This window comes from Tachysurus vachellii, chromosome 7 (assembly GCF_030014155.1).
Source record: "Tachysurus vachellii isolate PV-2020 chromosome 7, HZAU_Pvac_v1, whole genome shotgun sequence".
NCBI classification, from domain to species: domain Eukaryota; kingdom Metazoa; phylum Chordata; class Actinopteri; order Siluriformes; family Bagridae; genus Tachysurus; species Tachysurus vachellii.
Window position 1 is genome coordinate 13,907,978 of NC_083466.1, and position 68,936 is coordinate 13,976,913.

The 68,936-nt window shown below is 40.0% G+C and overlaps 4 protein-coding genes across 7 annotated transcripts; 1 reads left to right on the forward strand and 3 right to left on the reverse strand.

Annotated features, from left to right (window-relative positions):
- Positions 1-456: 456 nt before the first annotated feature.
- nat16 (N-acetyltransferase 16) lies at positions 457-13,620 on the reverse strand. Of its 2 annotated transcripts, none has more exons than XM_060874474.1 (4): positions 13,387-13,620; positions 10,012-10,230; positions 9,620-9,844; positions 457-9,064 (listed from the first exon to the last, which is right to left on the reverse strand). In XM_060874474.1, exons 2-4 carry the CDS (start codon positions 10,219-10,221, stop codon positions 8,498-8,500), a joined length of 1,002 nt encoding a protein of 333 aa, XP_060730457.1. In that variant the 5' UTR covers positions 10,222-10,230; positions 13,387-13,620; the 3' UTR covers positions 457-8,497. The 2 variants fall into 2 exon arrangements, with proteins under 2 accessions (XP_060730457.1, XP_060730458.1); XM_060874475.1 differs by having other exon boundaries at positions 10,012-10,281.
- A 1,944-nt stretch (positions 13,621-15,564) lies between these two features.
- Positions 15,565-20,059, forward strand: snapc2 (small nuclear RNA activating complex, polypeptide 2). Of its 3 annotated transcripts, none has more exons than XM_060874479.1 (5): positions 15,565-15,652; positions 16,276-16,484; positions 16,573-16,746; positions 17,359-17,926; positions 18,411-20,059. In XM_060874479.1, the coding sequence occupies exons 2-5, from the start codon at positions 16,281-16,283 to the stop codon at positions 18,851-18,853; spliced, it is 1,389 nt and encodes a 462-aa protein (XP_060730462.1). In that variant the 5' UTR covers positions 15,565-15,652; positions 16,276-16,280; the 3' UTR covers positions 18,854-20,059. The 3 variants fall into 3 exon arrangements, with proteins under 3 accessions (XP_060730462.1, XP_060730460.1, XP_060730461.1); XM_060874477.1 differs by having other exon boundaries at positions 15,580-15,682; XM_060874478.1 differs by having other exon boundaries at positions 15,596-15,699.
- A 1,144-nt stretch (positions 20,060-21,203) lies between these two features.
- On the reverse strand, positions 21,204-32,435 carry LOC132848132 (uncharacterized). Its single transcript, XM_060873623.1, has 13 exons — positions 32,418-32,435; positions 29,529-29,586; positions 25,974-28,136; positions 25,670-25,785; positions 24,410-24,471; positions 24,192-24,260; positions 23,936-24,063; positions 23,785-23,844; positions 23,506-23,680; positions 23,147-23,308; positions 22,919-23,010; positions 22,551-22,708; positions 21,204-21,844 (listed from the first exon to the last, which is right to left on the reverse strand). The coding sequence occupies exons 1-13, from the start codon at positions 32,433-32,435 to the stop codon at positions 21,794-21,796; spliced, it is 3,312 nt and encodes a 1,103-aa protein (XP_060729606.1). The 3' UTR covers positions 21,204-21,793.
- A 688-nt stretch (positions 32,436-33,123) lies between these two features.
- LOC132848133 (mucin-2-like) lies at positions 33,124-36,729 on the reverse strand (the record flags this gene model as incomplete). Its single annotated transcript, XM_060873624.1, has 1 exon — positions 33,124-36,729. A coding segment is annotated over one exon (3,606 nt), but the record flags the coding sequence as incomplete, so codon positions are not given.
- Positions 36,730-68,936: the final 32,207 nt, after the last annotated feature.

Genomic DNA, 68,936 nt, shown 5'->3' on the forward strand with positions numbered 1-68,936 from the left:
GTGGGAGGTTTTTAATAACGTTGCTTAGCATGGTGTTCATTTTAAATTATTAATGTTTACTATATTTCTGGAATTTTCCCTTTTTTTGTACAGGTCCATGTTTTATTGTAGCACAATTTTTCCTGTAGTGTCTAATATGAGTCTGTAATCTTTAAACCAATCCTTTGAACAAACCAATCTTTAGAATAAATGGTAGCTGCTTTTTTTTTTTTTTTTTTAATATGCGTTATTTAGACCTAAGGTTAAAAAAAAACTAGTCCTAGGAAACTAGGTTAATATGTCATATCGGTGTGATTTCAAATTTAACTTATGCATGTTTATATAAATGTGCTGTCTGTGAATAATGTCAAACACTGATGAATAAAAGCAGATAACTGGAGTTAATGGAAAACCCAAAGGAAAATATGTCATGGGCTACTAAGAGCCAACACTGAAAAATGGCCACTACAAAAGAAGTTCAAGTATACGTCTTTGTTTAATGATGAATCTTGAAGAATATTTTAGGGGGTACTGTATCTTCTACTTAAAAAGAAAATGTTAGGTGCTGCAGTACATTTCACAAACTAGGTACACACACAATACTACCACTGAATCTGATCTAATTAAAGAACAACTACATAAAACCTTTCACTATCAACATAAACAACATAGACTTCAGCTATGCTACAATATAACACTGTGTCCACTGTAACCACAGCAAGTAGCAATAAATGCTCCAGTTCCGTATAAGGCTATTTGTTCTTTAAAATGGGAGCTATTTGCCCCCCTACTTAACACATCCTCAGCAGGCTCCTTAGATGTTACTTTCATTAATAAGTCACAAAAACTCAAGCAAAGCCCCCGTTTTAATGCCACAATAAGGGATCATCTATTTATGTCTGATTTTTGCTCTGTTTAATTTGAGCCAGAAGAGTGCAAGAGTGCAACATCTAAAATTAGACTATATTCATTTGGTCTTATGTAGTTATCTTATGTCACTGTTTGTTTTTTCCATAGATCTGATTTTCACTAAAGTCATATTTTCCATTTCAGTGCTTGTTCTTAAATCCCTGATTGTGGCTTTGAACTAATAAGCCTGTACAAATATTGTACTTCATACACAGTTCTCTAAATAATTTGAATAAGTTATCTTACCTAACATGATCTTGACAAACTTTGTAGTACAGCAAATGTAGCATTTATACTATATTAATTTTATACACAACAGCCTAAGAATGCTACCAAAAAAAAATACAAAAATAATAACAGACTGGAATAACATGGTGTTCCATTAACCACACACTGTGCTGAACACTGCAGATTTGTTAAGTATCTCTGAAACTGCAGCTTCTGTACTCCATGTTCAATCGCTTTAATTCAAAAAATACCTCCAGGGCATTATATATTTTAAGCAGGATGATGTACAATCACCTCTTTAAAAAGTTTGTTCCTACACATGATAGATTTCACTACAATAAATGTTATTATATTTAGATTTTTAAGAAATAACATGCACTTGCATATCACTTTTTTGACTATTTCCAAATTTTATATATGACAAAATAAATTTAATAGATTCTGACATAAAACATGAAGGTAAAGTGCAACAAGCACTTGTTTCCTCAAATTTTAACTGCATTTTAGCTAAAAACCTTTAAACGTTTAGTATTGTTTTTCCATTCTTAAACTGTACGCCAAAATGAAAAAAGAGGAATTAACATGTTTGGATGAATATATCCAAAATGATTTTGCACGGATTTCACCAAAATAGATGCTATCATCCATAATGCATTAGGGTTGCATTAGTCATTAAGGGTAATTTATAAAACATGCAAATTATCGTGGCTAAAGAAATTCTAAAAAAATGACCTTGTTATCTACTCTATTTGTCATTATATAGAGGTGCTTAAAATTATATTCTGACATTCTCTTTTTAACACCTTGCATAAACAAACAGAAGTTAACATATAAAACAAAACATAACAAAAGCAAAATTAAAAGCAAAAAAAAAAAAAAACAAGCTAGAGTCTAGAATTTGTTTTTCTGTACATAATTTTTTAACTAACATGACAAAATCAACAGCAACTAAAGCGTTTAATTTACCCCAACATATCTAAGTTATAAATGCTGATGTATCTTAAATCTAAATATATCTCTACTATTTATATTGTTTAAATTCAAACATTCCTAAACCATTGAGTAGATTACAGAAAGAGAGGTTCAGATGCATACAAGAACATAGCTATACAATATTAATATAATGCAAACAGACAAAAAAAAGAAATGTTTTACTAATATCTCTACCTTTACCAGAGCCAATATCTGTACAGCTTTCAAAATATAGAATGGCTAGGTTCACACACACAAAAAATACATGTCAGTGAATATGTGTGTGTGTGTGTGTGTTATTGCTGATAAATCTATATGCTTGTATCCTAATGACTGCTTTACTTATGTGGTCAAAAATCTGAAGCCATCTTATTGAATGTGTTAGAAAATCTCTAGAATTAAAATGGATTTAAATGGCTTACATTTAGTGTAAACCTAGCCACATGTTTCATGACAGCACCTGCCAGACCCCTGAATTTCCCACCCTACCAACCCCCACCAACCCAACTCACACAACACATGCCAATGATTTCTCGGGGCTTGATTTTTTTTTATGAAATATGTATTTGAAATTGTTTTGTCACAAAGTTAAAAAAAAAAAATAATTCAAAAACTCACACAATTTCAACCAAAAAAATCAATTCATTTTCAAACACTGCTTGAAAAAGCAGTCTTATTGGGTTATAGAAAAGTGTTGTTTAAAAATTAAGTCACATTGCCTCACATTGCATTGGCATTGGAACTGTTCACCCCCTCGATGTACAATAACGCTTTAGGTTTTTCCAATGGAGATCCCACCTGGATCCATTTCAAGTATATCACTGTGTAATTTCTTTATTTAAATCAGATTTTCTTTGAGTAGCAACACACTAAATATAATTTGTGTATCCATTTGCAATGGTGAGAGTTTTTTTTGGAAAAACATAGCTGTTACTGCTGCATCAAGGGAATGGGTTACATACACACAAAAACTCCTTCCTTGCAAAAGTAAATAAGAACCGTAGCTATACTTATAAAGAGTTACTGTGTTTATCACCTCCAAACCAGATTCATTAAACCAGACTATGGTCATTTAGTTGGACCTAAAAACTCTAGCATTATTATGGTAATGACCATGTCTGTAAGAAAACTTGTTTTTCAGATAAAATCACAGAAATCTCTATCAGGCACATCAACCATTTTCACTTTACATGTGTTATCTTTATGTGGGCATCTATACTAATTGCTCTTAAACAGAGCAGATTAGTGAAAGGACCCTATAGGGTCCATGATAATCTTAGGTGCACCTTTGGCTTTAGTCTTAAACTAAAGCCTTTGGTATTAACTCATACAGGTTTGGACATTTCCAATGTTGTTGTGGAAATATACACCTAATAGAAAATGTTCTTAGATGCAATGTGTACAATTAAAACATTATGTCTTTAGAGGAACCACCTGAGGAAATTTCTGGACCACTGAATGACCATGACTGATACAGGAAGTTACAAGAAAGTATAACTCACACAGTTTCTTGTGCTTTGAATGCAACGTGCATGGATTTTAAATATCAAAGCTAATAAAAAAAATAAAATAAAATAAAAACATTTTAGGATTCAGTTGTGCAGCTGCAGAACTAAGGTATATTATAACATATGTTATGTATAATATAATATAATATAATATAATATAATATAATATAATATAATATAATATAATATATTACAGTCGATTTCTAAAATCACAGACACAAGATACTTAAACATATTACAGAGAAATAACTTATTACAGGTGTATCCAATCTTACCCAGAAAATGCCTATGTCACTGCAAGTGTTACTGGACACCATATGGTAACCATTATATTATACCCTTTCTTTTAAACATATAATGATGCAAACAATGACATTCAAAGGAATTAGGAAATGAAAAGAATAGAGCTTGATAATTCCTTTTACTTCACTTGGTCATTTTTTCCATTCAAGTTTCCAGAGTGAAGGTTTGCTGAAAGGCACCTCCACCCTGAACAGGCTCTATTTCAGCAAGTTGACACCACAAAGGACTCAATAGATCCTGTTTCACTCTGTCTTAGTGGCACGATAAGGTAATCTAAGCTCTTGGGATCCTTAAGATCTTATTTGTTACCTCTTTCTAAGCTTACCTACTGATTTGGTAAAATAATAAATAATGTCTCAAAGATTGTACTATCTTTGAGACAAACTGTGGACTATGATTTACTGAATTACTGCTGATTACTATGATCATTAATTACTGACTGCTGCTTATGCCGACCAATGTACTATAGCTGTCTTCTTGTAACATAATATCCGCCATACATCCTATCCGTACCATCTGTCCATTTCATTATACTGGTTATGCCTTTGACCTCAATCTGCAACTATTTTCTGTCCTAACACAAGAAAAGTGGTTCCACTTTATATGTGCCTCATAGCTGTCACTTCAATGCCAATTAGCAAAATTCCTATAACACAGATAACGCATGCTTATAAATCACCAATAGCTACTCCCACTACCATTCTTTCAATTTTATCAAATAAGAGTGGATGGGAGATAATAATACAAAAAAGAAAAAGGAAAAGGAAAAATTACCACAAGACAAGAATACCATGACCCCCTCAAAATCATACAGATATTCATAACATTTCAAGTAACCATCTTGGTACTGGCTGTTGGAACACTGTTATGAATAGTGTTTATGATATACATTCAAGTACTTAAAAAGACAACCACACACTTACAATCCATATCCTTAATTCAATTACCAATGCTTTGCCTATAAACTATACTGAAGCACAGATATGTCACTGGCACTCAAAAGGTGCTATTGTCTTCTTTACTCATACATTATTTTGAGATTTGCCAGCAAAAAAACCCAAAAGAGAAAATGTACAATGCTAGAAAGTTGTTTTAAAAGAACAATCTTACTCCATATGCAACAAGAACACAGCTACCCATTAACTAGATCAGGGTTCAAAAACCTTTCCAGCCAGTGAACCATTTTGGCTACCAAGTAGAGCCAAAGGATTTTTTCTTCTCAGACTTTCCCAAATCCACAGAATATTTTTATTAAAACTTTCATTAGATTTAACAAAATGTGACATTGTTTATTAAATATCCAAGATGATAACAAATTAACTAATTTAATAACTGTGATAATGATGGGTTGTTATTTCTACCACTTTAACGAAACATAAAATCAACACCTCCCCTGGCTGTGGTTCACGAAACCCACTTTGAGAATTATGGTTTTTCAATATACTTCCAATTTTGGTAAATGGCCATAAAGTGCTGCTTTACTATAAATTAGAAATGAAACTGTTATTGTTTTCCTATAAATGAACACAACCTTCACTGACTAGAACAGGTTGAGCAATTTCTGTAGGCCAATATATTTTTTTAAAAGACAGTATATTTTCCAAACATGTGACCTTGCTTACCATGCTGTCAAATGAAAATACAGATTGATAATCAGCCCTAATCAGAATTTAAACTTAAACACTTATTTCTGTTTTTAGGATTCTTCGGTTTTAAATCAGATATCAAACAATACTTAAACTGTAGTTGATACAGTACTGCGGTTGAACCCATGCTTTATTTAATCTAGTTTGCTTCTGATCTCTGTTTGTTTAGACTTCTTCATGTACTACATACTAAATACATAAAGTAAATTGACTGGAAATTTAGTGTTTAAATACATCCTGATTAGAGCTTCATAAATGGTTACACTGTTCATGATTATTCAAGAGAAACTGCTTTATACGTGTCTAAATCTGACACAGAGTTTCTGTATAACTAGATGTTGCATGAAGTGTGGATAAATGTTTAGAAGCAGGTCTTTCCTTTGATGGTCCCTCTTGATATATCATAACAATTATAAACTCAGAAACTTGAATAGTTAGATAAAATCAGACTACATTTCTGATATTCTGATCAAATGGACCAGGTGTTTGGGACATTTGATGGACTGTGCATATTAGTCATAACAACACATTATGCAGTCCAAAGGTGGAGAAGGAAATCTCATTTTCTCATTGGATAAAACATTGTTTCAAAAAACAAAACATAAAAACCATAAAACCATAAAAACAAAACTGAGTAGATACTGTAAAAATACTGAAAACATTTTAACCTAATAGGAACATTGTCTTGATTGGAATATAGAGGTAACATTATCTCATGAAAGGAACTAAATGCTAATACTTAAGAACCAAGCTAAAAAATTACAAATGGTCCAGATTAGGACAATTTGTATGTTTAGTGCATTAATTGGAATACAGGGAAACTTCGCTTGCCGGCATGATTTTTTCATGAGGGTTGGTTTTTAACAGGGTATAAATATCTGATTATGTGTGATATTTAGCAAATGGTTTTGGAATCTCATATATCCTCATTACTCAACTTCACTGTCAACAAAAACATATTCATTGACAGAATAGCCAGTAAAGATATTATGGTTGTTTGTACATGCTCAGATCACAACCATTTACTTTACCAAATTTGGTAACCAAGAACGTACTTCCCCAAAAGCATCACAGCACAAAAAGCACTGGCAAAGGGTAGAGCCAGCATTATATTGAACACTCTTTCTTATTTAAGATGAATTTAACCTTTGCAATGCTTTTGGAAAACTCAGCCCATTAGCCATTTATGGCAGGGGATGCTGGTAGAGATGATTGTATAATTGTGTATAATTGCTTATGCAGACTGTGGACATTTAGTTCTATTTGGATGTTTTGGATCAGTTGAAGTAATTTTCTGAGAATGGCAAAAAGACTTCTTTTGCTCAACAATAACCTTCTTTGCTTGGTTTCTGTTGGTTTTGAATCCTCTGTGTGTCTTCTCAATTGCAGGGCCAGTCAGAGGCTTAGTTCTGTGTTGCATGGGATGCTATTTATAAACACTCAGCAGTTGATTCTTCCAAACTCTTCTAGTGACAGATGGAGTACAATTTGGGTTTGTGACTGTTCCTGTTTTTTTTTTTCTTTTTCAGGGTACCGTGTACCAATTGAGGCTTCAAATATGGGAAATGCTGGTAAATGTTTCTCAGGTGTTAACTTGCTGAACGAAATGTTGCTCTCTAAAACATTTATTTTGAAATTGAAAATGGCTGTCAAGTTCTTGATTATTCTAGTTGTGTCCTGATGAGAAGGTTGAATTCACTGAGGCAGTAATCGATTAACTAAATGTGGAATAAGCTGTTGCAATCACTAGATAACAACACTGGTACTGTACAAAACATATTTGTGCGTTATCAAATCTCTGTTTTTCATTTCCCAAAATCAAGCATTTTGATGGACAAAAATATGAGGCTCTTCATATGTACTCAAAACAAGTGCTTTAGAGATCTTCTCAAATGGATTGCTAACAAAACCCCATTAATAGTGACAGTGTGACTTGTTATGATCATGTCTAGTTCTAAATGCTACTAGTTCATGTTGTCTTAATCATAATCTTTCAGTTAAATGACAATTACATAAATATACCCGTTCATTAGGTTGTTAACTAAATTATTTTGTTAAATGACAAATAAAAAACATATTAATGTACTAACCAAAATCCAAACTTTGTTTTGAATCATATAAACTAATCCAACACATGACCAAAAAGGTATATTGGCATAACTGTATTGAATACACTACATCTATCTTGGTTTTACATTGTATAAACTTCATATTGCAGCTGCCAACTGTATAGTAGGAGATCACATTAATGCTAATAAATAAGGTTCAGTGCATAAAATAAGGACTTATCTAACATTATGACCAACCTTCTCTGTCTGTCCTATTTTGCATGCCATTACAGTAAATGCCAGTAAACCAGCAGAAAGTTTTTTTTTTAAATGTTAAATAAAGTTGGAGTAAATGCCACTTAAAATATGAGTAAACAAAACAAAAGGTTTTTACATTTTATTTTGGGTATTATAAGATTATTAAAAAAGTTAACATTAGCAGCTACTGTACAACATTCAGACAAAACAGTCTCTAAAGCAAACATCTCACTGTCTGCAGTGAGATATTATATTTAGATTTTCATAAAGTGCCTAAAGATTGTGCAGTCTTATTTGCAACTCAGCATGTGTTTATTCACACACATACACACACTGTACTATATTCTCGAATATGGTCAGTGTTCCTAACAAATTTAATTGTTGCATATGTATTATATTTTACCAAATTGTTGCTTTCCTTTTTTGCAGTGATGATGCATTATTAAACTAACTTAAGCTAATTTAACTAACTTAATTTCTAGAAGGACATTTTTAAATCTTAGTTTGTCTATATATAGGATAAAGGTTTTGTTCTGGGGCAAAATATGAAAGGAAACCATTTGAGTGATGTCAAAGCTTTTCCATGTTCTAATGTTTGGCCTCCAAATGTCGGACCCCTAAATTTTAGCTGACAGCCATCCTCTTGCTACACCAAGTCGGATTCCACTACACATTGCTCTGTGTATTCCTTCACCATCTCCACTTTCAAGGTCTCCCTGAAGAAATCAGCCATGGGTTTCCATAGAGGTGGGTCCAGGAAAACCTGGCACATCACATAGCCCTTCAGTGTGCTAGTGTGGCACCTCAGGTGACATAGGAGCTGCTGCACAGCCAGAGCCAGATCTTTGCCAAACATGTCAATGTTGAGGTAGTACCAGTCGTCACCAATCGGTACACGAAAGGGGAAAGTGCACAGGCTGGCCATAGATGGGCAACGGGTATCATCCACCATCCAATCGATGTCTTTCTTCAACAGGATCTCCATATTGCTGGGCATGGGCTTGAAGGGCTGCCAGTCTTGCACAATGGTGCCATTAGGTAGTACATCCTGCATTGCTTCACTGCTCAAAAAAAGCTGCTGGACATCTGCAGCCTCTAACCTCACTGGGGTGCTGGAAGGAGCAAGGCCATCTCCATCTATACCCACATTAAGCCCAACATCAGTGAGGCGTAACTTGAGGTCTTCAGCACAGAAGCGTACCAGCAGGATTCCCTTTAAACAGGAGTTTCATGAAGGTGTGAGAGAATGTACAGTACAGTATAACTTGATCAGCACGGTCTACTACCCACCAAAGTTTTTGAAGAATTAAAGCATTTACATAATGAGAATGAAATGATTGAGTTTATATACAAATGCAAAATTTGATCTAAAAATTCTATGTACTGTGAGATTATACAGATGCATTTTAGTTATTACTGCAGACAAATTCCTATAAACATTCTCTGTAATCTCTTATGCTTGCACACTCAAAAACTGCTTTAATGAGAATTTCATCAGTTATCCGTTACCGGTTATGTCAGTTTGCAGCAGTAGTTGTCCAAGCAGTTGGTCATAATTTACAGCTTTATTAAAATTCAACCTGGTTAGGTATGTGGCAATATTTACTTACCCATTGCAAGAAATCAGAGAAAGGAATGTTTGATAGTAGGCTTCTATTATTATGAAATATTTGATAAAGTTGCAATAACTGTTAATTTAATTGCTTATTATGCTATCATGATCTATCACTGTTGTCACTTACTTGACTTACAGTATGTTTACTCCTACCTGTTTAGTGATGAGCCTGTACTTCTGGAAGTCCTTGGGCCCCAGCTGGTCATCTCTTGTCAGCCTGCACACTTTAACTTCAGGATACTTGGATTTAATATGTTGAGAACAGAAGCGGAGCAGCACCCGCGCAACTCCCTTGCCCCTCTCCTGAGGGGCCACACGGAGGCCTTCCACCAGCATAGTTTCTCCATCGTCAATAACACATACTGACTCAAGTGCAATCTGGAAAATGCAAGAAAACGTACTAAAAGTCAATGTGTTTAATTCTCATATGAATTTACAGCAGTGGAAACAATGTTTTGGAAAGCTTAGTACAAGTATACAAAGAATAATTACCATGCAGTGCTTAATAATACACGTCATTATGTAAAAATAAATTGTAATCTTACCACTTTGCCTTGCTTGCGAGCAAGGATGACAGTACGGTTTGTCTCCTGCAACCAGGCCTGATAGCGGGTGGGAAGGTAGTCTAGGCCACCATAGATGTCCTGACTTATGGCCATGATGTCATCAAAGTCTTCCTCGGTAGCCACAGTGAACTGTAGTCCAGTGTGTGGAGGCACCTCAGGGAGGCAAGTCAGGCTGTTTTCAATCTTCATTGTTTATTGCTGCCAGTGAAGCAGGACAGGAGTAATGTTCATTGGCTCTATTCCTGTTATCTGTTGCATAATGAAATGAATCTAACATATAGCTACTGTATATATTAAAGTGTATGTAGTAAACACTAAGCTGAATTCATGACACCTAGGTTTTTTAGAAGATTCCTCAGAACTGCTTAACCACAAGAAAACTTTCACATACAAATGTGATAGGTTGTGAGTCAAATTCCAGGTCCACCAAGTGTCCACGGCTGGGTCTTTGAGCAAGGCCCTTAACCCTCAATTGCTCAGTTGTATAAAAATTTGATAAAATTTAAGTTGCTCTGCATAAGGCTGTCTGCCAAATGCCATAAATGTTGTAAAGTCTGCTTATTGCTAATACATTTGCATAATTAGTGGCAACTCTGAACCATCTTTCCCTACTTCTCCCCAGTGTCTATCTATAGGTTTTTCATTTCATTTATTAGAGAGTTGCCTTAATCTAATAAAAATCACTGTGGGGCTTTAAATATCTACTGGTTTCTGAGCTTGTGTTGGTAATACAGCTCTTGAAAGCATTCTTATGGCAGCTTATTTGAGTGCTGCGCAAGAACATGTCACGTAACAAAAATTCCATTAACGATTTATTCGCGGATAGTCAGACGATATGGAATGATTTCAAGCCAATACAAATGGAAGGGCAGATGAAAGACTATGTGCCCTTACATTTATATTGGATAGTGGAAATTTTACTTATAATATGTCTGTACAATCTGTACAATCAGTTGCATACTTGCATATATCTTATTTGGCATATCTAATGTAAACTCAAACTGTTATCCCCTTTTCAACTTCTGTAACCATTACGAACCCCAAATTAATTTAGCCTAAAGAAGCCAGGTCTAAACCATGTCTAAAGCCAACAGTTATAACAAATTTCTAATCAAATATATTTTACTTAAAGCTAAAAATACTAAAGTCTCTAAAACAATTATTTATTTCAGTGAAAAGGACAGAAATAAAAAAAAAAATCCCTTTCAAATAATGTAACTGTAACAGATTCAAGTCCAAAATCCACCCATAGAAACATTAGTACACATTTTGCTGCCATGAAATGCACATCAAAGAAATAAAAGAAATATACTAAATAAAAATGACTATGTGGTCTATACAATTATACTGATAAGTGTGACACAACTGTTCATTTTGTATAGATGCCAGACCATAGCAGGAGGGATGACTGGACAAATTTTGACTGCACGATATTTAAGGTGCATCTACCGTCAACTAATCTTGACATATTAGTAGCATTGATATAAAATACCTTTATGACAGTGATGACTGAAAATAACATGCTAGTAATAGGGGAATTTGGTTTTATATTATTAAAAGTATTGTGTTTTCTATCCAGGAATGAAAAAATATTTCAGGGGATTACAAACCAAAAATGTAGCAGTTAGCTATGCCACAGGAATCACTTAGTAATAAAATCAGTTTATTAGTGTTTCCTATTATCTCCTTCTTGTATGTTTATTTTTTAATTCTCATTGTCCTTGTTGTCCTTTCCGCACCGCATATGCCATGCATGTATGATTCACTTCATCTCACTGTATATGGTACATGGGTGATATAACAATAAAGAGCTACTTGACTTGGCTTGACTCAAAAGCATAATTAGATGCTTGCTTATTGTTAACTGTATACATTATGACCTGATCATGTGAATGACATTGCAGTATTTTCGGAGGCATCGACAGTGCACAGGAACAGTAAAACGGTCACTGCAGCATTTTGACTTCATCGTTAATCACTGAGTTTTTGTCTTTTCAACACAGATTAATACAGGCATTTTTGTGACAATATGAACAGACATCTATAGATGCCTAATTACCCTGTTTTGATTATTGTCATTATAAAAATTATAACAACCACATATGCAAAATCTAATTCTTAGCAAGACTCATACAATTATTCACATCACTGCTTTAAGTATTTATCAAAATGATACAGTTTAAAAGTACAGTTTTGACAGTGCACGATTATACACATAATATCTGACATACATGCTCACACAGCCCACTGTAAACCATCCCCCAACAGCTCTCTCACACACACACTCAGACTCTCTCACAGACTCCCTCTCACACACACACACACACACTCACAGACTCTCTCTCACACACACACACACTCACAAGATTCTCTCTCTCTCTCTCTCTCTCTCACACACACACACACACACACACACACACACTTATAGACTCTCCCTCTCTCACACACACACACACACTTATAGACTCTCTCTCTCTCACACACACACACACAGGGAGAATTAGAAGACAATCCAACATATTACAGTTCACAGAATTTTAATCATTATTCAAGGCTCCTGTTTGTAATGAGAAAACCAACCTACTGACAGTGACATCAGTGGCATATCTTCAGAATTCACCTTAAGTCATCTCTTCCAGTGGAGCTTCTAATTTTATTAGATTATGCTGGCTGAGCAAATCCGAGAATAGTGTCAGAAACTGATATGTCATGATCTACTCAACAGAAACAAACAGCTGCTCAAGACTCAACGATCTCAGCAACATTATCCTAACATAGATGATTATGTTCAGCTATTAAAGCTCGATATTTGCATGTAGACTCTAAATGTTTAATTAGTCGGATGCTTGCGTTACTCGTGGCTACGAGACCCACAAAGTGCACTGATACGCCATTAATCAATGGAGAAAACCACAAAAGTCAAACCACCATGGCTTCTCCCGTAATATACGATATATAGACATCATTCACACACATATACACAGAGCTAAAACATCAATTAATATGTCTCCTGTAGACATGTTAGCCATCTCCTTCCAGTCCCGGTAAAATTCCACACAAAATGGCCGTTGGGGGTGGTGGTGTCGAGGGGGGTGGGGGGTGGGGGGCCTTGTAACGGAAAAAAAAAAATCAAATGTATTATATTCTTTGCTGCTTGTGAGATAAAAACGAACAGAAAAAACCCCTCATCATCGGATTACATTTTTTATTTCGCACAGATTCTCAGAAATACGATTCGTTTTATTATTATTTTTATTATTATTTGTCCTTTGATGTGCTGTAGGACATCACTGGCTGTTATCGTGAAAAAAAAAAAAAGGATGAGAGAGAAATCGTGAACGGAATTTTACCCACCTTGAAAGACGAATGGAGGACTTTTACAGTTCGTGCAGGTTTTGCTGGATGAAAACTGGCCTCTGGCAGCCACGCAGGTGCTGAATAAATGCGGGTTTAAAGTGCCTCTCAGCTGCAGAGATAATTTTAAACCGGGTCTACACAGGCTCTCAGTATGTCACTTTAGACCACTCCCACCACCCCTATACTATAGAGTCAGAGAGACGTAATCCCTCCATCCTCTCTCTCTCTCTCTCTCTCTCTCTCTCTCACTCTCTCTCTGTGTGTCTGTGTCTCTCCTCTCCCTCCCCTCCCCTCGCTCCCCCCCTCTTTCCTCCCTCTCTCTCTCTCTCTCTCTCTCTCTCTCTCTCTCTCTCTGTGTCTGTGTCTCTCCTCTCCCCCCTCCCCTCGCTCCCCCCCTCGCTCCCCCCCTTTCCTCTCTCTCTCTCTCTCTCTCTCTCTCTCTCTCTCTCTCTCTCTCTCTCCTCTCTTCCCCCATCTCCCCTCGGTCCCTCTCTCCCCCCTCCTCTTTTCTCTCTCTCTCTCTCTCTCTCTCTCTCTCTCTCTCTCTCTCTCTCTCTCTCTGTGTCTGTGTCTCTCCACGCTCCCCGGCCTGTGTCGTCGTCCCCCCACCCCGTGTGTGTGTGTGTGTTTATGTGGATGCTGCAGATGACGGAAAAATACTTTAGTTCCGGTTCCATGTGGAATTTCTTTCTTTCTTTCTTTCTTTCTTTCTTTCTTTCTTTCTTTCTTTCTTTCTTTCTTTCTTTTACTCACTTGTCTTAAAACCGGTTCCATGTGGAATTTCTTTCTTTCTTTCTTTCTTTCTTTCTTTCTTTCTTTCTTTCTTTCTTTCTTTTACTCACTTGTCTTAAAACGAAACTAAGTGTTTTTAGAATTGATAGAATGCTAAATAATAAAACACAGGTGTAGGATGCAGGTACAGGATAATGACACTATATTGCCTAATGTTTGTGGACACCTGACCGCATGTATGGCCTTAGGGTGAGATAAAGAAAAGGTAATTAGAAAAAGACTGCCCAAGTTAGATTACTGAAGAATAAAAGAAAGTGTTGCTTGAAGCCTACGTGGTTACAGAGCGCCCATGGTCAAATATATAGGATTTTGTTAGCCTGCTTTCAGCAGAGAAGGATGGATATAGATGCATATTTTTTCTTTGATTATTGATTATTATTTCTGCACATGCAGCATTGTTTGAACATACTGTATTTACGCTGGTCAGCTCTTTCTGTTTATTGTCTTTTGTGTATTGTCCTGCACTGTCTTGTTTGTCCTGTCCTGCACTGTCTTGTTTGTCTTGTCCTGCACTGTCTTGCTTGTCTTGTCCTGCACTGTCTTGCTTGTCTTGTCCTGCACTGTCTTGTTTGTCTTGTCCTGCACTGTCTTGTTTGTCCTGTCCTGCACTGTCTTGTTTGTCTTGTCCTGCACTGTTTGCACCAGGTTGCACAGATGCACTTTATGTATTTGGGAATAACTTACTAAGTCCTTATAGCGCTGTCTTTGTTTTATGTAGCATCATGATCCTGGAGAAACGTTGTCTCATTTCACTGTGTAGTGCAACAGCTTTATATGGATGAGATAACAATAAAAGCTTCTTGACTTGACATGACTAGTTTTAGGGACAAGACTGGCCTGTTAGAGCGGGACAGAATCCACCCGGCAAGATGCTGCTCTGATATAATATAAATGACTATTAAATGACTTCAGGACTCTTATTGCTAACATAAGCAATATAATGTCATTACATAATATAGAAAAAAACAACTATAGCTAAATATAAGCTATATAAAAATAGAAAGAAATAAAAAGCTTTTGTTACATCTACGTTAGATTATTGCTGTCTGGATGTTTCAGTAAGTGCATGACAAGTTATTTTAGAAGACAGAAATGACCACATCACCCCTATCTTATCCGCACTGCTAAATTGAGTATAAAGTATGGAGTATAAATCTTTGTTGATAGTGGAGTGGCATCATCATAACCCTGTGCTAAGGCATGATGGGATATAACAGGTCATGAACAATAATAAACACTAGACTTAAGAATGGAAGAGAGGTTTGCAAAGCATGATATATATATTAGGACTATAATTTGTTTTATTTACAGTGAGCTCACAGATACAGATGTCCTCCCAACAGAACCCAAGAGATGCCGCTGTTTGCCTACATCTCCACCAAACGCGTTTTAAACGTCATGGGGCTTTTTGTCCTTTCTAGCGATCCGTACAAAAAGACCACAAACTGCAGCGTGTCGTTGTTTTGATCTGGTAACAAATTTGTTATACATCTTAAGCTCGGTACGTTTTAATTGATGGTAAATTCCAGTTTTTTTCTCTCTCTGTTGAATATTACTGAAAACCCGTAGACTCTAACATAATGGTGTAATTTCGTTGAATGAGCTTTAGCTTGATTAGCCGGTTAATTTTAGCTTCTTTGCTAACTAGCTATTAGCATGAACGTAGTTGTCCAGTTTTCGTATTGCACATTACTGTAATCGTATCTTGTGGATCAACCTGCTAATGTTGTAACAGAGCTGATGAAAGCTTTTTCAAGTCATTTTGTGTAGCACAGCATACTGTTGAGCCTCTGAGCAACGCCCTTAACCTTCAATTACTCAGTTGAATAAAAAAAGAGATGTTAGTCGTTCTGGATAAGGGCATCTGTAATGTAATTGTAATGTAAATATAGTGTGTGTGTGTGTGTGTGTGTGAGAGAGAGACTCTTCCCAAACCCCTGCTATATAGTTTGCCCAAAACGTCACTTTCAGTGTATTTAACGTTCAAGTTAACAGTACATTAATGATCAGTATAATTATATAACTAATGATGATGATCATCTAATAATAATAATAATAATAACGATAAAAAGTAATAATTTGTGCGTTTTTCAGGCATTATGAAACCTCCATCTCGTAGCCGGAACATACCGTCTCGTTTTTTAGAAATAAAGAAGACTGAACCAATAAGCAGGTTTCGCCCTGCGTGCCAGCGGCTGGAAGAGCGGAGACTTCTGCTTGCCCTGAAACATCAGCAGAGGTTAAATACAGAATTGGATTTTTTAGCACTTCGGAAGAAAGTTCCCAAATGGTCTCTGCTTCAGGCATGTGTCCACAACGAACCTTTGGTCTGGTAAAGATATAAATATTATAAGAATTCTTGCCTGTAATACCAGTGTTGTTTGGTTTTAGATACAGAATTTTATAAAGTTTTTGAAGCGGTGTGTGGTGAAGCGGGTGTATTGCCAGGTCCAAAGACAGAGACGTCAGGAACAAAAAAACAAAGTACCAATTGAACTATGGGCAGAACAAGCACAGAAAATGGCTGGTGTTCATGTGGAAACAATATCTTCTGCCTTCTCTCAAGTACGTAATCATAAAAATGTGCATGTGACTATATCAGAAGAGACCACTAGATTTTATTTTGTTTTATGATACTGTAATACAGAACAAATATTTTCTAAGAATATGTTGCTTAGATTTGTATGCATATGCCTGTGTACAGTGGGATCCAGGAGTCTGAGACTACATTAAAAATGTTTCCACTTAAGGTTGGAAATAAACATATAACGTATATAAAAAACAAAGTAAATGTTCAAGATCTTGGATATTTATTATACAGAATTCTTCCAATGTTTTTGCTTACAAAAATGTATGATATAGACAATGTTAACTTTGTACAAAATATCCTCTTACCTCATTGTTCATGATCAGACAGCATGCTGATGGATTTGATCTAAATTGGATCATGAAGATTTGTGCCAACTTGAGGAGTCCAGGCCAGCTTGAGTACACACTTATTAAATCAACAAATTTTATGTAAATATTTTGAAGATTCTATTTTTGATTCAAGTAGAAGGCAGAGTATAAGGATTTTCTCTAGTGAGCTCAGACTTTCAGACCCCACTGTATATTCATCTTATTAACCAGTATCTTGCGTGGAGGAATTTTATTGAGCTGACCTTTCTATTTAATCAGATGTTGGTAATTGCTGCTACAGAGCCCTGTAGCCTCCAGCACTCAGATCCTCCACTTACCACTGACTCTCAACGACCTCTGACCAGCGGCTTGCGCACTATACCGCTGAGGCCGATGCCTAAATCCTACACTGGCTCGCCTTCTCCAGTGATAATTCCACCTGAACAAGCCTGTAAAACCCCCCAGTCACATGGAAAAGATGCAGCTTCCAGTCCTTCTGCCAAAACCACCACATTAGCATCTCAATCTGCTGTTGCTGAAGAAGAGCAAAGTGAGTTAATAGAAAAAACAGAGGCAAACAAAGACCCTGCCATGTCATCCACATCAGCCACCCCTAAATCACTTGTGAGTCAACCTGTCTCAAAACCAACACGACCAGTTTCAAGTGCTGTACCCTCACTCACACCAGGCTCTGTTCAGCCAGATAAGCAACCTGATATTGGACAGTCCGAGCAAGCCTGGAAACACAGACCAATGGGGATGAAGAATGTAGTGGATTTTGGAAAGATATACAAATTTATTAGCAATATCATTTTCAGTAAACATACTGAGCCTCTTACTTCTATGGGTATGTATTCTTTCTATAATCATTTATGTCTACATATTATTTTTTATTCTTTGTCAATTAACATATATATTTGTTCCTTATTAATGTCCCTGTTTTATCTTCACATTTCTGGTATGAATTCTGTGTGTACACAGAAATGAACCATAACTATAAAACCAATTGCTAATAAACTAATATTGTGAAAGTCACCCTTGTCATTGATCTGTGGATGCCTCTGAAGATGTGCTGTAGTATTGTCATTTGACCATTTTCGTCCAAGTTGCTCAGATCCTTATGCTTGCCCATTTTTTCCAACTTCTAACACATCTGGAATTGAGAACTAGACTGTTCACTTGCTGCCTAATGTACTTTAGTCTGTCATTTTGACAGGTGCCATTGTAAAGAAATAATCATTGTTATTCACTTCACCTGCCAGTGGGCTTAATGTTATGGTTAGTGTGTGTGGTGTGAAATCTTCTGATACTGTTTATTTTAATCATTTTAGAAAGTGCAGTGCTTTTGGACCTGTTGATGTCTTTGCCTGAAGAGCTCCCCTTGCTGGACTGTAAGGAACTGCAGAATCATTTGCTTCAAGTGCATGCACATCTGAACACACCTGCAGTGAGGCTCAGCTCAGAGAAGGGACCTGCAGTGGATACATCTTCAACTAGAGAAACAATACCACAAACCTCCAGAACTGATCATCATGTTAAAGGACCTGATGTCTCTTTGCAAACACAGACTGTGCAGTCTACAAGGGAAGAGATCGTTCAAAATGGAGAAGTAACTGAGCAATTGAAGGCCACAGAATCACAATTAGCTGCTGGAGATTTTGCAAGAGAGTCATCTGCAGTAAAGCTCTTAAACGTCACAGGTGATTGGGCCACTGCTAGCCAATGTCCACTAAATCCATTCATGGTACCAGTAGCCCTTCTAAAACGGACGTAATCCAAGGAACATGCAAAAGCAGCTCTGGTTTATTTTAAAACTGTTGAGACTAACTGGTTTAAAATTAATGTATATCTTTTCGGAAATAACATACAACCTGCCTTTTTTCAAAGTACCGTGCATATGATGACATTAGTGAAATAAACTTACAGAATTTAACGAATATTGATTGTACATATTCTTTAGTATACATTGCACTGAAAGCATTTTATACATTTCTTACGCAGTAGTAAACACATTATTTTCTATTGTGTGATGGCCGCACTATTTGATTTTTTGTCTTTTTATTTATTAAAACACTTGTACACACAGTTGTATTTATTTAATAAATAGGAATGTTCTAGTTAATAATTTCAGTTGCCGTTATAGTGTTCTGTTTGCTAAGAGAAATGATAGGATCCACTAAGTGTGGCTCATGAATCAAAGAGTAAAGTTCAAATATTTTGCTTATATCTCGGGTGTATTTCAGTGGTATGATTTATTAATGCTGGAAACAATGCAAATTATGTTAGCTTGACATTTAATCTGATCCACAGTTCAAAGTAAGTGAAGTGTAAATGTTTTATGATCCTCAAAAAGTTTACAACCCAAGGGTTACATCAGAATGCTTACATATACAGCCTGTCATTAAGCTTTACTGCTCTATGTCTGACAGTTTATAGTCTGTGGACTGTATTCCTTATTTCGCAAGGTGTGATATTGCATGCATACTGTACATAAAATCTTTATTCCCTTTTTAGTGAAATGAAACCTCTCTGGTCCAATATTCATCACATAGTTGCTGATAGGTATCGCAAAGGGTATGAGGTGTATATTTAGGGCATGTCCATTCTAATACATGCAGTTGCAAAAGAGATGCTGTAAGAAGTCGAATGTTTCTTCTTTAACATCTCGATGTGTTAAACAATTTAGAAAATGTCATTTTTCATGGTAGCCCAAATGAGCAAACATAGTCTACACGTGAATAAGTATTTATTTTCTGTAACAATGCTTCTTGACCATGTCCACTGTACATATAAGATTGAACTTATATGTGGTTGCCTATCTTTTGCTTGCTATAACTGCATCAAACAAATCTCTCTTAGTTTATACTCTTTTATAGAAGTTCTTTTGTTGTGTTTTCAGTGTGTTTTTGGTCATTGTCTTGCTGCATGATGAAAATCCTTAAAATTCAATGTATTTCTTTATAAATTGGCAATCAATGTTTTTGTAGACTTTTCCATTCATTTTTCTACTTATGTCATTAATAGTGAGTCTGTTACAAATGCAGCCCAAGCCATGACACTACCTCCACTGTTGTACCTCAGCTGCTGATGGGTGGGCTGCATCTTGTATGGCCTCTTCATGTCCACTTTCAATGTTGTCTTTGAACGATGGATCGTGACACCTTAACCCCTGCAATTTGGGGGCTGTTAGCAATGTGGCCAACATCATGACATGATTCTTGCTAGTATTAATTACACCAGTGTGCTTGATGGGATGCTTTAAACCTAAATGTTAACCAAAATCATGGAAACCCATTTTATTGATATAGTATAGTGTAATGTACAGTCATTGCTTCATCCTTTGGAATTGATATAAAGCACACACTTTTCTGATTAAGTGCCTGTTCCTTAGCATCTAGGCATAATATTCAGACTGTTCATTTTTGGCACAACCATATGAGATTAACACTGCAAAACCTGTACTCATATCCCCGGTTAAAAAAATGGTTAAAGCAGTGCTAACCCCATTTCTAAATTACACCTGTGAAATGTTCCTCTAACAAGGCTTAAAAGCAAGGTTTAGATTGACAATAACCTGCGTGTGAGAGCAGTGTGAAAAGTCCTAGAGAGTAACTACAAGAGGAAAATTGAGAGTAAATAAAATCATGTTGTTTGGATGTTTAAAGTCCATTCACATCATTGCTGGTTATTGGAAATGCTGTTTTGCTCTTTTCATTAATCGGTTTCTTTTGTGATAATACACCACAGGTTAAACACATTGTGTAGTTAATGGAAAGTTTAGCTGTGTCAATATCACAAAAAAGTGAGCTGAGTAATTTATTGAGAGTAATTTAACACAATTCCATTCAAAGGGTAAATCTATTTATTACCTAAGATGTCATTTTAGGTGGCTGAATGCAATTGATTTATTTAAACCTGAAATTGATTTGTTCCAGAAAATTCCATAACATATGATTTTTGTAATATGAATGATTTTGGATACTATTTTATTTTGATGTATTTAAAAATATAAAAATGTATATATCACATTATTAAAACTGAAATGAGTTATTGGAGTCAATTTGAAGATTTAGCTAGGTATGTTCTACAGCGTAGTGTGACAAGAAATCTAATAACAGGTAAAATTTTCAATACAATTCAATTAAATTTTATTTTTATAGCACTTAAAGCAGCTTAAAGAACATAACCATTATACAAAAAAAATTGTATAAATTTATCACAAACTGATGGAAATTTCATGGTTTTAAATAAGCAGCTCAGGTCTTTTCTTTTGCTTTTAACCTGTGTGAATGAGTTCTAAATTGATTTCAGTGATGGTGAATCAAACCCCATGGTGAAACAATGAACAGAGCATTTTTTACTTTATTACTCTTAAGTAATTTTATTTTATTAAGTAATAAATAAAGAATGTGGCTCATACATGGTTACTGTACTGTTGTGAAATTATTGATACAGACATTATAAAATATACAGCTAAATAGTTCAAAGATACATAGTCTAAATAAATAATTAATAAATACTAATATATATATTATATATACTTTTCATTTAAAGATCTTATTCATGATTGTGTAGTGTTTGTCTTGCATCAAATGTAATTTACAAAAACGAAATGGTATAAACCTTTAGAATCTGTCCATCATCTTGTACAGAGTATTTTTCACTTCTAGTTTTTAGTTTTGTGAATTAATCATCATACATCCAGGTGTACAAGTTATACATTTCTGGCCATAGATGTGTGGATCAAAGACTTGCTGGTTCGCATCTGTTTAATACAATTTAATATGAACAAGTTAATATGTATTGATTGAACAGTAGAACATATCTAAACTCACTTAAATCTTTCTTTCAATTCTTCTCCTAACTTTTAAATATCTGGTTTATCCCCAAGGTCATTTATTATATCACTCATTTTAATAGGTTTTCTTTTTATATAATATTAAAATTAGGCTAAATATTTATTTTAAAAAATTGCATTGTATGTCAGAAGAACATTTTACCTATTGTCCAAACAGTTATGCTATTGTTCTTATTTTTCACATTTCAGCATTTGTATCAGGTACATTCATTCATTTTCTACCGCTTATCCTAACTACCTCGGGTCACGGGGAGCCTGTGCCTATCGCAGAGCACACACACACTCTCATTCACTCATGCAATCTATCAGGTACATATTGGTATATAAAGGACAAAATGTACAAAAGTACTTATAAACTACATGTTGCTAGCTAGTGAGATTATATACTTCTCTTCAGATATTTAATATTTAAAAAAACTAAGCACTAAAAAACTAAGTGCACTTTCTGTTGCATGTCATCTAGTAGTAAGCCTTGGTGACTGAGTTCATAAATATTATCAGATAATCTGATAAGCTTCAACTGTTCTGCCTAGATTTACTACTTCAAGGTTTATTACTGCTACCTCTCATATAAATTTATTTGAGATTGTGTTTTAGATCTTTCTCAACTTACAAGGTAATTGTTGTGCAGAGAAGGAAGTGAGATTTCATTTTCAGGCAAGTTGAATTGGGGGAAGTATCGTTCTGTGGAAGAGGTTGCTGTCTGAGCTGTGGTACTCTGGCTGAAGTTCTCATTTGATTGTGCAGGATTATCATAGGTTTCATTAAGAACTGCAATACAATGGGTTTGTCATTAATTTAACCCATAGAAGTGGTCAAAACAATAAAATTACTGACGACAGATACATCCTGCATGACACCAGCTTTTGCTATAAAACCCAATTAATAATGTGTATAGATTATAACAGTTATAATTTAATGCCTCATAGCTGTGCCATGTCAGAAAAAAAACAACAAATTGATATACTTGCATGTTGGTACCTGAAAGAGATGTGTTTGTTCTTTTTTGTGAGGGCCACTCAAAGTCATCATCTATCCACTGATTCACAAGGGCTTCCTTGGTGTCTTTATTCCTGTGCAACAGTGTTTAACAAGGGAAATAAGGTGGTACGTATAATAATAATAATGGGACATACATGTGCAAAAAAGTATAATTTGTATACCAATAACATTTATATAATATAAGATATAAAGATACAAACTTCCTACCTCTTCTCTTTCCTTTTATTAAGGAAGACATATGCTGAAAGCATTGCTATAGCTATCAGTAAAACCACAGCGACAACTGTCACTCCAGCATAGAAGCCCACTTTGTGAACTTGGTACTTGCAATCTTCTCCAAGATACCAATTTGCATCTGTCTGAAGACAGCTAAAAGGCACACAGGACTAAGCATTCAAAATTGTCATCAAAATTTCTTACTCGAAAGTATTTTAACATTTTAAAACTGTTTTCATACCAGCATGTTTGCAAAATAGTATTAAAACAAAGTGATAAGAATAATTCTAGCATTAGCACTAAATTTGAATAATTCATTCACAAAAGATCATTCACAAAAAAGTACTCACTAGCAGGTTGGTCCTTGCTTGGAAACCTCACAGGTACCTTTGTTCATGCAGATCTTTGGAGTAGGATGATCAGGATGACATTGGTTGATACATGTTAGTTTACCCATCACAGTAGCAGCAATGAAATACTGACGGTACTCCTCAGGAAACATTGCTGTAACTTGATCACAGTACTCTAACAAAAAAGAAAGTGTAATGACGTCATATGATTCAAATGCATTCTAATTATAGAAGTAATACTTTTCTTTATAAGAGATTGTTATAAATGTGATAAAATACCTTTTTGATCCAATTCAGTTTTGTTGACCTGGACATCGGTAACAGTAAAGTTTGGGCATGCTGGAGTAGGATAGATATTTTAAGGTTCTTCACATTTTTTAAATTAAAATAATTGGTAAACATTTAATTATAAATGGCATAATAAACATACCAGTGGTTGTGGGAGTGCATTTTGTAACTGATTCAACAGCATTTTTGACAGACTGAAACACCTCATTATAGCCTTCATTTACATTGTTGTTTTCAATTGTTACAACAATATCATGCTTAACCTTCACACTGGAGACAAAATTGGATAAAGGTAATCAGATATTCAATATAAAGCATGGATTCTGAGAAATAATGTAGAATTTGTGAGGATATAACTAATTTTTCCAAACAATGAATTGGTGTTTTAAGACGTTTACCTTTTAGAAATTGATACTTCCATCTCTATTAATTTACTCTCCATTCGGCCCATTAAAGAATTTCCGTCACTGTGGTTTAAAGAGGTTTTAACAACAGTTATTGTATCTAAAATATTTGTTTACAGAGAATTTAATTTCTAACCAGTTACATAACATAGTATTTTATTTGTATATAATGGCTCAATGTAGTTGTTTATAAAAGAGCTGATATACTGTACCTCAGTGTTATATTTGTTATATTTAAGAAGTTTTCAATCTTGGTTTCGTAGTACGGTATCATCTGTAAGAAAACAGATATGACATTCTTTTTAGTTGCTTTAAAACTTGACAAGTGCTGCTTTCACTGACTTCTTAGATCAAGTAAGGTCATTTGTATTAGCTTGTGTAGCAACTTGATTGGTTATATCACAAGCGGTTAGTGCTATGTATAAAGGTGTACAGTAATTCTTATGTGCCTTACAGACAAAATGCAATCTGTTCATGCATAACGCTTTTAGAGGAGCCCCGGGGTGCAAATAGCTCCATGTATGCTTACCAGTCTCAATGAATTATGGACAATATTGAAGGCCCATGGTTTCCAAATGAGACTGAGGTACTTTTGACAATCCTAGTTATGCTGTCGTGTGTGATACACCTGTCTCTTTTTTTTTGTCTTGTTTTTTTATTTCTATCCTTCTCAGGGTTGCAGTGAATCTGGAGCATATCCCAGGAACATTAACTGTGGCCATAGAAACCTATCTTTTATTTTAATCTTGGAATGACACTTAAAGTCATTCTGAAGTTGGAACTGCCTCTGAGATAAAAGTTAGGCTTACTTTGAGGTATGCTTTCTTTGTAGCCTTGAAATATTAACAGGTGTTCTCAATATATTACCCAATGGCCAAGAATTAAAAAAATAAATAAAATGAAAACCTCAGTGGCTCCATGTTAATTTTTATGAGTCATTTGAGATAAAAATATTATGATATAACAAATTTAGGTTTTCTAGCAAATGCATTCACCATATTTTGACAGTGGTTTAATTAATTGGATAATGTTCATTAGTGAGAGCTGTATAACTTTAAGGGAAATGCGTGAACACAAAGGGCATGTGCCTTCAATCCCATTATACAGTAGCTGAAATTCTCAATTTCTCAATTCAGCAACAAAACTTTATACATTGTCTTATTTCCATCTTTTTCTGCTTGTTTGATTGCTGAGTAAAGCACAGAATGTGTTTAGCAGAAACTGCACAAAACATGGCATGGTCAAATTAGGAAATGACATCCAATTCCAATGGTTTTGGGTGCATTTAGCAACCGTTAAATAATGCAATCACAAGGTGTCACAAGTGAGTTGAGCAATCAAAGCTTATGTTAATACCAGTTGTATACAAGGCTTCTCCACACAAACACATTTAAAACATTGGAACAACTAATAGTACATGTAGGGCTACTTTGAAATATAATTAGGTGGTGGATACAGTCTTCATAATTCACCTGAACTCTGAAGTCCTGTACAAAATCTTTATATTCTTGTGAGGATGTATTTTGGTATTGAGGGACATATTCCTTGTTTATTTCTATTTCAGCAATGGTTGTCGTTTCAATTGAATCTGCAAAAAGTAAAATGGGAGCAAGTAAATAAATTGTTAGTAATAATAATTAGAATAATAAGAATAATAAATAATAGATAAGGTTTGTTTCATAGACTTGGCACTACCCTCATTGACATGTAGCTGTTTAAAACAGCAAAATAATTGTATTTAAAACTGTAAACTGTACAAGAAATATTTTAAGATACCTGGAAGTGGGATTTCATTGTTTACATTTGTGCACAGACTTCCTGTAAAACCAGGGGGGCAATAACAACCATTAGCTGTTGGAGTTCCACCATTTTCACATATTATTGGAGGTTTTGTGATAGTAGATGTAGTGGGTGTGGTTGGGGAAGTTATAGTTGATAGAGTTGCATCTGGTGTAGTTGTAGGAGAGGTGGCTGTAGTTGTTTCTGAACTCTCAGTTGTTGGGGCAGAGTCAGTAGTTGGTATAGTTGCATCTGGTGTAGTTGTAGAAGAGCTGGCTGTGGTTGTTTCTGAACTCTCAGCTGTTGTAATAGTGTCACTAGTTGGTATAATTGCATCTGGTGTAGTTGTAGAAGAGCTGGCTGTGGTTGTTTCTGAACTCTCAGCTGTTGTAATAGTGTCACTAGTTGGTATAGTTGCATCTGGTGTAGTTGTAGGAGAGTCGGTTGTAGTTGTTTCTGAACTCTCAGCTGTAGTGGCAGAGTCAGTTATTGGTTTAGTTGCATCTGGTGTAGTTGTAGGAGATTTGGTTGTAGTTGTTTCTGAACTCTCAGCTGTTGTGGCAGAGTCAGTAGTTGGAATAGTTGTATCTGGTGTAGTTGTAGGAGAGGTGTTTGTAGTTGTTTCATAACTATCAGTTGTTGGGGCAGAGTCGGTAGTTGGTTTAGTTGCATCTGGTGTAGTTGTAGAATAGCTGGCTGTGGTTGTTTCTGAACTCTCAGCTGTTGTAATAGTGTCACTAGTTGGTATAGTTGCAGGAGAGTCGGCTGTAGTTGTTTCTGAACTCTCAGCTGTAGTGGCAGAGTCAGTTATTGGTTTAGTTGCATCTGGTGTAGTTGTAGAAGATTTGGTTGTTGTTGTTTCTGAGCTCTCAGCTGTTGTGGCAGAGTCAGTAGTTGGAATAGTTGCATCTGGTGTAGTTGCAGGAGAGGTGGCTGTAGTTGTTTCTGAACTCTCAGCTGTAGTGACATAGTCAGTAGTCAATATAGTTGCATCTGGTGTAGTTGTAGGAGAGGTGGCTGTAGTTGTTTCTGAACTCTCAGTTGTTGGGGCAGAGTCGGTAGTTGGTTTAGTTGCATCTGGTGTAGTTGTAGAATAGCTGGCTGTGGTTGTTTCTGAACTCTCAGCTGTTGTAATAGTGTCACCAGTTGGTATAGTTGCATCTGGTGTAGTTGTAGAAGAGCTGGCTGTGGTTGTTTCTGAACTCTCAGCTGTTGTAATAGTGTCACTAGTTGGTATAGTTGCATCTGGTGTAGTTGTATGAGAGTCGGCTGTAGTTGTTTCTGAACTCTCAGCTGTAGTGGCAAAGTCAGTTATTGGTTTAGTTGCATCTGGTGTAGTTGTAGGATATTTGGTTGTAGTTGTTTCTGAACTCTCAGCTGTTGTGGAAGAGTCAGTAGTTGGTATAGTTGCATCTGGTGTAGTTGTAGGAGAGTCGGCTGTAGTTGTTTCTGAACTCTCAGCTGTAGTGGCAGAGTCAGTTATTGGTTTAGTTGCATCTGGTGTAGTTGTAGGAGATTTGGTTATTGTTGTTTCTGAGCTCTCAGCTGTTGTGGCAGAGTCAGTAGTTGGAATAGTTGCATCTGGTGTAGTTGTAGGAGAGGTGGCTGTAGTTGTTTCTGAACTCTCAGCTGTTGGGGCAGAGTCGGTAGTTGGTTTAGTTGCATCTGGTGTAGTTGTAGAATAGCTGGCTGTGGTTGTTTCTGAACTCTCAGCTGTTGTAATAGTGTCACTAGTTGGTATAGTTGCATCTGGTGTAGTTGTAGGAGAGTCGGCTGTAGTTGTTTCTGAACTCTCAGCTGTAGTGGCAGAGTCAGTTATTGGTTTAGTTGCATCTGGTGTAGTTGTAGGAGATTTGGTTGTTGTTTCTGAGCTCTCAGCTGTTGTGGCAGAGTCAGTAGTTGGAATAGTTGCATCTGGTGTAGTTGTAGGAGAGGTGGCTGTAGTTGTTTCTGAACTCTCAGCTGTAGTGACATAGTCAGTAGTCAATATAGTTGCATCTGGTGTAGTTGTAGGAGAGGTGGCTGTAGTTGTTTCTGAACTCTCAGTTGTTGGGGCAGAGTCAGTAGTTGGTATAGTTGCATCTGGTGTAGTTGTAGAAGAGCTGGCTGTGGTTGTTTCTGAACTCTCAGCTGTTGTAATAGTGTCACTAGTTGGTATAGTTGCAACTGGTGTAGTTGTAGAAGAGCTGGCTGTGGTTGTTTCTGAACTCTCAGCTGTTGTAATAGTGTCACTAGTTGGTATAGTTGCATCTGGTGTAGTTGTAGAAGAGCTGGCTGTGGTTGTTTCTGAACTCTCAGCTGTTGTAATAGTGTCACTAGTTGGTATAGTTGCATCTGGTGTAGTTGTAGAAGAGCTGGCTGTGGTTGTTTCAGAACTCTCAGCTGTTGTAATAGTGTCACTAGTTGGTATAGTTGCATATGGTGTAGTTGTAAGAGAGTCGGCTGTAGTTGTTTCTGAACTCTCAGCTGTAGTGGCAGAGTCAGTTATTGGTTTAGTTGCATCTGGTGTAGTTGTAGGAGATTTGGTTGTAGTTGTTTCTGAACTCTCAGCTGTTGTGGAAGAGTCAGTAGTTGGAATAGTTGTATCTGGTGTAGTTGTAGGAGAGGTGGCTGTAGTTGTTTCTGAACTGTCAGTTGTTGGGGCAGAGTCGGTAGTTGGTTTAGTTGCATCTGGTGTAGTTGTAGAATAGCTGGCTGTGGTTGTTTCTGAACTCTCAGCTGTTGTAATAGTGTCACTAGTTGGTATAGTTGCATCTGGTGTAGTTGTAGGAGAGTCGGCTGTAGTTGTTTCTGAACTCTCAGCTGTAGTGGCAGAGTCAGTTATTGGTTTAGTTGCATCTGGTGTAGTTGTAGGAGATTTGGTTGTTGTTGTTTCTGAGCTCTCAGCTGTAGTGGCAGAGTCAGTAGTTGTAATAGTTGCATCTGGTGTAGTTGTAGAAGAGCTGGCTGTGGTTGTTTCTGAACTCTCAGTTGTTGTGGCAGAGTCAGTAGTTGGTATAGTTGCATCTAGTGTAGTTGTAGGAGTATTGGCTGTAGTTGTTTCTGAACTCTCAGCTGTAGTGGCATCTGGTGTAGTTGTAGGAGAGGTGGCTGTAGTTGTTTCTGAACTCTCAGTTGTTGGAGCAGAGTCAGTAGTTGGTATAGTTGCATCTGGTGTAGTTGTAGAAGAGCTGGCTGTGGTTGTTTCTGAACTCTCAGCTGTTGTAATAGTGTCACTAGTTGGTATAGTTGCATCTGGTGTAGTTGTAGAAGAGCTGGCTGTGGTTGTTTCTGAACTCTCAGCTGTTGTAATAGTGTCACTAGTTGGTATAGTTGCATCTGGTGTAGTTGTAAGAGAGTCGGCTGTAGTTGTTTCTGAACTCTCAGCTGTAGTGGAAGAGTCAGTAGTTGGAATAGTTGTATCATGTGTAGTTGTAGGAGAGGTGGCTGTAGTTGTTTCTGAACTGTCAGTTGTTGGGGCAGAGTCGGTAGTTGGTTTAGTTGCATCTGGTGTAGTTGTAGAATAGCTGGCTGTGGTTGTTTCTGAACTCTCAGCTGTTGTAATAGTGTCACTAGTTGGTATAGTTGCATATGGTGTAGTAGGAGAGTCGGCTGTAGTTGTTTCTGAAGTCTCAGCTGTAGTGGCAGAGTCAGTTATTGGTTTAGTTGCATCTGGTGTAGTTGTAGGAGATTTGGTTGTTGTTGTTTCTGAGCTCTCAGCTGTTGTGGCAGAGTCAGTAGTTGGAATAGTTGCATCTGGTGTAGTTGTAGGAGAGGTGGCTGTAGTTGTTTCTGAACTCTCAGCTGTAGTGACATAGTCAGTAGTCAATATAGTTGCATCTGGTGTAGTTGTAGGAGAGGTGGCTGTAGTTGTTTCTGAACTCTCAGTTGTTGGGGCAGAGTCAGTAGTTGGTATAGTTGCATCTGGTGTAGTTGTAGAAGAGCTGGCTGTGGTTGTTTCTGAACTCTCAGCTGTTGTAATAGTGTCACTAGTTGGTATAGTTGCATCTGGTGTAGTTGTAGAAGAGCTGGCTGTGGTTGTTTCTGAACTCTCAGCTGTTGTAGTAGTGTCACTAGTTGGTATAGTTGCATCTGGTGTAGTTGTAAGAGAGTCGGCTGTAGTTGTTTCTAAACTCTCAGCTGTAGTGGCAGAGTCAGTTATTGGTTTGGTTGCATCTGGTGTAGTTGTAGGAGATTTGGTTGTTGTTGTTTCTGAGCTCTCAGCTGTAGTGGCAGAGTCAGTAGTTGTAATAGTTGCATCTGGTGTAGTTGTAGAAGAGCTGGCTGTGGTTGTTTCTGAACTCTCAGCTGTTGTGGCAGAGTCAGTAGTTGGTATAGTTGCATCTAGTGTAGTTGTAGGAGTATTGGCTGTAGTTGTTTCTGAACTCTCAGCTGTAGTGGCATCTGGTGTAGTTGTAGGAGAGGTGGCTGTAGTTGTTTCTGAACTCTCAGTTGTTAGGGCAGAGTCAGTAGTTGGTATAGTTGCATCTGGTGTAGTTGTAGAAGAGCTGGCTGTGGTTGTTTCTGAACTCTCAGCTGTTGTAATAGTATCACTAGTTGGTATAGTTGCATCTGGTGTAGTTGTAGAAGAGCTGGCTGTGGTTGTTTCTGAACTCTCAGCTGTTGTAATAGTGTCACTAGTTGGTATAGTTGCATCTGGTGTAGTTGTAAGAGAGTCGGCTGTAGTTTTTTCTGAACTCTCAGCTGTAGTGGAAGAGTCAGTAGTTGGAATAGTTGTATCTGGTGTAGTTGTAGGAGAGGTGGCTGTAGTTGTTTCTGAACTGTCAGTTGTTGGGGCAGAGTCGGTAGTTGGTTTAGTTGCATCTGGTGTAGTTGTAGAATAGCTGGCTGTGGTTGTTTCTGAACTCTCAGCTGTTGTAATAGTGTCACTAGTTGGTATAGTTGCATATGGTGTAGTTGTAGGAGAGTCGGCTGTAGTTGTTTCTGAAGTCTCAGCTGTAGTGGCAGAGTCAGTTATTGGTTTAGTTGCATCTGGTGTAGTTGTAGGAGATTTGGTTGTTGTTGTTTCTGAGCTCTCAGCTGTTGTAATAGTGTCACTAGTTGGTATAGTTGCATATGGTGTAGTTGTAGGAGAGTCGGCTGTAGTTGTTTCTGAAGTCTCAGCTGTAGTGGCAGAGTCAGTTATTGGTTTAGTTGCATCTGGTGTAGTTGTAGGAGATTTGGTTGTTGTTGTTTCTGAGCTCTCAGCTGTTGTGGCAGAGTCAGTAGTTGGTTTAGTTGCATCTGGTGTAGTTGTAGGAGATTTGGCTGTAGTTGTTTCTGAACTCTCAGCTGTAGTGACATAGTCAGTAGTCAATATAGTTGCATCTGGTGTAGTTGTAGGAGAGGTGGCTGTAGTTGTTTCTGAACTCTCAGTTGTTGGGGCAGAGTCAGTAGTTGGTATAGTTGCATCTGGTGTAGTTGTAGAAGAGCTGGCTGTGGTTGTTTCTGAACTCTCAGCTGTTGTAATAGTGTCACTAGTTGGTATAGTTGCATCTGGTGTAGTTGTAGAAGAGCTGGCTGTGGTTGTTTCTGAACTCTCAGCTGTTGTAGTAGTGTCACTAGTTGGTATAGTTGCATCTGGTGTAGTTGTAAGAGAGTCGGCTGTAGTTGTTTCTGAACTCTCAGCTGTAGTGGCAGAGTCAGTTATTGGTTTACTTGCATCTGGTGTAGTTGTAGGAGATTTGGTTGTAGTTGTTTCTGAACTCTCAGCTGTTGTGGAAGAGTCAGTAGTTGGAATAGTTGTATCTGGTGTAGTTGTAGGAGAGGTGGCTGTAGTTGTTTCTGAACTGTCAGTTGTTGGGGCAGAGTCGGTAGTTGGTTTAGTTGCTTCTGGTGTAGTTGTAGAATAGCTGGCTGTGGTTGTTTCTGAACTCTCAGCTGTTGTAATAGTGTCACTAGTTGGTATAGTTGCATCTGGTGTAGTTGTAGGAGAGTCGGCTGTAGTTGTTTCTGAACTCTCAGCTGTAGTGGCAGAGTCAGTTATTGGTTTAGTTGCATCTGGTGTAGTTGTAGGAGATTTGGTTGTTGTTGTTTCTGAGCTCTCAGCTGTTGTGGCAGAGTCAGTAGTTGGAATAGTTGCATCTGGTGTAGTTGTAGGAGAGGTGGCTGTAGTTGTTTCTGAACTCTCAGCTGTAGTGACATAGTCAGTAGTCAATATAGTTGCATCTGGTGTAGTTGTAGCAGAGGTGGCTGTATTTGTTTCTGAACTCTCAGTTGTTCGGGCAGAGTCAGTAGTTGGTATAGTTGCATCTGGTGTAGTTTTAGAAGAGCTGGCTGTGGTTGTTTCTGAACTCTCAGCTGTTGTAACAGTGTCACTAGTTGGTATAGTTGCATCTGGTGTATTTGTAGAAGAGCTGGCTGTAGTTGTTTCTGAACTCTCAGCTGTTGTGGCAGAGTCAGTAGTTGGTATAGTTGCATCTAGTGTAGTTGTAGGAGTGTTGGCTGTAGTTGTTTCTGAACTCTCAGCTGTAGTGACATAGTCAGTAGTCGATATAGTTGCATCTGGTGTAGTTGTAGGAGAGGTGGCTGTAGTTGTTTCTGAACTCTCAGCTGTTGTAATAGTGTCACTAGTTGGTATAGTTGCATCTGGTGTAGTTGTAGAAGAGCTGGCTGTGGTTGTTTCTGAACTCTCAGCTGTTGTAATAGTGTCACTAGTTGGTATAGTTGCATCTGGTGTAGTTGTAAGAGAGTCGGCTGTAGTTGTTTCTGAACTCTCAGCTGTAGTGGCAGAGTCAGTTATTGGTTTAGTTGCATCTGGTGTAGTTGTAGGAGATTTGGTTGTAGTTGTTTCTGAACTCTCAGCTGTAGTGGCAGAGTCAGTTATTGGTTTAGTTGCATCTGGTGTAGTTGTAGGAGATTTGGTTGTAGTTGTTTCTGAACTCTCAGCTGTTATGGAAGAGTCAGTAGTTGGAATAGTTGTATCTGGTGTAGTTGTAGGAGAGGTGGCTGTAGTTGTTTCTGAACTGTCAGTTGTTGGGGCAGAGTCGGTAGTTGGTTTAGTTGCATCTGGTGTAGTTGTAGAATAGCTGGCTGTGGTTGTTTCTGAACTCTCAGCTGTTGTAATAGTGTCACTAGTTGGTATAGTTGCATCTGGTGTAGTTGTAGGAGAGTCGGCTGTAGTTGTTTCTGAACTCTCAGCTGTAGTGGCAGAGTCAGTTATTGGTTTAGTTGCATCTGGTGTAGTTGTAGGAGATTTGGTTGTTGTTGTTTCTGAGCTCTCAGCTGTTGTGGCAGAGTCAGTAGTTGGAATAGTTGCATCTGGTGTAGTTGTAGGAGAGGTGGCTGTAGTTGTTTCTGAACTCTCAGTTGTTGGGGCAGAGTCAGTAGTTGGTATAGTTGCATCTGGTGTAGTTGTAGAAGAGCTGGCTGTGGTTGTTTCTGAACTCTCAGCTGTTGTAACAGTGTCACTAGTTGGTATAGTTGCATCTGGTGTAGTTGTAGAAGAGCTGGCTGTGGTTGTTTCTGAACTCTCAGCTGTTGTGGCAGAGTCAGTAGTTGGTATAGTTGCATCTAGTGTAGTTGTAGGAGTGTTGGCTGTAGTTGTTTCTGAACTCTCAGCTGTAGTGACATAGTCAGTAGTCGATATAGTTGCATCTGGTGTAGTTGTAGGAGAGGTGGCTGTAGTTGTTTCTGAACTCTCAGCTGTTGTAATAGTGTCACTAGTTGGTATAGTTGCATCTGGTGTAGTTGTAGAAGAGCTGGCTGTGGTTGTTTCTGAACTCTCAGCTGTTGTAATAGTGTCACTAGTTGGTATAGTTGCATCTGGTGTAGTTGTAAGAGAGTCGGCTGTAGTTGTTTCTGAACTCTCAGCTGTAGTGGCAGAGTCAGTTATTGGTTTAGTTGCATCTGGTGTAGTTGTAGGAGATTTGGTTGTAGTTGTTTCTGAACTCTCAGCTGTAGTGGCAGAGTCAGTTATTGGTTTAGTTGCATCTGGTGTAGTTGTAGGAGATTTGGTTGTAGTTGTTTCTGAACTCTCAGCTGTTGTGGAAGAGTCAGTAGTTGGAATAGTTGTATCTGGTGTAGTTGTAGGAGAGGTGGCTGTAGTTGTTTCTGAACTGTCAGTTGTTGGGGCAGAGTCGGTAGTTGGTTTAGTTGCATCTGGTGTAGTTGTAGAATAGCTGGCTGTGGTTGTTTCTGAACTCTCAGCTGTTGTAATAGTGTCACTAGTTGGTATAGTTGCATCTGGTGTAGTTGTAGGAGAGTCGGCTGTAGTTGTTTCTGAACTCTCAGCTGTAGTGGCAGAGTCAGTTATTGGTTTAGTTGCATCTGGTGTAGTTGTAGGAGATTTGGTTGTTGTTGTTTCTGAGCTCTCAGCTGTTGTGGCAGAGTCAGTAGTTGGAATAGTTGCATCTGGTGTAGTTGTAGGAGAGGTGGCTGTAGTTGTTTCTGAACTCTCAGCTGTAGTGACATAGTCAGTAGTCAATATAGTTGCATCTGGTGTAGTTGTAGCAGAGGTGGCTGTAGTTGTTTCTGAACTCTCAGTTGTTCGGGCAGAGTCAGTAGTTGGTATAGTTGCATCTGGTGTAGTTTTAGAAGAGCTGGCTGTGGTTGTTTCTGAACTCTCAGCTGTTGTAACAGTGTCACTAGTTGGTATAGTTGCATCTGGTGTATTTGTAGAAGAGCTGGCTGTAGTTGTTTCTGAACTCTCAGCTGTTGTGGCAGAGTCAGTAGTTGGTATAGTTGCATCTAGTGTAGTTGTAGGAGTGTTGGCTGTAGTTGTTTCTGAACTCTCAGCTGTAGTGACATAGTCAGTAGTCGATATAGTTGCATCTGGTGTAGTTGTAGGAGAGGTGGCTGTAGTTGTTTCTGAACTCTCAGCTGTTGTAATAGTGTCACTAGTTGGTATAGTTGCATCTGGTGTAGTTGTAGAAGAGCTGGCTGTGGTTGTTTCTGAACTCTCAGCTGTTGTAATAGTGTCACTAGTTGGTATAGTTGCATCTGGTGTAGTTGTAGAAGAGCTGGCTGTGGTTGTTTCTGAACTCTCAGCTGTTGTAGTAGTGTCACTAGTTGGTATAGTTGCATCTGGTGTAGTTGTAAGAGAGTCGGCTGTAGTTGTTTCTGAACTCTCAGCTGTAGTGGCAGAGTCAGTTATTGGTTTGGTTGCATCTGGTGTAGTTGTAGGAGATTTGGTTGTTGTTGTTTCTGAGCTCTCAGCTGTAGTGGCAGAGTCAGTAGTTGTAATAGTTGCATCTGGTGTAGTTGTAGAAGAGCTGGCTGTGGTTGTTTCTGAACTCTCAGCTGTTGTGGCAGAGTCAGTAGTTGGTATAGTTGCATCTAGTGTAGTTGTAGGAGTATTGGCTGTAGTTGTTTCTGAACTCTCAGCTGTAGTGGCATCTGGTGTAGTTGTAGGAGAGGTGGCTGTAGTTGTTTCTGAACTCTCAGTTGTTAGGGCAGAGTCAGTAGTTGGTATAGTTGCATCTGGTGTAGTTGTAGAAGAGCTGGCTGTGGTTGTTTCTGAACTCTCAGCTGTTGTAATAGTATCACTAGTTGGTATAGTTGCATCTGGTGTAGTTGTAGAAGAGCTGGCTGTGGTTGTTTCTGAACTCTCAGCTGTTGTAATAGTGTCACTAGTTGGTATAGTTGCATCTGGTGTAGTTGTAAGAGAGTCGGCTGTAGTTGTTTCTGAACTCTCAGCTGTAGTGGAAGAGTCAGTAGTTGGAATAGTTGTATCTGGTGTAGTTGTAGGAGAGGTGGCTGTAGTTGTTTCTGAACTGTCAGTTGTTGGGGCAGAGTCGGTAGTTGGTTTAGTTGCATCTGGTGTAGTTGTAGAATAGCTGGCTGTGGTTGTTTCTGAACTCTCAGCTGTTGTAATAGTGTCACTAGTTGGTATAGTTGCATATGGTGTAGTTGTAGGAGAGTCGGCTGTAGTTGTTTCTGAAGTCTCAGCTGTAGTGGCAGAGTCAGTTATTGGTTTAGTTGCATCTGGTGTAGTTGTAGGAGATTTGGTTGTTGTTGTTTCTGAGCTCTCAGCTGTTGTAATAGTGTCACTAGTTGGTATAGTTGCATATGGTGTAGTTGTAGGAGAGTCGGCTGTAGTTGTTTCTGAAGTCTCAGCTGTAGTGGCAGAGTCAGTTATTGGTTTAGTTGCATCTGGTGTAGTTGTAGGAGATTTGGTTGTTGTTGTTTCTGAGCTCTCAGCTGTTGTGGCAGAGTCAGTAGTTGGTTTAGTTGCATCTGGTGTAGTTGTAGGAGATTTGGCTGTAGTTGTTTCTGAACTCTCAGCTGTAGTGACATAGTCAGTAGTCAATATAGTTGCATCTGGTGTAGTTGTAGGAGAGGTGGCTGTAGTTGTTTCTGAACTCTCAGTTGTTGGGGCAGAGTCAGTAGTTGGTATAGTTGCATCTGGTGTAGTTGTAGAAGAGCTGGCTGTGGTTGTTTCTGAACTCTCAGCTGTTGTAATAGTGTCACTAGTTGGTATAGTTGCATCTGGTGTAGTTGTAGAAGAGCTGGCTGTGGTTGTTTCTGAACTCTCAGCTGTTGTAGTAGTGTCACTAGTTGGTATAGTTGCATCTGGTGTAGTTGTAAGAGAGTCGGCTGTAGTTGTTTCTGAACTCTCAGCTGTAGTGGCAGAGTCAGTTATTGGTTTACTTGCATCTGGTGTAGTTGTAGGAGATTTGGTTGTAGTTGTTTCTGAACTCTCAGCTGTTGTGGAAGAGTCAGTAGTTGGAATAGTTGTATCTGGTGTAGTTGTAGGAGAGGTGGCTGTAGTTGTTTCTGAACTGTCAGTTGTTGGGGCAGAGTCGGTAGTTGGTTTAGTTGCTTCTGGTGTAGTTGTAGAATAGCTGGCTGTGGTTGTTTCTGAACTCTCAGCTGTTGTAATAGTGTCACTAGTTGGTATAGTTGCATCTGGTGTAGTTGTAGGAGAGTCGGCTGTAGTTGTTTCTGAACTCTCAGCTGTAGTGGCAGAGTCAGTTATTGGTTTAGTTGCATCTGGTGTAGTTGTAGGAGATTTGGTTGTTGTTGTTTCTGAGCTCTCAGCTGTTGTGGCAGAGTCAGTAGTTGGAATAGTTGCATCTGGTGTAGTTGTAGGAGAGGTGGCTGTAGTTGTTTCTGAACTCTCAGCTGTAGTGACATAGTCAGTAGTCAATATAGTTGCATCTGGTGTAGTTGTAGCAGAGGTGGCTGTAGTTGTTTCTGAACTCTCAGTTGTTCGGGCAGAGTCAGTAGTTGGTATAGTTGCATCTGGTGTAGTTTTAGAAGAGCTGGCTGTGGTTGTTTCTGAACTCTCAGCTGTTGTAACAGTGTCACTAGTTGGTATAGTTGCATCTGGTGTATTTGTAGAAGAGCTGGCTGTAGTTGTTTCTGAACTCTCAGCTGTTGTGGCAGAGTCAGTAGTTGGTATAGTTGCATCTAGTGTAGTTGTAGGAGTGTTGGCTGTAGTTGTTTCTGAACTCTCAGCTGTAGTGACATAGTCAGTAGTCGATATAGTTGCATCTGGTGTAGTTGTAGGAGAGGTGGCTGTAGTTGTTTCTGAACTCTCAGCTGTTGTAATAGTGTCACTAGTTGGTATAGTTGCATCTGGTGTAGTTGTAGAAGAGCTGGCTGTGGTTGTTTCTGAACTCTCAGCTGTTGTAATAGTGTCACTAGTTGGTATAGTTGCATCTGGTGTAGTTGTAAGAGAGTCGGCTGTAGTTGTTTCTGAACTCTCAGCTGTAGTGGCAGAGTCAGTTATTGGTTTAGTTGCATCTGGTGTAGTTGTAGGAGATTTGGTTGTAGTTGTTTCTGAACTCTCAGCTGTAGTGGCAGAGTCAGTTATTGGTTTAGTTGCATCTGGTGTAGTTGTAGGAGATTTGGTTGTAGTTGTTTCTGAACTCTCAGCTGTTATGGAAGAGTCAGTAGTTGGAATAGTTGTATCTGGTGTAGTTGTAGGAGAGGTGGCTGTAGTTGTTTCTGAACTGTCAGTTGTTGGGGCAGAGTCGGTAGTTGGTTTAGTTGCATCTGGTGTAGTTGTAGAATAGCTGGCTGTGGTTGTTTCTGAACTCTCAGCTGTTGTAATAGTGTCACTAGTTGGTATAGTTGCATCTGGTGTAGTTGTAGGAGAGTCGGCTGTAGTTGTTTCTGAACTCTCAGCTGTAGTGGCAGAGTCAGTTATTGGTTTAGTTGCATCTGGTGTAGTTGTAGGAGATTTGGTTGTTGTTGTTTCTGAGCTCTCAGCTGTTGTGGCAGAGTCAGTTATTGGTTTAGTTGCATCTGGTGTAGTTGTAGGAGATTTGGTTGTTGTTGTTTCTGAGCTCTCAGCTGTTGTGGCAGAGTCAGTAGTTGGAATAGTTGCATCTGGTGTAGTTGTAGGAGAGGTGGCTGTAGTTGTTTCTGAACTCTCAGTTGTTGGGGCAGAGTCAGTAGTTGGTATATTTGCATCTAGTGTAGTTGTAGGAGTGTTGGCTGTAGTTGTTTCTGAACTCTCAGCTGTAGTGACATAGTCAGTAGTCGATATAGTTGCATCTGGTGTAGTTGTAGGAGAGGTGGCTGTAGTTGTTTCTGAACTCTCAGTTGTTGGGGCAGAGTCAGTAGTTGGTATAGTTGCATCTGGTGTAGTTGTAGAAGAGCTGGCTGTGGTTGTTTCTGAACTCTCAGCTGTTGTAACAGTGTCACTAGTTGGTATAGTTGCATCTGGTGTAGTTGTAGAAGAGCTGGCTGTGGTTGTTTCTGAACTCTCAGCTGTTGTGGCATAGTCAGTAGTTGGTATAGTTGCATCTAGTGTAGTTGTAGGAGTGTTGGCTGTAGTTGTTTCTGAACTCTCAGCTGTAGTGACATAGTCAGTAGTCGATATAGTTGCATCTGGTGTAGTTGTAGGAGAGGTGGCTGTAGTTGTTTCTGAACTCTCAGCTGTTGTAATAGTGTCACTAGTTGGTATAGTTGCATCTGGTGTAGTTGTAGAAGAGCTGGCTGTGGTTGTTTCTGAACTCTCAGCTGTTGTAATAGTGTCACTAGTTGGTATAGTTGCATCTGGTGTAGTTGTAAGAGAGTCGGCTGTAGTTGTTTCTGAACTCTCAGCTGTAGTGGCAGAGTCAGTTATTGGTTTAGTTGCATCTGGTGTAGTTGTAGGAGATTTGGTTGTAGTTGTTTCTGAACTCTCAGCTGTTGTGGAAGAGTCAGTAGTTGGAATAGTTGTATCTGGTGTAGTTGTAGGAGAGGTGGCTGTAGTTGTTTCTGAACTGTCAGTTGTTGGGGCAGAGTCGGTAGTTGGTTTAGTTGCATCTGGTGTAGTTGTAGAATAGCTGGCTGTGGTTGTTTCTGAACTCTCAGCTGTTGTAATAGTGTCACTAGTTGGTATAGTTGCATCTGGTGTAGTTGTAGGAGAGTCGGCTGTAGTTGTTTCTGAACTCTCAGCTGTAGTGGCAGAGTCAGTTATTGGTTTAGTTGCATCTGGTGTAGTTGTAGGAGATTTGGTTGTTGTTGTTTCTGAGCTCTCAGCTGTTGTGGCAGAGTCAGTAGTTGGAATAGTTGCATCTGGTGTAGTTGTAGGAGAGGTGGCTGTAGTTGTTTCTGAACTCTCAGCTGTAGTGACATAGTCAGTAGTCAATATAGTTGCATCTGGTGTAGTTGTAGGAGAGGTGGCTGTAGTTGTTTCTGAACTCTCAGTTGTTGGGGCAGAGTCAGTAGTTGGTATAGTTGCATCTGGTGTAGTTGTAGAAGAGCTGGCTGTGGTTGTTTCTGAACTCTCAGCTGTTGTAATAGTGTCACTAGTTGGTATAGTTGCATCTGGTGTAGTTGTAGAAGAGCTGGCTGTGGTTGTTTCTGAACTCTCAGCTGTTGTAATAGTGTCACTAGTTGGTATAGTTGCATCTGGTGTAGTTGTAAGAGAGTCGGCTGTAGTTGTTTCTGAACTCTCAGCTGTAGTGGCAGAGTCAGTTATTGGTTTAGTTGCATCTGGTGTAGTTGTAGGAGATTTGGTTGTAGTTGTTTCTGAACTCTCAGCTGTTGTGGAAGAGTCAGTAGTTGGAATAGTTGTATCTGGTGTAGTTGTAGGAGAGGTGGCTGTAGTTGTTTCTGAACTGTCAGTTGTTGGGGCAGAGTCGGTAGTTGGTTTAGTTGCTTCTGGTGTAGTTGTAGAATAGCTGGCTGTGGTTGTTTCTGAACTCTCAACTGTTGTAATAGTGTCACTAGTTGGTATAGTTGCATCTGGTGTAGTTGTAGGAGAGTCGGCTGTAGTTGTTTCTGAACTCTCAGCTGTAGTGGCAGAGTCAGTTATTGGTTTAGTTGCATCTGGTGTAGTTGTAGGAGAGTCGGCTGTAGTTGTTTCTGAACTCTCAGCTGTAGTGGCAGAGTCAGTAGTTGGTATAGTTGCATCTGGTGTAGTTGTAGAAGAGCTGGCTGTGGTTGTTTCTGAACTCTCAGCTGTTGTAATAGTGTCACTAGTTGGTATAGTTGCATCTGGTGTATTTGTAGAAGAGCTGGCTGTAGTTGTTTCTGAACTCTCAGCTGTTGTGGCAGAGTCAGTAGTTGGTATATTTGCATCTAGTGTAGTTGTAGGAGTGTTGGCTGTAGTTGTTTCTGAACTCTCAGCTGTAGTGACATAGTCAGTAGTCGATATAGTTGCATCTGGTGTAGTTGTAGGAGAGGTGGCTGTAGTTGTTTCTGAACTCTCAGTTGTTGGGGCAGAGTCAGTAGTTGGTATAGTTGCATCTGGTGTAGTTGTAGAAGAGCTGGCTGTGGTTGTTTCTGAACTCTCAGCTGTTGTAACAGTGTCACTAGTTGGTATAGTTGCATCTGGTGTAGTTGTAGAAGAGCTGGCTGTGGTTGTTTCTGAACTCTCAGCTGTTGTAATAGTGTCACTAGTTGGTATAGTTGCATCTGGTGTAGTTGTAGGAGAGGTGGCTGTAGTTGTTTCTGAACTCTCAGCTGTTGTAATAGTGTCACTAGTTGGTATAGTTGCATCTGGTGTAGTTGTAGAAGAGCTGGCTGTGGTTGTTTCTGAACTCTCAGCTGTTGTAGTAGTGTCACTAGTTGGTATAGTTGCATCTGGTGTAGTTGTAAGAGAGTCGGCTGTAGTTGTTTCTGAACTCTCAGCTGTAGTGGCAGAGTCAGTTATTGGTTTAGTTGCATCTGGTGTAGTTGTAGGAGATTTGGTTGTTGTTGTTTCTGAGCTCTCAGCTGTTGTGGCAGAGTCAGTAGTTGGAATAGTTGCATCTGGTGTAGTTGTAGGAGAGGTGGCTGTAGTTGTTTCTGAACTCTCAGCTGTAGTGACATAGTCAGTAGTCGATATAGTTGCATCTGGTGTAGTTGTAGGAGAGGTGGCTGTAGTTGTTTCTGAACTCTCAGTTGTTGGGGCAGAGTCAGTAGTTGGTATAGTTGCATCTGGTGTAGTTGTAGAAGAGCTGGCTGTGGTTGTTTCTGAACTCTCAGCTGTTGTAACAGTGTCACTAGTTGGTATAGTTGCATCTGGTGTAGTTGTAGAAGAGCTGGCTGTGGTTGTTTCTGAACTCTCAGCTGTTGTAATAGTGTCACTAGTTGGTATAGTTGCATCTAGTGTAGTTGTAGGAGTGTTGGCTGTAGTTGTTTCTGAACTCTCAGCTGTAGTGACATAGTCAGTAGTCGATATAGTTGCATCTGGTGTAGTTGTAGAAGAGCTGGCTGTGGTTGTTTCTGAACTCTCAGCTGTTGTAATAGTGTCACTAGTTGGTATAGTTGCATCTGGTGTAGTTGTAAGAGAGTCGGCTGTAGTTGTTTCTGAACTCTCAGCTGTAGTGGCAGAGTCAGTTATTGGTTTAGTTGCATCTGCTGTAGTTGTAGGAGATTTGGTTGTAGTTGTTTCTGAACTCTCAGCTGTTGTGGAAGAGTCAGTAGTTGGAATAGTTGTATCTGCTGTAGTTGTAGGAGAGGTGGCTGTAGTTGTTTCTGAACTGTCAGTTGTTGGGGCAGAGTCGGTAGTTGGTTTAGTTGCATCTGGTGTAGTTGTAGAATAGCTGGCTGTGGTTGTTTCTGAACTCTCAGCTGTTGTAATAGTGTCACTAGTTGGTATAGTTGCATCTGGTGTAGTTGTAGGAGAGTCGGCTGTAGTTGTTTCTGAACTCTCAGCTGTAGTGGCAGAGTCAGTTATTGGTTTAGTTGCATCTGGTGTAGTTGTAGGAGATTTGGTTGTTGTTGTTTCTGAGCTCTCAGCTGTTGTGGCAGAGTCAGTAGTTGGAATAGTTGCATCTGGTGTAGTTGTAGGAGAGGTGGCTGTAGTTGTTTCTGAACTCTCAGCTGTAGTGACATAGTCAGTAGTCAATATGGTTGCATCTGGTGTAGTTGTAGGAGAGGTGGCTGTAGTTGTTTCTGAACTCTCAGTTGTTGGGGCAGAGTCAGTAGTTGGTATAGTTGCATCTGGTGTAGTTGTAGAAGAGCTGGCTGTGGTTGTTTCTGAACTCTCAGCTGTTGTAATAGTGTCACTAGTTGGTATAGTTGCATCTGGTGTAGTTGTAGAAGAGCTGGCTGTGGTTGTTTCTGAACTCTCAGCTGTTGTAATAGTGTCACTAGTTGGTATAGTTGCATCTGGTGTAGTTGTAAGAGAGTCGGCTGTAGTTGTTTCTGAACTCTCAGCTGTAGTGGCAGAGTCAGTTATTGGTTTAGTTGCATCTGGTGTAGTTGTAGGAGATTTGGTTGTAGTTGTTTCTGAACTCTCAGCTGTTGTGGAAGAGTCAGTAGTTGGAATAGTTGTATCTGGTGTAGTTGTAGGAGAGGTGGCTGTAGTTGTTTCTGAACTGTCAGTTGTTGGGGCAGAGTCGGTAGTTGGTTTAGTTGCTTCTGGTGTTGTTGTAGAATAGCTGGCTGTGGTTGTTTCTGAACTCTCAACTGTTGTAATAGTGTCACTAGTTGGTATAGTTGCATCTGGTGTAGTTGTAGGAGAGTCGGCTGTAGTTGTTTCTGAACTCTCAGCTGTAGTGGCAGAGTCAGTTATTGGTTTAGTTGCATCTGGTGTAGTTGTAGGAGAGTCGGCTGTAGTTGTTTCTGAACTCTCAGCTGTAGTGGCAGAGTCAGTAGTTGGTATAGTTGCATCTGGTGTAGTTGTAGAAGAGCTGGCTGTGGTTGTTTCTGAACTCTCAGCTGTTGTAATAGTGTCACTAGTTGGTATAGTTGCATCTGGTGTATTTGTAGAAGAGCTGGCTGTAGTTGTTTCTGAACTCTCAGCTGTTGTGGCAGAGTCAGTAGTTGGTATATTTGCATCTAGTGTAGTTGTAGGAGTGTTGGCTGTAGTTGTTTCTGAACTCTCAGCTGTAGTGACATAGTCAGTAGTCGATATAGTTGCATCTGGTGTAGTTGTAGGAGAGGTGGCTGTAGTTGTTTCTGAACTCTCAGTTGTTGGGGCAGAGTCAGTAGTTGGTATAGTTGCATCTGGTGTAGTTGTAGAAGAGCTGGCTGTGGTTGTTTCTGAACTCTCAGCTGTTGTAACAGTGTCACTAGTTGGTATAGTTGCGTCTGGTGTAGTTGTAGAAGAGCTGGCTGTGGTTGTTTCTGAACTCTCAGCTGTTGTAATAGTGTCACTAGTTGGTATAGTTGCATCTGGTGTAGTTGTAGGAGAGGTGGCTGTAGTTGTTTCTGAACTCTCAGCTGTTGTAATAGTGTCACTAGTTGGTATAGTTGCATCTGGTGTAGTTGTAGAAGAGCTGGCTGTGGTTGTTTCTGAACTCTCAGCTGTTGTAGTAGTGTCACTAGTTGGTATAGTTGCATCTGGTGTAGTTGTAAGAGAGTCGGCTGTAGTTGTTTCTGAACTCTCAGCTGTAGTGGCAGAGTCAGTTATTGGTTTAGTTGCATCTGGTGTAGTTGTAGGAGATTTGGTTGTTGTTGTTTCTGAGCTCTCAGCTGTTGTGGCAGAGTCAGTAGTTGGAATAGTTGCATCTGGTGTAGTTGTAGGAGAGGTGGCTGTAGTTGTTTCTGAACTCTCAGCTGTAGTGACATAGTCAGTAGTCGATATAGTTGCATCTGGTGTAGTTGTAGGAGAGGTGGCTGTAGTTGTTTCTGAACTCTCAGTTGTTGGGGCAGAGTCAGTAGTTGGTATAGTTGCATCTGGTGTAGTTGTAGAAGAGCTGGCTGTGGTTGTTTCTGAACTCTCAGCTGTTGTAACAGTGTCACTAGTTGGTATAGTTGCATCTGGTGTAGTTGTAGAAGAGCTGGCTGTGGTTGTTTCTGAACTCTCAGCTGTTGTAATAGTGTCACTAGTTGGTATAGTTGCATCTAGTGTAGTTGTAGGAGTGTTGGCTGTAGTTGTTTCTGAACTCTCAGCTGTAGTGACATAGTCAGTAGTCGATATAGTTGCATCTGGTGTAGTTGTAGGAGAGGTGGCTGTAGTTGTTTCTGAACTCTCAGCTGTTGTAATAGTGTCACTAGTTGGTATAGTTGCATCTGGTGTAGTTGTAAGAGAGTCGGCTGTAGTTGTTTCTGAACTCTCAGCTGTAGTGGCAGAGTCAGTTATTGGTTTAGTTGCATCTGCTGTAGTTGTAGGAGATTTGGTTGTAGTTGTTTCTGAACTCTCAGCTGTTGTGGAAGAGTCAGTAGTTGGAATAGTTGTATCTGCTGTAGTTGTAGGAGAGGTGGCTGTAGTTGTTTCTGAACTGTCAGTTGTTGGGGCAGAGTCGGTAGTTGGTTTAGTTGCATCTGGTGTAGTTGTAGAATAGCTGGCTGTGGTTGTTTCTGAACTCTCAGCTGTTGTAATAGTGTCACTAGTTGGTTTAGTTGCATCTGGTGTAGTTGTAGGAGAGTCGGCTGTAGTTGTTTCTGAACTCTCAGCTGTAGTGGCAGAGTCAGTTATTGGTTTAGTTACATCTGGTGTAGTTGTAGGAGATTTGGTTGTTGTTGTTTCTGAGCTCTCAGCTGTTGTGGCAGAGTCAGTAGTTGGAATAGTTGCATCTGGTGTAGTTGTAGGAGAGGTGGCTGTAGTTGTTTCTGAACTCTCAGCTGTAGTGACATAGTCAGTAGTCAATATGGTTGCATCTGGTGTAGTTGTAGGAGAGGTGGCTGTAGTTGTTTCTGAACTCTCAGTTGTTGGGGCAGAGTCAGTAGTTGGTATAGTTGCATCTGGTGTAGTTGTAGAAGAGCTGGCTGTGGTTGTTTCTGAACTCTCAGCTGTTGTAATAGTGTCACTAGTTGGTATAGTTGCATCTGGTGTAGTTGTAGAAGAGCTGGCTGTGGTTGTTTCTGAACTCTCAGCTGTTGTAATAGTGTCACTAGTTGGTATAGTTGCATCTGGTGTAGTTGTAAGAGAGTCGGCTGTAGTTGTTTCTGAACTCTCAGCTGTAGTGGCAGAGTCAGTTATTGGTTTAGTTGCATCTGGTGTAGTTGTAGGAGATTTGGTTGTAGTTGTTTCTGAACTCTCAGCTGTTGTGGAAGAGTCAGTAGTTGGAATAGTTGTATCTGGTGTAGTTGTAGGAGAGGTGGCTGTAGTTGTTTCTGAACTGTCAGTTGTTGGGGCAGAGTCGGTAGTTGGTTTAGTTGCTTCTGGTGTTGTTGTAGAATAGCTGGCTGTGGTTGTTTCTGAACTCTCAGCTGTTGTAATAGTGTCACTAGTTGGTATAGTTGCATCTGGTGTAGTTGTAGGAGAGTCGGCTGTAGTTGTTTCTGAACTCTCAGCTGTAGTGGCAGAGTCAGTTATTGGTTTAGTTGCATCTGGTGTAGTTGTAGGAGATTTGGTTGTTGTTGTTTCTGAGCTCTCAGCTGTTGTGGCAGAGTCAGTAGTTGGAATAGTTGCATCTGGTGTAGTTGTAGGAGAGGTGGCTGTAGTTGTTTCTGAACTCTCAGCTGTAGTGACATAGTCAGTAGTCAATATAGTTGCATCTGGTGTAGTTGTAGGAGAGGTGGCTGTAGTTGTTTCTGAACTCTCAGTTGTTCGGGCAGAGTCAGTAGTTGGTATAGTTGCATCTGGTGTAGTTGTAGAAGAGCTGGCTGTGGTTGTTTCTGAACTCTCAGCTGTTGTAATAGTGTCACTAGTTGGTATAGTTGCATCTGGTGTATTTGTAGAAGAGCTGGCTGTGGTTGTTTCTGAACTCTCAGCTGTTGTGGCAGAGTCAGTAGTTGGTATAGTTGCATCTAGTGTAGTTGTAGGAGTGTTGGCTGTAGTTGTTTCTGAACTCTCAGCTGTAGTGACATAGTCAGTAGTCGATATAGTTGCATCTGGTGTAGTTGTAGGAGAGGTGGCTGTAGTTGTTTCTGAACTCTCAGTTGTTGGGGCAGAGTCAGTAGTTGGTATAGTTGCATCTGGTGTAGTTGTAGAAGAGCTGGCTGTGGTTGTTTCTGAACTCTCAGCTGTTGTAATAGTGTCACTAGTTGGTATAGTTGCATCTGGTGTACTTGTAGAAGAGCTGGCTGTGGTTGTTTCTGAACTCTCAGCTGTTGTAATAGTGTCACTAGTTGGTATAGTTGCATCTGGTGTAGTTGTAGAAGAGCTGGCTGTGGTTGTTTCTGAACTCTCAGCTGTTGTAATAGTGTCACTAGTTGTTATAGTTGCATCTGGTGTAGTTGTATGAGAGTCGGCTGTAGTTGTTTCTGAACTCTCAGCTGTAGTGGCAGAGTCAGTTATTGGTTTAGTTGCATCTGGTGTAGTTGTAGGATATTTGGTTGTAGTTGTTTCTGAACTCTCAGCTGTTGTGGAAGAGTCAGTAGTTGGAATAGTTGTATCTGGTGTAGTTGTAGGAGAGGTGGCTGTAGTTGTTTCTGAACTCTCAGCTGTAGTGACATAGTCAGTAGTCAATATAGTTGCATCTGGTGTAGTTGTAGGAGAGGTGGCTGTAGTTGTTTCTGAACTCTCAGTTGTTGGGGCAGAGTCAGTAGTTGGTATAGTTGCATCTGGTGTAGTTGTAGCAGAGCTGGCTGTGGTTGTTTCTGAACTCTCAGCTGTTGTAATAGTGTCACTAGTTGGTATAGTTGCATCTGGTGTAGTTGTAGAAGAGCTGGCTGTGGTTGTTTCTGAACTCTCAGCTGTTGTAATAGTGTCACTAGTTGGTATAGTTGCATCTGGTGTAGTTGTAAGAGAGTCGGCTGTAGTTGTTTCTGAACTCTCAGTTGTTGGGGCAGAGTCAGTAGTTGGTATAGTTGCATCTGGTGTAGTTGTAGCAGAGCTGGCTGTGGTTGTTTCTGAACTCTCAGCTGTTGTAATAGTGTCACTAGTTGGTATAGTTGCATCTGGTGTAGTTGTAGAAGAGCTGGCTGTGGTTGTTTCTGAACTCTCAGCTGTTGTAATAGTGTCACTAGTTGGTATAGTTGCATCTGGTGTAGTTGTAGGAGAGTCGGCTGTAGTTGTTTCTGAACTCTCAGCTGTAGTGACATAGTCAGTAGTCGATATAGTTGCATCTGGTGTAGTTGTAGGAGAGGTGGCTGTAGTTGTTTCTGAACTCTCAGCTGTAGTGGCAGAGTCAGTTATTGGTTTAGTTGCATCTGGTGTAGTTGTAGGAGATTTGGTTGTTGTTGTTTCTGAGCTCTCAGCTGTTGTGGCAGAGTCGGTAGTTGGTTTAGTTGCATCTGGTGTAGTTGTAGGAGAGTCGGCTGTAGTTGTTTCTGAACTCTCCGCTGTAGTGGCAGAGTCAGTTATTGGTTTAGTTGCATCTGGTGTAGTTGTAGGAGATTTGGTTGTTGTTGTTTCTGAGCTCTCAGCTGTTGTAATAGTGTCACTAGTTGGTATAGTTGTATCTGGTGTAGTTGTAGAGAGCTGGCTGTAGTTGTTTCTGAACTCTCAGCTGTTGGTAATAGTGTCGTAGTTGGTATAGTTGCATCTGGTGTAGTTGTAGAAGAGCTGGCTGTGGTTGTTTCTGAACTCTCAGCTGTTGTAATAGTGTCACTAGTTGGTATAGTTGCATCTGGTGTAGTTGTATGAGAGTCGGCTGTAGTTGTTTCTGAACTCTCAGCTGTAGTGGCAGAGTCAGTTATTGGTTTAGTTGCATCTGGTGTAGTTGTAGGAGATTTGGTTGTTGTTGTTTCTGAGCTCTCAGCTGTTGTGGCAGAGTCAGTAGTTGGAATAGTTGCATCTGGTGTAGTTGTAGGAGAGGTGGCTGTAGTTGTTTCTGAACTCTCAGCTGTAGTGACATAGTCAGTAGTCAATATAGTTGCATCTGGTGTAGTTGTAGGAGAGGTGGCTGTAGTTGTTTCTGAACTCTCAGTTGTTGGGGCAGAGTCAGTAGTTGGTATATTTGCATCTAGTGTAGTTGTAGGAGTGTTGGCTGTAGTTGTTTCTGAACTCTCAGCTGTAGTGACATAGTCAGTAGTCGATATAGTTGCATCTGGTGTAGTTGTAGGAGAGGTGGCTGTAGTTGTTTCTGAACTCTCAGTTGTTGGGGCAGAGTCAGTAGTTGGTATAGTTGCATCTGGTGTAGTTGTAGAAGAGCTGGCTGTGGTTGTTTCTGAACTCTCAGCTGTTGTAACAGTGTCACTAGTTGGTATAGTTGCATCTGGTGTAGTTGTAGAAGAGCTGGCTGTGGTTGTTTCTGAACTCTCAGCTGTTGTGGCAGAGTCAGTAGTTGGTATAGTTGCATCTAGTGTAGTTGTAGGAGTGTTGGCTGTAGTTGTTTCTGAACTCTCAGCTGTAGTGACATAGTCAGTAGTCGATATAGTTGCATCTGGTGTAGTTGTAGGAGAGGTGGCTGTAGTTGTTTCTGAACTCTCAGCTGTTGTAATAGTGTCACTAGTTGGTATAGTTGCATCTGGTGTAGTTGTAGAAGAGCTGGCTGTGGTTGTTTCTGAACTCTCAGCTGTTGTAATAGTGTCACTAGTTGGTATAGTTGCATCTGGTGTAGTTGTAAGAGAGTCGGCTGTAGTTGTTTCTGAACTCTCAGCTGTAGTGGCAGAGTCAGTTATTGGTTTAGTTGCATCTGGTGTAGTTGTAGGAGATTTGGTTGTAGTTGTTTCTGAACTCTCAGCTGTTGTGGAAGAGTCAGTAGTTGGAATAGTTGTATCTGCTGTAGTTGTAGGAGAGGTGGCTGTAGTTGTTTCTGAACTGTCAGTTGTTGGGGCAGAGTCGGTTGTTGGTTTAGTTGCATCTGGTGTAGTTGTAGAATAGCTGGCTGTGGTTGTTTCTGAACTCTCAGCTGTTGTAATAGTGTCACTAGTTGGTATAGTTGCATCTGGTGTAGTTGTAGGAGAGTCGGCTGTAGTTGTTTCTGAACTCTCAGCTGTAGTGGCAGAGTCAGTTATTGGTTTAGTTACATCTGGTGTAGTTGTAGGAGATTTGGTTGTTGTTGTTTCTGAGCTCTCAGCTGTTGTGGCAGAGTCAGTAGTTGGAATAGTTGCATCTGGTGTAGTTGTAGGAGAGGTGGCTGTAGTTGTTTCTGAACTCTCAGCTGTAGTGACATAGTCAGTAGTCAATATGGTTGCATCTGGTGTAGTTGTAGGAGAGGTGGCTGTAGTTGTTTCTGAACTCTCAGTTGTTGGGGCAGAGTCAGTAGTTGGTATAGTTGCATCTGGTGTAGTTGTAGAAGAGCTGGCTGTGGTTGTTTCTGAACTCTCAGCTGTTGTAATAGTGTCACTAGTTGGTATAGTTGCATCTGGTGTAGTTGTAGAAGAGCTGGCTGTGGTTGTTTCTGAACTCTCAGCTGTTGTAATAGTGTCACTAGTTGGTATAGTTGCATCTGGTGTAGTTGTAAGAGAGTCGGCTGTAGTTGTTTCTGAACTCTCAGCTGTAGTGGCAGAGTCAGTTATTGGTTTAGTTGCATCTGGTGTAGTTGTAGGAGATTTGGTTGTAGTTGTTTCTGAACTCTCAGCTGTTGTGGAAGAGTCAGTAGTTGGAATAGTTGTATCTGGTGTAGTTGTAGGAGAGGTGGCTGTAGTTGTTTCTGAACTGTCAGTTGTTGGGGCAGAGTCGGTAGTTGGTTTAGTTGCTTCTGGTGTTGTTGTAGAATAGCTGGCTGTGGTTGTTTCTGAACTCTCAGCTGTTGTAATAGTGTCACTAGTTGGTATAGTTGCATCTGGTGTAGTTGTAGGAGAGTCGGCTGTAGTTGTTTCTGAACTCTCAGCTGTAGTGGCAGAGTCAGTTATTGGTTTAGTTGCATCTGGTGTAGTTGTAGGAGATTTGGTTGTTGTTGTTTCTGAGCTCTCAGCTGTTGTGGCAGAGTCAGTAGTTGGAATAGTTGCATCTGGTGTAGTTGTAGGAGAGGTGGCTGTAGTTGTTTCTGAACTCTCAGCTGTAGTGACATAGTCAGTAGTCAATATAGTTGCATCTGGTGTAGTTGTAGGAGAGGTGGCTGTAGTTGTTTCTGAACTCTCAGTTGTTCGGGCAGAGTCAGTAGTTGGTATAGTTGCATCTGGTGTAGTTGTAGAAGAGCTGGCTGTGGTTGTTTCTGAACTCTCAGCTGTTGTAATAGTGTCACTAGTTGGTATAGTTGCATCTGGTGTATTTGTAGAAGAGCTGGCTGTGGTTGTTTCTGAACTCTCAGCTGTTGTGGCAGAGTCAGTAGTTGGTATAGTTGCATCTAGTGTAGTTGTAGGAGTGTTGGCTGTAGTTGTTTCTGAACTCTCAGCTGTAGTGACATAGTCAGTAGTCGATATAGTTGCATCTGGTGTAGTTGTAGGAGAGGTGGCTGTAGTTGTTTCTGAACTCTCAGTTGTTGGGGCAGAGTCAGTAGTTGGTATAGTTGCATCTGGTGTAGTTGTAGAAGAGCTGGCTGTGGTTGTTTCTGAACTCTCAGCTGTTGTAACAGTGTCACTAGTTGGTATAGTTGCATCTGGTGTAGTTGTAGGAGAGTCGGCTGTAGTTGTTTCTGAACTCTCAGCTGTAGTGGCAGAGTCAGTTATTGGTTTAGTTGCATCTGGTGTAGTTGTAGGAGATTTGGTCGTTGTTGTTTCTGAGCTCTCAACTGTAGTGACATAGTCAGTAGTCAATATAGTTGCATCTTGTGTAGTTGTAGGAGAGGTGGCTGTAGTTGTTTCTGAACTCTCAGTTGTTCGGGCAGAGTCAGTAGTTGGTATATTTGCATCTGGTGTAGTTGTAGAAGAGCTGGCTGTGGTTGTTTCTGAACTCTCAGCTGTTGTAATAGTGTCACTAGTTGGTATAGTTGCATCTGGTGTAGTTGTTGAAGAGCTGGCTGTGGTTGTTTCTGAACTCTCAGCTGTCGTGGTAGAGACAGTAGTTGGTATAGTTGCATCTAGTGTAGTTGTAGGAGTGTTGGTTGTAGTTGTTTCTGAACTCTCAGCTGTAGTGACATAGTCAGTAGTCGATATAGTTGCATCTGGTGTAGTTGTAGGAGAGGTGGCTGTAGTTGTTTCTGAACTCTCAGTTGTTCGGGCAGAGTCAGTAGTTGGTATAGTTGCATCTGGTGTAGTTGTATAAGAGCTGGCTGTGGTTGTTTCTGAACTCTCAGCTGTTGTAATAGTGTCACTAGTTGGTATAGTTGCATCTGGTGTACTTGTAGAAGAGCTGGCTGTGGTTGTTTCTGAACTCTCAGCTGTTGTAATAGTGTCACTAGTTGGTATAGTTGCATCTGGTGTAGTTGTAGAAGAGCTGGCTGTGGTTGTTTCTGAACTCTCAGCTGTTGTAATAGTGTCACTAGTTGTTATAGTTGCATCTGGTGTAGTTGTATGAGAGTCGGCTGTAGTTGTTTCTGAACTCTCAGCTGTAGTGGCAGAGTCAGTTATTGGTTTAGTTGCATCTGGTGTAGTTGTAGGATATTTGGTTGTAGTTGTTTCTGAACTCTCAGCTGTTGTGGAAGAGTCAGTAGTTGGAATAGTTGTATCTGGTGTAGTTGTAGGAGAGGTGGCTGTAGTTGTTTCTGAACTCTCAGCTGTAGTGACATAGTCAGTAGTCAATATAGTTGCATCTGGTGTAGTTGTAGGAGAGGTGGCTGTAGTTGTTTCTGAACTCTCAGTTGTTGGGGCAGAGTCAGTAGTTGGTATAGTTGCATCTGGTGTAGTTGTAGCAGAGCTGGCTGTGGTTGTTTCTGAACTCTCAGCTGTTGTAATAGTGTCACTAGTTGGTATAGTTGCATCTGGTGTAGTTGTAGAAGAGCTGGCTGTGGTTGTTTCTGAACTCTCAGCTGTTGTAATAGTGTCACTAGTTGGTATAGTTGCATCTGGTGTAGTTGTAAGAGAGTCGGCTGTAGTTGTTTCTGAACCCTCAGCTGTAGTGGCAGAGTCAGTTATTGGTTTAGTTGCATCTGGTGTAGTTGTAGGAGATTTGGTTGTAGTTGTTTCTGAACCCTCAGCTGTAGTGGCAGAGTCAGTTATTGGTTTAGTTGCATCTGGTGTAGTTGTACGAGAGGTGGCTGTAGTTGTTTCTGAACTCTCAGTTGTTGGGGCAGAGTCAGTAGTTGGTATAGTTGCATCTGGTGTAGTTGTAGAAGAGCTGGCTGTGGTTGTTTCTGAACTCTCAGCTGTTGTAATAGTGTCACTAGTTGGTATAGTTGCATCTGGTGTAGTTGCAGAAGAGCTGGCTGTGGTTGTTTCTGAACTCTCAGCTGTTGTAATAGTGTCACTAGTTGGTATAGTTGCATCTGGTGTAGTTGTAAGAGAGTCGGCTGTAGTTGTTTCTGAACTCTCAGCTGTAGTGGCAGAGTCAGTTATTGGTTTAGTTGCATCTGGTGTAGTTGTAGGAGATTTGGTTGTAGTTGTTTCTGAACTCTCAGCTGTTGTGGAAGAGTCAGTAGTTGGAATAGTTGTATCTGGTGTAGTTGTAGGAGAGGTGGCTGTAGTTGTTTCTGAACTGTCAGTTGTTGGGGCAGAGTCGGTAGTTGGTTTAGTTGCATCTGGTGTAGTTGTAGAATAGCTGGCTGTGGTTGTTTCTGAACTCTCAGCTGTTGTAATAGTGTCACTAGTTGGTATAGTTGCATCTGGTGTAGTTGTAGGAGAGGTGGCTGTAGTTGTTTCTGAACTCTCAGCTGTAGTGGCAGAGTCAGTTATTGGTTTAGTTGCATCTGGTGTAGTTGTAGGAGAGGTGGCTGTGGTTGTTTCTGAACTCTCAGCTGTTGTGGCAGAGTCAGTAGTTGGAATAGTTGCATCTGGTGTAGTTGTAGGAGAGGTGGCTGTAGTTGTTTCTGAACTCTCAGCTGTAGTGACATAGTCAGTAGTCAATATAGTTGCATCTGGTGTAGTTGTAGGAGAGGTGGCTGTAGTTGTTTCTGAACTCTCAGTTGTTGGGGCAGAGTCAGTAGTTGGTATAGTTGCATCTGGTGTAGTTGTAGAAGAGCTGGCTGTGGTTGTTTCTGAACTCTCAGCTGTTGTAATAGTGTCACTAGTTGGTATAGTTGCATCTGGTGTAGTTGTAGAAGAGCTGGCTGTGGTTGTTTCTGAACTCTCAGCTGTTGTGGCAGAGTCAGTAGTTGGTATAGTTGCATCTAGTGTAGTTGTAGGAGTGTTGGCTGTAGTTGTTTCTGAACTCTCAGCTGTAGTGACATAGTCAGTAGTCGATATAGTTGCATCTGGTGTAGTTGTAGGAGAGGTGGCTGTAGTTGTTTCTGAACTCTCAGTTGTTGGGGCAGAGTCAGTAGTTGGTATAGTTGCATCTGGTGTAGTTGTAGAAGAGCTGGCTGTGGTTGTTTCTGAACTCTCAGCTGTTGTAATAGTGTCACTAGTTGGTATAGTTGCATCTGGTGTAGTTGTAAGAGATTCGGCTGTAGTTGTTTCTGAACTCTCAGCTGTAGTGGCAGAGTCAGTTATTGGTTTAGTTGCATCTGGTGTAGTTGTAGGAGATTTGGTTGTAGTTGTTTCTGAACTCTCAGCTGTTGTGGAAGAGTCAGTAGTTGGAATAGTTGTATCTGGTGTAGTTGTAGGAGAGGTGGCTGTAGTTGTTTCTGAACTGTCAGTTGTTGGGGCAGAGTCGGTAGTTGGTTTAGTTGCATCTGGTGTAGTTGTAGAATAGCTGGCTGTGGTTGTTTCTGAACTCTCAGCTGTTGTAATAGTGTCACTAGTTGGTATAGTTGCATCTGGTGTAGTTGTAGGAGAGTCGGCTGTAGTTGTTTCTGAAGTCTCAGCTGTAGTGGCAGAGTCAGTTATTGGTTTAGTTGCATCTGGTGTAGTTGTAGGAGATTTGGTTGTTGTTCTTTCTGAGCTCTCAGCTGTTGTGGCAGAGTCAGTATTTGGAATAGTTGCATCTGGTGTAGTTGTAGGAGAGGTGGCTGTAGTTGTTTCTGAACTCTCAGCTGTAGTGACATAGTCAGTAGTCAATATAGTTGCATCTGGTGTAGTTGTAGGAGAGGTGGCTGTAGTTGTTTCTGAACTCTCAGTTGTTCGGGTAGAGTCAGTAGTTGGTATAGTTGCATCTGGTGTAGTTGTAGAAGAGCTGGCTGTGGTTGTTTCTGAACTCTCAGCTGTTGTAATAGTGTCACTAGTTGGTATAGTTGCATCTGGTGTAGTTGTAGAAGAGCTGGCTGTGGTTGTTTCTGAACTCTCAGCTGTTGTGGCAGAGTCAGTAGTTGGTATAGTTGCATCTAGTGTAGTTGTAGGAGTGTTGGCTGTAGTTGTTTCTGAACTCTCAGCTGTAGTGACATAGTCAGTAGTCGATATAGTTGCATCTGGTGTAGTTGTAGGAGAGGTGGCTGTAGTTGTTTCTGAACTCTCAGTTGTTGGGGCAGAGTCAGTAGTTGGTATAGTTGCATCTGGTGTAGTTGTAGAAGAGCTGGCTGTGGTTGTTTCTGAACTCTCAGCTGTTGTAATAGTGTCACTAGTTGGTATAGTTGCATCTGGTGTAGTTGTAGAAGAGCTGGCTGTGGTTGTTTCTGAACTCTCAGCTGTTGTAATAGTGTCACTAGTTGGTATAGTTGCATCTGGTGTAGTTGTAAGAGATTCGGCTGTAGTTGTTTCTGAACTCTCAGCTGTAGTGGCAGAGTCAGTTATTGGTTTAGTTGCATCTGGTGTAGTTGTAGGAGAGGTGGCTGTAGTTGTTTCTGAACTCTCAGCTGTTGTGGAAGAGTCAGTAGTTGGAATACTTGTATCTGGTGTAGTTGTAGGAGAGGTGGCTGTAGTTGTTTCTGAACTCTCAGCTGTAGTGGCAGAGTCAGTTATTGGTTTAGTTGCATCTGGTGTAGTTGTAGGAGATTTGGTTGTAGTTGTTTCTGAACTCTCAGCTGTTGTGGAAGAGTCAGTAGTTGGAATAGTTGTATCTGGTGTAGTTGTAGGAGAGGTGGCTGTAGTTGTTTCTGAACTGTCAGTTGTTGGGGCAGAGTCAGTAGTTGGTTTAGTTGCATCTGGTGTAGTTGTAGAATAGCTGGCTGTGGTTGTTTCTGAACTCTCAGCTGTTGTAATAGTGTCACTAGTTGGTATAGTTGCATCTGGTGTAGTTGTAGAAGAGCTGGCTGTGGTTGTTTCTGAACTCTCAGCTGTTGTAATAGTGTCACTAGTTGGTATAGTTGCATCTGGTGTAGTTGTAAGAGAGTCGGCTGCAGTTGTTTCTGAACTCTCAGCTGTAGGGGCAGAGTCAGTTATTGGTTTAGTTGCATCTGGTGTAGTTGTAGGAGATTTGGTTGTAGTTGTTTCTGAACTCTCAGCTGTTGTGGAAGAGTCAGTAGTTGGAATACTTGTATCTGGTGTAGTTGTAGGAGAGGTGGCTGTAGTTGTTTCTGAACTCTCAGCTGTAGTGGCAGAGTCAGTTATTGGTTTAGTTGCATCTGGTGTAGTTGTAGGAGATTTGGTTGTAGTTGTTTCTGAACTCTCAGCTGTTGTGGAAGAGTCAGTAGTTGGAATAGTTGTATCTGGTGTAGTTGTAGGAGAGGTGGCTGTAGTTGTTTCTGAACTGTCAGTTGTTGGGGCAGAGTCAGTAGTTGGTTTAGTTGCATCTGGTGTAGTTGTAGAATAGCTGGCTGTGGTTGTTTCTGAACTCTCAGCTGTTGTAATAGTGTCACTAGTTGGTATAGTTGCATCTGGTGTAGTTGTAGAAGAGCTGGCTGTGGTTGTTTCTGAACTCTCAGCTGTTGTAATAGTGTCACTAGTTGGTATAGTTGCATCTGGTGTAGTTGTAAGAGAGTCGGCTGCAGTTGTTTCTGAACTCTCAGCTGTAGGGGCAGAGTCAGTTATTGGTTTAGTTGCATCTGGTGTAGTTGTAGGAGATTTGGTTGTAGTTGTTTCTGAACTCTCAGCTGTTGTGGAAGAGTCAGTAGTTGGAATACTTGTATCTGGTGTAGTTGTAGGAGAGGTGGCTGTAGTTGTTTCTGAACTCTCAGCTGTTGTAATAGTGTCACTAGTTGGTATAGTTGCATCTGGTGTAGTTGTAGGAGAGTCGGCTGTAGTTGTTTCTGAACTCTCAGCTGTAGTGGCAGAGTCAGTTATTGGTTTAGTTGCATCTGGTGTAGTTGTAGGAGATTTGGTTGTTGTTGTTTCTGAGCTCTCAGCTGTTGTGGCAGAGTCAGTAGTTGGAATAGTTGCATCTGGTGTAGTTGTAGGAGAGGTGGCTGTAGTTGTTTCTGAACTCTCAGCTGTAGTGACATAGTCAGTAGTCAATATAGTTGCATCTGGTGTAGTTGTAGGAGAGGTGGCTGTAGTTGTTTCTGAACTCTCAGTTGTTGGGGCAGAGTCAGTAGTTGGTATAGTTGCATCTGGTGTAGTTGTAGAAGAGCTGGCTGTGGTTGTTTCTGAACTCTCAGCTGTTGTAATAGTGTCACTAGTTGGTATAGTTGCATCTGGTGTAGTTGTAGAAGAGCTGGCTGTGGTTGTTTCTGAACTCTCAGCTGTTGTAATAGTGTCACTAGTTGGTATAGTTGCATCTGGTGTAGTTGTAAGAGAGTCGGTTGTAGTTGTTTCTGAACTCTCAGCTGTAGTGGCAGAGTCAGTTATTGGTTTAGTTGCATCTGGTGTAGTTGTAGGAGATTTGGTTGTAGTTGTTTCTGAACTCTCAGCTGTTGTGGAAGAGTCAGTAGTTGGAATAGTTGTATCTGGTGTAGTTGTAGGAGAGGTGGCTGTAGTTGTTTCTGAACTGTCAGTTGTTGGGGCAGAGTCGGTAGTTGGTTTAGTTGCATCTGGTGTAGTTGTAGAATAGCTGGCTGTGGTTGTTTCTGAACTCTCAGCTGTTGTAATAGTGTCACTAGTTGGTATAGTTGCATCTGGTGTAGTTGTAGGAGAGTCGGCTGTAGTTGTTTCTGAAGTCTCAGCTGTAGTGTCAGAGTCAGTTATTGGTTTAGTTGCATCTGGTGTAGTTGTAGGAGATTTGGTTGTTGTTGTTTCTGAGCTCTCAGCTGTTGTGGAAGAGTCAGTAGTTGGAATAGTTTTATCTGGTGTAGTTGTAGGAGAGGTGGCTGTAGTTGTTTCTGAACTGTCAGTTGTTGGGGCAGAGTCAGTAGTTGGTTTAGTTGCATCTGGTGTAGTTGTAGAATAGCTGGCTGTGGTTGTTTCTGAACTCTCAGCTGTTGTAATAGTGTCACTAGTTGGTATAGTTGCATCTGGTGTAGTTGTAGAAGAGATGGCTGTGGTTGTTTCTGAACTCTCAGCTGTTGTAATAGTGTCACTAGTTGGTATAGTTGCATCTGGTGTAGTTGTAAGATAGTCGGCTGCAGTTGTTTCTGAACTCTCAGCTGTAGGGGCAGAGTCAGTTATTGGTTTAGTTGCATCTGGTGTAGTTGTAGGAGATTTGGTTGTAGTTGTTTCTGAACTCTCAGCTGTTGTGGAAGAGTCAGTAGTTGGAATACTTGTATCTGGTGTAGTTGTAGGAGAGGTGGCTGTAGTTGTTTCTGAACTCTCAGCTGTTGTAATAGTGTCACTAGTTGGTATAGTTGCATCTGGTGTAGTTGTAGGAGAGTCGGCTGTAGTTGTTTCTGAACTCTCAGCTGTAGTGGCAGAGTCAGTTATTGGTTTAGTTGCATCTGGTGTAGTTGTAGGAGATTTGGTTGTTGTTGTTTCTGAACTCTCAGCTGTTGTGGCAGAGTCAGTAGTTGGAATAGTTGCATCTGGTGTAGTTGTAGGAGAGGTGGCTGTAGTTGTTTCTGAACTCTCAGCTGTAGTGACATAGTCTGTAGTCAATATAGTTGCATCTGGTGTAGTTGTAGGAGAGGTGGCTGTAGTTGTTTCTGAACTCTCAGTTGTTGGGGCAGAGTCAGTAGTTGGTATAGTTGCATCTGGTGTAGTTGTAGCAGAGCTGGCTGTGGTTGTTTCTGAACTCTCAGCTGTTGTAATAGTGTCACTAGTTGGTATAGTTGCATCTGGTGTAGTTGTAGAAGAGCTGGCTGTGGTTGTTTCTGAACTCTCAGCTGTTGTAATAGTGTCACTAGTTGGTATAGTTGCATCTGGTGTAGTTGTAGAAGAGCTGGCTGTGGTTGTTTCTGAACTCTCAGCTGTTGTAATAGTGTCACTAGTTGGTATAGTTGCATCTGGTGTAGTTGTAAGAGAGTCGGCTGTAGTTGTTTCTGAACTCTCAGCTGTAGTGGCAGAGTCAGTTATTGGTTTAGTTGCATCTGGTGTAGTTGTAGGAGATTTGGTTGTAGTTGTTTCTGAACTCTCAGCTGTTGTGGAAGAGTCAGTAGTTGGAATAGTTGTATCTGGTGTAGTTGTAGGAGAGGTGGCTGTAGTTGTTTCTGAACTGTCAGTTGTTGGGGCAGAGTCGGTAGTTGGTTTAGTTGCATCTGGTGTAGTTGTAGAAGAGCTGGCTGTGGTTGTTTCTGAACTCTCAGCTGTTGTAATAGTGTCACTAGTTGGTATAGTTGCATCTGGTGTAGTTGTAAGAGAGTCGGCTGTAGTTGTTTCTGAACTCTCAGCTGTAGTGGCAGAGTCAGTTATTGGTTTAGTTGCATCTGGTGTAGTTGTATGAGATTTGGTTGTAGTTGTTTCTGAACTCTCAGCTGTTGTGGAAGAGTCAGTAGTTGGAATAGTTGTATCTGGTGTAGTTGTAGGAGAGGTGGCTGTAGTTGTTTCTGAACTGTCAGTTGTTGGGGCAGAGTCGGTAGTTGGTTTAGTTGCATCTGGTGTAGTTGTAGAATAGCTGGCTGTGGTTGTTTCTGAACTCTCAGCTGTTGTAATAGTGTCACTAGTTGGTATAGTTGCATCTGGTGTAGTTGTAGGAGAGTCGGCTGTAGTTGTTTCTGAACTCTCAGCTGTAGTGGCAGAGTCAGTTATTGGTTTAGTTGCATCTGGTGTAGTTGTAGGAGATTTGGTTGTTGTTGTTTCTGAGCTCTCAGCTGTAGTGGCAGAGTCAGTAGTTGTAATAGTTGCATCTGGTGTAGTTGTAGAAGAGCTGGCTGTGGTTGTTTCTGAACTCTCAGCTGTTGTGGCAGAGTCAGTAGTTGGTATAGTTGCATCTAGTGTAGTTGTAGGAGTATTGGCTGTAGTTGTTTCTGAACTCTCAGCTGTAGTGGCATCTGGTGTAGTTGTAGGAGAGGTGGCTGTAGTTGTTTCTGAACTCTCAGTTGTTGGGGCAGAGTCAGTAGTTGGTATAGTTGCATCTGGTGTAGTTGTAGAAGAGCTGGCTGTGGTTGTTTCTGAACTCTCAGCTGTTGTAATAGTGTCACTAGTTGGTATAGTTGCATCTGGTGTAGTTGTAGAAGAGCTGGCTGTGGTTGTTTCTGAACTCTCAGCTGTTGTAATAGTGTCACTAGTTGGTATAGTTGCATCTGGTGTAGTTGTAAGAGAGTCGGCTGTAGTTGTTTCTGAACTCTCAGCTGTAGTGGGAGAGTCAGTTATTGGTTTATTTGCATCTGGTGTAGTTGTAGGAGATTTGGTTGTAGTTGTTTCTGAACTCTCAGCTGTTGTGGAAGAGTCAGTAGTTGGAATAGTTGTATCTGGTGTAGTTGTAGGAGAGGTGGCTGTAGTTGTTTCTGAACTGTCAGTTGTTGGGGCAGAGTCGGTAGTTGGTTTAGTTGCATATGGTGTAGTTGTAGAATAGCTGGCTGTGGTTGTTTCTGAACTCTCAGCTGTTGTAATAGTGTCACTAGTTGGTATAGTTGCATCTGGTGTAGTTGTAGGAGAGTCGGCTGTAGTTGTTTCTGAACTCTCAGCTGTAGTGGCAGAGTCAGTTATTGGTTTAGTTGCATCTGGTGTAGTTGTAGGAGATTTGGTTGTTGTTGTTTCTGAGCTCTCAGCTGTTGTGGCAGAGTCAGTAGTTGGAATAGTTGCATCTGGTGTAGTTGTAGGAGAGGTGGCTGTAGTTGTTTCTGAACTCTCAGCTGTAGTGACATAGTCAGTAGTCAATATAGTTGCATCTGGTGTAGTTGTAGGAGAGGTGGCTGTAGTTGTTTCTGAACTCTCAGTTGTTGGGGCAGAGTCAGTAGTTGGTATAGTTGCATCTGGTGTAGTTGTAGAAGAGCTGGCTGTGGTTGTTTCTGAACTCTCAGCTGTTGTAATAGTGTCACTAGTTGGTATAGTTGCATCTGGTGTAGTTGTAGAAGAGCTGGCTGTGGTTGTTTCTGAACTCTCAGCTGTTGTAATAGTGTCACTAGTTGGTATAGTTGCATCTGGTGTAGTTGTAAGAGAGTCGGTTGTAGTTGTTTCTGAACTCTCAGCTGTAGTGGCAGAGTCAGTTATTGGTTTAGTTACATCTGGTGTAGTTGTAGGAGATTTGGTTGTAGTTGTTTCTGAACTCTCAGCTGTTGTGGAAGAGTCAGTAGTTGGAATAGTTGTATCTGGTGTAGTTGTAGGAGAGGTGGCTGTAGTTGTTTCTGAACTGTCAGTTGTTGGGGCAGAGTCGGTAGTTGGTTTAGTTGCATCTGGTGTAGTTGTAGAATAGCTGGCTGTGGTTGTTTCTGAACTCTCAGCTGTTGTAATAGTGTCACTAGTTGGTATAGTTGCATCTGGTGTAGTTGTAGGAGAGTCGGCTGTAGTTGTTTCTGAAGTCTCAGCTGTAGTGTCAGAGTCAGTTATTGGTTTAGTTGCATCTGGTGTAGTTGTAGGAGATTTGGTTGTTGTTGTTTCTGAGCTCTCAGCTGTTGTGGAAGAGTCAGTAGTTGGAATAGTTTTATCTGGTGTAGTTGTAGGAGAGGTGGCTGTAGTTGTTTCTGAACTCTCAGTTGTTGGGGCAGAGTCAGTAGTTGGTTTAGTTGCATCTGGTGTAGTTGTAGAATAGCTGGCTGTGGTTGTTTCTGAACTCTCAGCTGTTGTAATAGTGTCACTAGTTGGTATAGTTGCATCTGGTGTAGTTGTAGAAGAGATGGCTGTGGTTGTTTCTGAACTCTCAGCTGTTGTAATAGTGTCACTAGTTGGTATAGTTGCATCTGGTGTAGTTGTAAGATAGTCGGCTGCAGTTGTTTCTGAACTCTCAGCTGTAGGGGCAGAGTCAGTTATTGGTTTAGTTGCATCTGGTGTAGTTGTAGGAGATTTGGTTGTAGTTGTTTCTGAACTCTCAGCTGTTGTGGAAGAGTCAGTAGTTGGAATACTTGTATCTGGTGTAGTTGTAGGAGAGGTGGCTGTAGTTGTTTCTGAACTCTCAGCTGTTGTAATAGTGTCACTAGTTGGTATAGTTGCATCTGGTGTAGTTGTAGGAGAGTCGGCTGTAGTTGTTTCTGAACTCTCAGCTGTAGTGGCAGAGTCAGTTATTGGTTTAGTTGCATCTGGTGTAGTTGTAGGAGATTTGGTTGTTGTTGTTTCTGAACTCTCAGCTGTTGTGGCAGAGTCAGTAGTTGGAATAGTTGCATCTGGTGTAGTTGTAGGAGAGGTGGCTGTAGTTGTTTCTGAACTCTCAGCTGTAGTGACATAGTCTGTAGTCAATATAGTTGCATCTGGTGTAGTTGTAGGAGAGGTGGCTGTAGTTGTTTCTGAACTCTCAGTTGTTGGGGCAGAGTCAGTAGTTGGTATAGTTGCATCTGGTGTAGTTGTAGCAGAGCTGGCTGTGGTTGTTTCTGAACTCTCAGCTGTTGTAATAGTGTCACTAGTTGGTATAGTTGCATCTGGTGTAGTTGTAGAAGAGCTGGCTGTGGTTGTTTCTGAACTCTCAGCTGTTGTAATAGTGTCACTAGTTGGTATAGTTGCATCTGGTGTAGTTGTAGAAGAGCTGGCTGTGGTTGTTTCTGAACTCTCAGCTGTTGTAATAGTGTCACTAGTTGGTATAGTTGCATCTGGTGTAGTTGTAAGAGAGTCGGCTGTAGTTGTTTCTGAACTCTCAGCTGTAGTGGCAGAGTCAGTTATTGGTTTAGTTGCATCTGGTGTAGTTGTAGGAGATTTGGTTGTAGTTGTTTCTGAACTCTCAGCTGTTGTGGAAGAGTCAGTAGTTGGAATAGTTGTATCTGGTGTAGTTGTAGGAGAGGTGGCTGTAGTTGTTTCTGAACTGTCAGTTGTTGGGGCAGAGTCGGTAGTTGGTTTAGTTGCATCTGGTGTAGTTGTAGAAGAGCTGGCTGTGGTTGTTTCTGAACTCTCAGCTGTTGTAATAGTGTCACTAGTTGGTATAGTTGCATCTGGTGTAGTTGTAAGAGAGTCGGCTGTAGTTGTTTCTGAACTCTCAGCTGTAGTGGCAGAGTCAGTTATTGGTTTAGTTGCATCTGGTGTAGTTGTATGAGATTTGGTTGTAGTTGTTTCTGAACTCTCAGCTGTTGTGGAAGAGTCAGTAGTTGGAATAGTTGTATCTGGTGTAGTTGTAGGAGAGGTGGCTGTAGTTGTTTCTGAACTGTCAGTTGTTGGGGCAGAGTCGGTAGTTGGTTTAGTTGCATCTGGTGTAGTTGTAGAATAGCTGGCTGTGGTTGTTTCTGAACTCTCAGCTGTTGTAATAGTGTCACTAGTTGGTATAGTTGCATCTGGTGTAGTTGTAGGAGAGTCGGCTGTAGTTGTTTCTGAACTCTCAGCTGTAGTGGCAGAGTCAGTTATTGGTTTAGTTGCATCTGGTGTAGTTGTAGGAGATTTGGTTGTTGTTGTTTCTGAGCTCTCAGCTGTAGTGGCAGAGTCAGTAGTTGTAATAGTTGCATCTGGTGTAGTTGTAGAAGAGCTGGCTGTGGTTGTTTCTGAACTCTCAGCTGTTGTGGCAGAGTCAGTAGTTGGTATAGTTGCATCTAGTGTAGTTGTAGGAGTATTGGCTGTAGTTGTTTCTGAACTCTCAGCTGTAGTGGCATCTGGTGTAGTTGTAGGAGAGGTGGCTGTAGTTGTTTCTGAACTCTCAGTTGTTGGGGCAGAGTCAGTAGTTGGTATAGTTGCATCTGGTGTAGTTGTAGAAGAGCTGGCTGTGGTTGTTTCTGAACTCTCAGCTGTTGTAATAGTGTCACTAGTTGGTATAGTTGCATCTGGTGTAGTTGTAGAAGAGCTGGCTGTGGTTGTTTCTGAACTCTCAGCTGTTGTAATAGTGTCACTAGTTGGTATAGTTGCATCTGGTGTAGTTGTAAGAGAGTCGGCTGTAGTTGTTTCTGAACTCTCAGCTGTAGTGGCAGAGTCAGTTATTGGTTTAGTTGCATCTGGTGTAGTTGTAGGAGATTTGGTTGTAGTTGTTTCTGAACTCTCAGCTGTTGTGGAAGAGTCAGTAGTTGGAATAGTTGTATCTGGTGTAGTTGTAGGAGAGGTGGCTGTAGTTGTTTCTGAACTGTCAGTTGTTGGGGCAGAGTCGGTAGTTGGTTTAGTTGCATATGGTGTAGTTGTAGAATAGCTGGCTGTGGTTGTTTCTGAACTCTCAGCTGTTGTAATAGTGTCACTAGTTGGTATAGTTGCATCTGGTGTAGTTGTAGGAGAGTCGGCTGTAGTTGTTTCTGAACTCTCAGCTGTAGTGGCAGAGTCAGTTATTGGTTTAGTTGCATCTGGTGTAGTTGTAGGAGATTTGGTTGTTGTTGTTTCTGAGCTCTCAGCTGTTGTGGCAGAGTCAGTAGTTGGAATAGTTGCATCTGGTGTAGTTGTAGGAGAGGTGGCTGTAGTTGTTTCTGAACTCTCAGCTGTAGTGACATAGTCAGTAGTCAATATAGTTGCATCTGGTGTAGTTGTAGGAGAGGTGGCTGTAGTTGTTTCTGAACTCTCAGTTGTTGGGGCAGAGTCAGTAGTTGGTATAGTTGCATCTGGTGTAGTTGTAGAAGAGCTGGCTGTGGTTGTTTCTGAACTCTCAGCTGTTGTAATAGTGTCACTAGTTGGTATAGTTGCATCTGGTGTAGTTGTAGAAGAGCTGGCTGTGGTTGTTTCTGAACTCTCAGCTGTTGTGGCAGAGTCAGTAGTTGGTATAGTTCCATCTAGTGTAGTTGTAGGAGTGTTGGCTGTAGTTGTTTCTGCACTCTCAGCTGTTGTGACATAGTCAGTAGTCGATATAGTTGCATCTGGTGTAGTTGTAGGAGAGGTGGCTATAGTTGTTTCTGAACTCTCAGATGTTTGGGCATAGTCAGTAGTTGCTATAGTTGCATCTGGTGTAGTTGTAGGAGAGTTGTTTGTGGTTGTTTCTGAACTTTCACTTCTTGTTGCAAAGTCACTAATTAGTATGGTTGTATCTGATGTAGTTGTAACAGTGCTGTCTCTTGTTGATTCTGAACACTCAGCTGCAAAACATTTTATTTATTTGTCATTTTATATCATTCATTTATATACACTCAGTTACAAACTGCGTCTGTCTTTTTGCAGTTTAAGAATGTCTTTTTCTTTTATTTTAATGATTTTTACTCTCATTTTGATAAATTCCAATCACCTATGGCTGACTGCAAAGCATGTTTATTGCATAATTGTTTTTCAATTCAATAATGCACATTCCACAATTTCTTAATTGAAAAAGCATCTCCTAACCACAAATCATGTTAAATCTTCATGTAATGCAGCTCAGCTACTGAAAATATATTGCCACACATCATGAGTCTTCCACCTTTTACATTGTGGCATTTGTTTTCTGAGAATTAAATATTTAAATGTTTTATTTTATTACAGTTATTTACTGTTCTCTCGAGTCATTCATATGAAGTGACTGAGTTTCACAAATGTTTCTCAAAATTCATATTTGCAATTAAAAAAAAAGGCAACTTAAACTTTGCATCATAATCCGTATATACAATTAGAATAATTAAAAAAAATATATACACAGTTGGATACCTACACTCACATTAATGAGTCTCTATATATGCAAATTTACATAAGGAGCTCTCAGGATACAAACATTTTTCCACATTAAGTAGATTTTCTTTAGTATCCTAAGTCTTGAGTTTGTCTTTACAAATGATGAATTCAGCAATCTTTGGACTGGATTGCTCTGGCAAAATAACTAAGCCTCTATTAATGCTGCCATTGGGGCATGTTGCAGGCTAAAATACTAAATAGACCATTAAGTCTCTGTTTGTGTTCTGTATATTATCTGTATTATGCTCTCTCTGGCCAAAAACATGCTACTCATCACAAAATAACATGTATTTATTATCTACCTTTTTTAATTGGCCATGATGTTGCTCTAATTACACCAGATGCTATTAGTTCCTGATATTTATAATATGAAGTTAATAGAAATAAATAAAATAAAACAGAGATGGGCACTGTAGTTTAAGACATTTTTTAAAAAAAGTAATGAGATTATTTGATAATTTATATGCTACTTTTTGATGCAGTTTTTTTTTTTTGCTGCAGGTTACCCAACTGTAATTTTCCTTGTTCCTGGGGTGTTACATATTTTGGTACATATATTGTACTATAGTACTTGAATTATTTAAAAACTGAATGACACATACTATTGGTATAAAAGATAAATAATAGTACAGAGTATTAGATATATACTCTGATCCGCCATAATGTTAAAACCATATGCCTAAAATTGTGCTGAAGTTTCTGGCACCAAGGTGTTAGCAGCAGATCTTTGCAAATTTGCAACAAGTTGCAATGTTGGACTCATTGTAGTTGTTTGTCCAGCACAGATACACAATTGTATAGAGATCTGGGGAATTTGGAAGTCAACACTTTGAGGCCATGTTCCATTCCACTCATCAGGTTCTTCCTGAATATTTTTTGATTGGCAGTCACAGGTTGCCTTATCCTGCTTAAATAGTCAACAACCATTAGATACCATTGCAATGTTGAAAGTTTACAGGCTGAGCTTCCTAGGACTACTTTGGTGGGTACAAACTATTTAAGTCGGTACTACCTACATAGCAGGAACCCTCCAGAATACCTGCTACCTTGCAGATGCTCTGAACCAGTGGTCTAGCCATCACAATTTGGCCCTTGTCAAAGGTGCTCAAATTCATAAACATTCTTGTTTTCAACACAACTTAGAAACCACCTGCCAGTTGCTACCCAATACAGTATATCCCACCCATTGTCAGGTGCCACTGTAATGAGGAAATCAAAGTTATTCACTTTGCCTGTTAGTGGTTTCATTATTAAATCACAATGTTGTATATATATATATATATATATATATATATATATATATATATATATATATATATATATATATATATATACATACATTTGAGATACATTTGATATTGTCTATCTATGTTATTAATTATTCAGAAAGCCTTTTAATATAAAGTATAAATTATATATGAATTTCCTTTAGTGTGCCTTTTTCCTATTGAACAATAACAAGAACAATAACAATACATTTCTGGTAAGCTACTATTGTACAAGGTTGAGTAGAGAAATTTACTGATTTGGTCATTCAGACATTTAATAAAATGTAGTACTATTACCAGACAGTGATAATTACCAAACTATTATCTTACCTGAAATTTGAAACTGGCATAAGATCAAAATAATAAAATAAGTTTTCCATGTAAAAGACATAGTAGCGCAAATCTAGCGCATACTAACACAATAATGAATGTTATTCACAGTGCTATAAAGGTATATGGTTTTTACAAAAGGTTTTCAGCATGATGTTGTAAGATTTATGGCATGAAGTAACACCACTCCCTCATCCCTCATCGTGCACTTCTCATGCCTGCTCACTCTAAAACTCTTGCTGAAATATGTAAGTGTAGAAAATGCTTTACAACAGAAGAAAATGGGGGTGTCGTTTATTCAAAAAGAGATTTTATACAAAGAGTTTATACAAAGAGATAGACAGAATTATGATTTTTTTTTTTTACATACTAGCAAACGTGTGCCACATCAGCTATTGATGGTTTACAGTTCAACCATTGTATTTTATGGAACCTAGGAAGGAGAGGGATGTAGACTTGAGCAGATAAGACAAGAAGTCATAAATATCTCAACCAGTGTACCTGATAAGACCTAATATTTTCTTCATCTCTGGTGACTTATCTTGGCTCATAAATCCTCTCTTTCTATGATGATAATCAGGACATTACTACATTGCACTTCAAGTATAGGGCATACAGTATATATGTAATCTATCCATAAAGTGATTTTGTAAACACACAGACAGTCTCACAATACAGTAAAGATAACATAAACTAACTTTGTTGATATAATAGTCTTCTCTTCTTCTTCTTTCGGCTTTTCCCTTCAGGGGTCGCCACAGCGAATCATCTCTCTCCACCTAACCCTATCTTCTGCATCCTCAACACTTGCACCCACTAGCTTCAAATCCTCATTAATTACATCCATATACCTCCTCTTTGGCCTTCCTCTTTGCCTCCTGCCTGGCAGCTCCATGTCCAACATTCTCCTACCAATATACTCACTCTCCCTCCTCTGAACATGTCCAAACCATCTTAATCTCACCTCCCTAACTTTGTCCCCCAAACGTCCAACATGGGCTGTCCCTCTGATGTACTCGTTCCTAATCCTGTCCAATCTTGTCACACCCAAAGAGAACCTCAACATCTTCAGTTCGGCTACCTCAAGCTCTGACTCCTGTCTCTTCTTCAGTGACACTGTCTCTAAACCATACAGCACGGCCGGTCTCACCACTGTCCTGTACACCTTCCCCTTGATTCTTGCTGATATTTTCCTATCACACAGAACTCCTGACACCTTTCTCCACCCACTCCAACCTGCCTGCACTCGCTTCTTTACTTCTTTCCCACTCTCTCCATTACTCTGGACTGTTGACCCCAAGTACTTAAACTCCTGTACCTTCTTCACCTCTTCACCCTGTAACCTTACTGTTCCACTTCCCTCCCTTTCATTCACACACATGTACTCAGTCTTACTACGACTGACTTTCATTCCTCTTCTCTCCAGCGCAAACCTCCACCTCTCCAGGTTTTCCTCCACCTGCTCCCTGCTCTCACTACAGATCACAATGTCATCTGCAAACATCATCGTCCAAGGAGACTCCTGTCTGACCTCCTCTGACAACTGGTCCATCACTATAGCAAACAGGAAGGGGCTCAGAGCCGATCCCTGATGCAGTCCCACCTCCACTGTGAACTCCTCTGTCTGACCTACAGCACACCTCACCACTGTCCTGCTCCTCTCATACATGTCCTGCACCACTCTGACATACTTCTCTGCTACTCCTGACTTCCTCATACAGTACCACAGCTCTTCTCTTGGCACCCTGTCATACGCTTTCTCTAAGTCTACAAACACACAGTGCTCCCTCTGACCATCCCTATACTTCTCCATCAACATTCTCAGAGCAAAAATTGCATCTGTTGTGCTCTTTCTGGGCATGAAGCCATACTGCTGCTCACAAATTTCCACCACCTTCCTTAACCTAGGGTCCACTACTCTTTCCCACAACTTCATTGTATGGCTCATCAACTTTATCCCCCTATAGTTGCTGCAACTCTGCACGTCACCCTTATTCTTAAAGATCGGCACTAACACACTCCTTCTCCATTCCTCAGGCATCCTCTCACTTTCTAATACCCTGTTGAACAAACTAGTTAAAAATTCCACTGCTGCCTCTCCTAGACACTTCCAGACCTCTACCGGGATGTCGTCAGGACCAACTGCCTTTCCACTTTTCATCCTCTTCAAAGCCTTCCTGACTTCATCCTTTCTAATCTTATCTACTTCCTGTTCCACAGAGTTCACCCCTTCTACTCTTTTTTCCCTCTGATTTTCCTCAATCATCAGCTCCTCAAAGTATTCCTTCCATCTCCTCTGTACACTCTCCTCACTTGTGAGCACCCTTCCATCTCTATCCTTAATAATTCTAACTTGCTGCACATCCTTCCCATCTCGATCCCTCTGTCTAGCTAACCTGTACAAGTCCTTCTCTCCTTCTCTAGTGTCTAACCTAGTGTACAACTCTTCATATGCCTTCTGCTTGGCCTTAGACACCTCCCTCTTCACTCTGCGCTGTAACTCCTTGTATTCCTGTCTATTCTCTTCAGTCCTGTCCATATCCCACCTCTTCTTGGCTAATCTCTTCCTCTGGATACTATCCTGAAC

Bases quoted from the DNA above. Each gene is read 5' to 3' on its own strand.
- LOC132848132 (XM_060873623.1), bottom strand. The intron at 24,261-24,409 runs GTACAGTATATC...TTTAAACCACAG, and splicing joins ATAACAAATATAACACTGAG to TGACGGAAATTCTTTAATGG. The intron at 23,845-23,935 runs GTATGTTTATTA...ATCCTACTCCAG, and splicing joins ATGCACTCCCACAACCACTG to CATGCCCAAACTTTACTGTT.
- snapc2 (XM_060874479.1), top strand. From the start codon at position 16,281: ATGAAACCTCCATCTCGTAGCCGGAACATACCGTCTCGTTTTTTAGAA. The intron at 16,485-16,572 runs GCATGTGTCCAC...GTTTGGTTTTAG, and splicing joins CCAAATGGTCTCTGCTTCAG to ATACAGAATTTTATAAAGTT. The intron at 17,927-18,410 runs GTATGTATTCTT...TAATCATTTTAG, and splicing joins TGAGCCTCTTACTTCTATGG to AAAGTGCAGTGCTTTTGGAC.
- nat16 (XM_060874474.1), bottom strand. From the start codon at position 10,221: ATGAAGATTGAAAACAGCCTGACTTGCCTCCCTGAGGTGCCTCCACAC. The intron at 9,845-10,011 runs GTAAGATTACAA...TGCATTTTCCAG, and splicing joins CTCGCAAGCAAGGCAAAGTG to ATTGCACTTGAGTCAGTATG. The intron at 9,065-9,619 runs GTAGGAGTAAAC...TCCTGTTTAAAG, and splicing joins ACAGGCTCATCACTAAACAG to GGAATCCTGCTGGTACGCTT.